The 71394-nt window shown below is 42.5% G+C and overlaps 3 protein-coding genes across 3 annotated transcripts; all 3 read left to right on the top strand.

The window, feature by feature from the left end:
• The first annotated feature begins 4498 nt into the window (after nt 1-4498).
• Nucleotides 4499-14969, top strand: LOC141981660 (stromelysin-1-like). Its single transcript, XM_074943288.1, has 10 exons — nt 4499-4667; nt 4827-5071; nt 5390-5538; nt 5633-5758; nt 9297-9458; nt 10296-10440; nt 11728-11861; nt 12446-12605; nt 14437-14540; nt 14729-14969. Exons 1-10 carry the CDS (start codon nt 4560-4562, stop codon nt 14830-14832), a joined length of 1437 nt encoding a protein of 478 aa, XP_074799389.1. The 5' UTR covers nt 4499-4559; the 3' UTR covers nt 14833-14969.
• A 9205-nt stretch (nt 14970-24174) lies between these two features.
• On the top strand, nt 24175-33414 carry LOC141981650 (interstitial collagenase-like). Its single transcript, XM_074943279.1, has 10 exons — nt 24175-24463; nt 25313-25557; nt 25900-26048; nt 26141-26266; nt 27717-27878; nt 28302-28419; nt 29207-29340; nt 30704-30863; nt 32723-32826; nt 33063-33414. Exons 1-10 carry the CDS (start codon nt 24359-24361, stop codon nt 33161-33163), a joined length of 1404 nt encoding a protein of 467 aa, XP_074799380.1. The 5' UTR covers nt 24175-24358; the 3' UTR covers nt 33164-33414.
• An 8822-nt stretch (nt 33415-42236) lies between these two features.
• On the top strand, nt 42237-50566 carry LOC141981641 (matrix metalloproteinase-27-like). The gene is made up of 10 exons (XM_074943267.1): nt 42237-42353; nt 42719-42957; nt 43598-43746; nt 43846-43974; nt 45901-46062; nt 46223-46343; nt 47206-47336; nt 47848-48007; nt 49933-50036; nt 50296-50566. The coding sequence occupies exons 1-10, from the start codon at nt 42237-42239 to the stop codon at nt 50394-50396; spliced, it is 1413 nt and encodes a 470-aa protein (XP_074799368.1). The 3' UTR covers nt 50397-50566.
• Nucleotides 50567-71394: the final 20828 nt, after the last annotated feature.

Genomic DNA, 71394 nt, shown 5'->3' with positions numbered 1-71394 from the left:
AAGCCCATTGCTTCTTGTCCTATCCTCAGAGGTTAAGAAGAACAATTCTTCTCCCTCCTCCTTGTAACAAGAAGTCCCTTCTCAATCGTCTCTTCTCGAGACTAAACAAACCCCTTTTTTTCAATCTTCCTTCATAGGTCATGTTTTCTAGACCTTTAATCATTTTTATTGCTCTTCTTTTCTATTGCTTTTTCTTTTTCCTGAAATGTGGCGCCCAGAACTGGACACAGTACTCCAGCTGAGGCCTAATCAGCATGGAATAGAGCAGAATTACTTCACATATCTTGCTTACAACACGCATAATACATCCCAGAATTATGTTTGCTTTTTTTGCAACAGTGTTACACTGTTGATTCATATTTAGCTTGTAACCCACTATGATCCCCAGATCCCTTTCCACAGTGCTCCTTCCTCGGCAGCCATCTCCTATTTTGTATGCGTGCAACTGATTGCTCTTTTCTAAGTGGAGTACTTGGCATTTGTCCTTATTGAATTTCATCCTATTTACTTCAGTTTGTCCACATCATTTGGCATTTTAATCCTATCCTCCAAAGCACTTGCAACCCTTCCCTGCTTTGTATCATCCACAAACTTTATAAGTGTACTCTCTATGTCATTATCTAAATAATTGATGAAGATATTGAACAGAACTGGACCCAGAACTGTTCCCTGCAGGACCCCACTTGATATGCCCTTCCAGCTTAATTGTGAATCACTAATTACTCTCTGGGAACAGTTTTCCAACAAGTTATGCACCCACCTTATAGTAGCTGGGTTGTATTTTCCTAGTTTGTTTATGAGAAGGTCATGCGAGACAGTATCAAAAGCCTTACTAAAGTCAAGATATGAGTGTGATTGTGAGTGTGATTGTTTCCGACTGTTAATTTATCTTTCCTTTCCTTCTCTCCATAAACCAAAATTGCCAAAGTGCCAAATTCTACTTCTGGGTAGAATTTCAAATATCTGTAATTAAGAAACCACAAAATTTCCAGCTAGCACTGGGATGTTGATGATCTGCAGAAAAATTTAGTACTGTTGAAATTTAATTAAAAGTGACATTTTGAGACCTCAGACAACCATGTGAATTGGACTGGAGAAATATGTTGCACTAGTGGTGATCCGTAATACTGGAAGGATGGTGCAGGAGAGCTGAATGATGGTCCAGCAGTTAGGACATTAGCCTGAGGACTCAGGAGACCTCGGTTTAATTCCTAGCTCTGCTACAGACCGTGAGCAAGTCACTTAGCCTCTCTGTGCTTCAGTTCCCCATCTATCAAATTAGGATAATAGCATTTCTCTACCTCAGACGGGTGCTGGGAGGATGAATATATTAAGGATTGTGAGATGCTCAGTCACTCTAGTGATTAATATAAGTAACTGAGCGAGATCACTGAAAGTCCCTTCTGTAGCAGTGGGCACTGATTCCTGAGAGCCTGTCACTGATGCTGTAGGGATTTCTACTTTTTCACTTCTGTATTATACAAATATATGTTTTAAACGATGTATATCTCCCATCCGGAGCAGGTGGGTGGCTCCTGGGCTTCCCCCCCCCACCCCCGACACACACACCAGGCAGTGCAGTCAATTGTAATGGTGTTATTGGTATAGGCCAGTAGCAGATTTCTTATCTCTCCCTGTCTACTCCCAGAGCAAGGGGAAAGCAAAGAAGGAACTGTGCTTCAGAGCAGGGGTTTTCAAACTGCGGGTTGTGACCCAGTACTGGGTTGTGGAATGGAAGGCACTGGGTCACGGCTGCCCAATCCCCTGCCCCAGCCCTGAGTACTCCCAAATCTGGAGCCCCTTCCTGTACCCCAAACCCCTCATCCCCGGCCCCACCCCAGTGCCTGCACCCCCAGTTCAGAGTCCTGACCCCCTCCCACACCCCAACACTCTGCCCAGAGCCTCCTCCCACAGCCTGAACCCCTCATTCCCAGCCCTGAGCCCCTCCCACACCCCAAACCCTTCATCCCCAGCTCCACTGGGTTGCGAGCATCAACAATTTTCTTCAACTGGGTTGCCAGAAAAAAAGTTTGAAAACCACTGCCTCAGAGGGATGATTTGAGTCACAATGCCTCCTGGATACCCCTGTCATGGTTCCTGTACGATTACTTAGAAATGTGTGAACTGCTCTCTGACAACCTGCAGAACTCACCTCTGTGGCTGTAAATTTGACCTGGCTTGCATATCTGGGCCTTCACAGTCATGCCGATTCTCAGTTCATCACAAATGATATGCAGAACCATAAAATCGTTATCTGTAAGCTTGTAAATCTGCAGGGCTTGGAAACTGAACTTGTTCATTCGCCTACCTCACCCTTCTGAGAGCCCTGGGCGAGAGCCAGGCACAATCTGGTCTGTAATTTTTTAGTTACTAACATGTTCAGTTGCCAATCCTGTGGACTGAAGTTTACAGATAAGAACATTATGGTCCCATCTGTCAAATGCCATTGAATGAGATACAGCATTTCAAGCATTGTGGAGAGGCAGGAAGAAAGTGAGGTCAAAGTCCTACTCTCCCTCATAAAGTCCTATGGTAGGGCCCATGTATTAGCAATCAAACTGGGATAAGATTATGATATGGATACTGATACCAGAGCCTACTGTGGCAACACCCACTATTAGACATGCTTGCTCCTTCCAGAGGGGATATAATTATTTATAGTGGGGTGCCAATCATGTTAAGGTTGCACAACTATTTCCATTTTAGTCCTGTCGTTAGTTGCTTGCATCTTTCTGAAACATTCCCTTTTGGAAGCTGACATTTCCCATAGTTAGTTTGTGCACAAACATGGTTTGGGAAGGAGAGGGTGGGAGTGGAAATTTGATCTGAAAAACAAGTTAGCTATTTTTGAATGGGGGGGGGGAGAAAGGGGAGAGAGAGAAAGAAAGAAAGGAAACACTTTTTCAGCAACAGCAAATTTCTTACAGCCTTTTAAAAACAATCTTAATACCACAGTGGCTGAGATCTGCAAGCTGACATCTGGCTTGTTCCAAAGGAAACTGGTCTTGATTTGACCTAGTTAGGCACATTTGAAAACCACATACTGAGCACACATAGATTTTTCACTCAGCTCATCAGTCCCTTCCTCCATAGACGTGGAGACTCCCTGGGCAGGGGGCCAGTGTGGTTCTGGGGTGCTCTACTGAGGCCTCTTGAATGTCACTGTGTGCGAAGGGTGTGTGTGGGGGGGTATGTGTGGGCCAGGAGACGGAGCCAAAAATTCACTGTTGCCACAAAAGGGGGCAGCAGAGTCTACTCCAGCCTTTGGGTTAGCTGAAGCCCCCGTAGGGTATGTTTACATAGCATTATGGAGCAAGCCACCCAACCTGGTCAAGAGTCTTGGGCTAGTGGGGCTCATGCTCACGCTCTAAAAAGTGCTGTACAGACAGTGCTTTGAAGTGGCAGCTTCGACTGGAACTCGGGATCTTCGGCCTAGGTAGAGGGGCGGGCTTCGGATCCCTGAGCTGCAATTTCAAAGTGCTCCCTATACAGCTGTTTTAGAGTGCTAGTGCAAGCTCGAGTCAGCTGATGCAGGCAGGGAGGCTTGCTCCAAAATGCTGTGTAGGGATACCCCAAGAGAGGATTCCTCTCCCTCAAACTCCAGGTACATCTGCCCCAGACTGTATGCTAAGGACCATGTACGCACATGCAGCTTAACTGGCGCGGCAGCCTATATTGCTGAAATCAATAGCAACGACTAAGGCTGGCTGTATACATAATCATCTTTCATCTTCTCCTATGGCATTTTGTTCTTGTTTTTGGGTGGATACCTTTGTACTTTAGGGTTGTTAATCTGCACTTTTTGGCCATCAGGACAAGATAATACTGGCATCTTCGTTTCTTCACTCCCTCTTTGGTGATTATGCCCATCTGCTGCTGGCATCTCTTCTTATTTACTCACACACTTGCATCCTCACTCACACAAAGAAAGGCTAAACAATGTTCTAACGAGCAATTAAAGGGAACAGCAAAGGGAACAGTTAAACAATCTTTTAACAAGCAGACTAGACTTGTAACAATACAAAATGATTTTAAAGCAAAACAATTTCGTATTACAATTTTAGCTTATAAAACAAGACAACTACTGACAACAAACTGGAACAATTTAATAGATTAAGACAAGTCTAACATTTGCTAACGTAATGTTTTTTCTCACACTTCAGCACCTCTGAAAAATCAGACTACTTTTATGCAAATGCCTAGGTATGACTTTTGGTGCTGAACTCAAGTTTGAAAATGTTGGCCTAATTTAGGAAGGAAAGGGGGAAAAATGATAAGGAAAGGAATAGGAAAGTATCCCGGACAGCCTCTGACAACATTGCAAAATCAGGGGGTTTCAGACGAGGTCACCTGTAGTGTGTCATACGTCTGCTAAAAGTCGCATTGTGTATGTTTTGTGGAAAATCAGAGGATGTTATAAACTGTGAGTCATGTCACTGTTGACTTTACAGAGCACCCAAGTGATATATATACTGGGACACAGAGGAGACATGCATAGAAAAGCTAGAGACTGAGAGGTTTTGTTAAACTAGTGGTAGGATAAAGAAGTGACGTTGAAAATGAAGAATCTTGCATTCCAGATCTTACTCTGTGTAGCATTTTCTTATGCTTTTCCAGTAGTTCCAGAAATGGAGAAGAAAAATGAAGAAGACATGCAATTTGCTGAGGTAATGGTTGTAGACAGTATATATGATTAAAGCTGATAGGAAGAATTAGTCTTTTATTATATTAAGATCACAGGAATAACTGTATAACTATGAAGATTATTCTATACATTCTAAAAGAAACATGAATGTCATAAAATGTGGGTGTTTTTTTCCCATCAGAAATATCTGGAAAAGTACTATAAACTTAAAACAGAGGCGGAACCTATCTTTAAAATGAAGAACAGCAAAACTATAAGTGACAAAATCCAAGAAATGCAGGCATTCTTTGGGCTGAAAGTGACTGGGGAACTGGATTCCAATACTCTGGAGGTGATGAAGCAGCCCAGGTGTGGAATACCTGATGTCGGTCAGTTCAGCACCTTTCCACGGTCTCCTAGATGGACAAAAACAGATCTGAAATATAGGTAATATTTCAGTGTGTTTCCTTGAGTGCCACTGGGAATTACAGAAGGAATTAGTTTTCTATGTTTATTATTATTTATTCTTATCATTATGGTAGCACCTAGGAGCCTGAATCAGGATCACAGCCCTATTGTAGTAGGTACTAAACAAACACAGAGATAGACATATGTTGTGTATCAAGGAGCATATTGCCTAAAAAGACAAGAGATACAAATAGTAATATACAGACAACAAGGAAGCAAAATGTTTAACTTGAAGTACATGTCCTGTCAGTTGCATTTTTAATTGCCTACCTTTATTTCCTTATTATGTATTTAAAGGATTTTGAACTATACACCAGACATGGCACCCGCTGATGTAGATGAAGCGATTGAGAAGGCTTGGAACGTCTGGAGCAGCGTGACCCCACTGAAATTCACCAGAGTTTACGAAGGCGACGCAGATATAATGATCTCCTTTGTGGCTGGATGTAAGAGAATCCCCATGTGTCCATGACAAGTATTGACACATTTACTTACAGTCCCAATTGAGAAGAATCATACTTTTTGTGTATCCCTTTCTAGTTCATGGTGACTTCTATTCCTTTGATGGAGTGGGTGGAACTCTCGCTCATGCCTATGCACCGGGCGAAGGTATTGGTGGAGATGCCCACTTTGATGAGGATGAATACTGGACAAAAGATTTGAAAGGTAGGAATCCCTTACTATTTCACTAGCATTCTCCACTGTGCAGTATTTGATTTTAAGAGCTATTAGCTCATTTTTACACTGGAAAGAGATGGGGGCGCAAAAGTAATGCAGCTTAGTAATAACTACATATACAGGGTCGGAACCTGCTGTACTTCTCAGCGGAGTTCTCCTTGAAATCAGTGGTCCAGATTCTGATCTCAATGACACCCATGACAATCCATAGTAATGCCACTGAAGTCAATGCACTGACTACAACTGTGGCTTCTATGGAGTGACTGGAATTACCCTGGAGGTGGACTGGTTTGACTGAGTTAGACAATAGGCATTACTGAGTTAGACAATATGGCATGAAACTGTGCCCTCAGGGTGAGGCTCTTAGCAGTTGTAAAATACTGAACTCACCACTTTTTAAATAAAAAAAAAGTATTAAAGTGATGATAACTTTTAACGACCTTGTGCAGGGAAAACGATGTGTGTTCAGTGGATGAGTGTATTTGTGGTGCATGTTGAGTGCTTCTGTCTAGTGTGCTTTATCGTGGGATATATTGTGAGATCACAAGATATGGGATTCAATGCAGGAATTACGGAGTGAAATTCCATGGCCTGTGTTATTCAGAAAGTCAGTCGAGACAATCATAATAGCCTCTTCTGGCCTCTGAACTCATCAATATTAACAAAACCTTGGTTATATGTAAGGAGGGATATTTCTGCAGTATCAACAGATGCTTTCATGGTGGCTGGCCTCAGATTTGTTTCCTTGAAGGAAAAAAAAAGTAATAACCAGGCCTCTACATAGTCCAAAACGAATTCTTTTCACAATCTTTTCTCAAGACTAAACATGCCCAGCTTTTTTTAACCTTTCCTCACAGGTCATGTTTTGTAAACCTGTTATCATTTTGGTTTCTCTGCTCTGGATGCTTTCTGATTTGTCCACATCTTTCTTAAAGTGTGGCACCCAAAACTGGACACAGTACTCCAGCTGATGCCTCACAAGAAGCACAATTCCCTCTTGTGTCTTACATATGACCAGTGGTGAGCTGGAGCCGGTTCCCACCGGTTCGCTAGAACTGGTTGTTAAATTTAGAAGCCCTTTTAGAACCGGTTGTTCCGCGAGGGACAATTTAACAGGCCAATTAAAAAAACTAAACAGGCCAAACTAAATTTAACAGACCAAAAGTGGCGCCTTAGGTGCTGACTCCATGGGTGCTCCAGCCCTGGAGCACCCAAGGGGAAAATTTGGTGGGTGCAGAGCACCCACCAGCAGCTCCCCTCCCCGGCCCCAGCCCCAGCTCCACTCCGCTCCGCCTCTGCCACTGAATACGCCGCCCCGCTCTGCTTCTCTGCCCGCCCCCCCCCACCCCGCTTTCCGCGAAAAAGCTGTTTGCGCGGGAAGCCGGGGCAGGCTGAGAAGTAGGCCGCGGCTTCCCACTCAGGCCTAGGGACGCGGAGGTGAGCTGGGACGGGGGCAGGGGTGCGAGAAGGGCTGCCCACGCCACAGCAGGTTACCAGGGGGGCCACAGGGGAACCGCTCCCCTCCCCAGCTCAGCTTCGCCACTCTCGGTCTGAGCGGGAAGCCGCCGCCTGCTTCTCAGCCCTCCCCGGCTTCCCCCCCGAACAGCTGATTCGCGTGAAACCGGGGGTGGGGGCGCGGAGAAGCAGAGCCGGGCAGCGCGTTCAGGGGAGGAGGCGGAGCAGAGGTGAGGTGATCTGGGGCCGGGCGCGGGGCAGGGAGCTGCCGGTGGGTGCTCTGCACCCACCAAATTTTCCCCGTGCATGCTCCAGCCCCAGAGCACCCAGAGAGTCGGCGCCTAAGGTGCCACTTTTGATGTGATCAGTGGGGGGGAGTGGCTGCTCCCCCTGCTCCCCCCATAGCTACTCTACCCCGGCCCTAGGAGCCAGAGGGACCTGCCCCAGGTAAGCACCATGAGGACTCCCCACCTCGCCCCCCAGCAGGTGCCTCTGGCTCTTAGAGGTGGGCTGGGCACCCACTACGGTGGCCCACGAGATCCTCCTGCCCAGTTCTGGGGGCAGTCAGGGGACAGGGAAGGGGGGTGGATGGGGTTGGGGATGGGTGTCAAGGAATGCGGGGGGGTTGGATGGGGCAGGAGTCTTGGGGGGCGGGGGTGGGCAACGACCCCCTCGTGGGGTGAGGAGGGAACCCGTTGTTAAGATTTTGGCAGCTCATCACTGCATATGACACTCCTGTTAATACACCTTAGAATCATTTTAGCCTTTTTCGCAACTACATCCCATTGCTGGCTGATGTTCTGTCTGCGATCCAATATAACCCCAGAACCTTTTCTGCGATACTACTGCCTAGCCAGTTATCCACCATTTTGCAGTTGTTCGTTTGATTTTTCCTTCCTAAGTGTAGTAATTTGCACTTGTCTTTATTGAATTTCATCTTGGTGATTTTAAACCAGTTCTCCAATATGTCAAGGTCATTTTGAATTCTAATCTTTCCTTCAAAGTGCTTGTCTCTCATCCCAGCTTGATGTTATCTGGAAATTTTAAAAGCACACTCTCCACTCCACTGTCCAAATCATTAATGAAAATATTGAATTGTACCAGACTCAGGACAAACCCCACTAGATGTATCCTCCCGGTTTGACAGTGAACTATTTGTAACTACTTTTGAGTATGGTTTTTCAACCAATTGTGCACCCACCTTATTGTAATTTCATCAAGACCAGATTTCCCTAGTTTGTTGATGAGAATGTCATGTGGGACTATGTCAAAAGTCTTACTAAAATCAAGATATATCACGTCTACTGCATACATTAGGCCAGTAATTCTGTCAAAGAAGGAAATGAGGTTGGTTTGGCATGATTTGTTCTTCACAAATCCATGTTGGTTATACCTTATAACCTTCTTATTCTCTAGGTGCTTACAAAGTGATTGTTTAAGAATTTTTTGAGACCTAACTCAAAGTTTGACTGACTGATGTGTAATTCCCCGGGTCCTCTTTGCGTATGTCAATGCTGCACACTAAGCCCAGGCTCTTATTCAGATTTGCGCCCAAGCCCCCCTTCTGTCCACACACAAATCAGTCTGATCTAGATCAGCAAGCACTAGGGACCTGGGTCCTAGGACTCTGCTGTGTGTGGCGGGGGGGAGGAGGTGGGAGGAGACGGGGTGGTGGTGGTTCAGAGCCTGAGTTCCACTGTGACCTGGATCCAAGCCCTGTCATTTTGCAGTGTGGACACAGCTCAAGCTGCAGACCAAAGTCAGAAGGTGTGTGTAGTGCCATATGGATGCGCTAATATGGCTGTGAGACCTGGGTCCAGCAATTGTGAACCTAGGTTTACAATGCAGTATGGATGCTTAAGCATGGGCTTGGAGACATTGCGTTCTAAGTCACAGGTCCCACAGAGCCAGGCTTACAGTGCAGTGTAGACATGCCCTTTGTTTCCCTTTTTTAAAGATAGCTACTATGTTTGCCCTTCTCCACTCCTCTGGGACCTCACCTGCCCTTTCCTGTTGTTTTACGGGGACATGTATTTAATTTACATGCATGCTATGCTTTTTATATTTTTAGGATTCAACTTGTTCCTTGTTGCTGCTCATGAGTTTGGCCACTCATTGGGTCTTGGTCATTCAAATGTCCTCGGCTCCTTGATGTATCCAGCCTATCTGCAGACGGAGACCAGAAATTACAGGCTCCCTCAGGATGATGTTGATGGCATTCAGACCCTATATGGTAAGGAGGAAACATCACTTTTTTTTAAAGTTTCTCTCCTACAGGTTACAAACAATTTGATGAGAATTTGTAATCAAGATCAACTGTGGCCTACTCGTATGGGGTGTGAAGGGGGTAAGGAGCCTCACCCTTAGATCAGTGTACAGGGGCTGGCTGTAATTGCAGTCCTTGCTCTTACCTTTACACAGTGACTGTGTTCCCTCTTCTGTCCTCTTGGGTGCTAATCATAGCCAAAGGAATGAGAAGCAGGTAAGGCCATGGCTCACTCTAACTCCATCTGCACGAGCCAGCTGGCTACCTGTGACGAGGAGTACATAGTGTGTCCCCTTCTTCATGCATATTAGGCACCCCCCTCCCTGCAGAGGTGAGCACTTCCTGGGCATCACTAATCTGAAAGGTTTAAATATGTTTCTGTGTGAAACTTTGTGACGGTCTTGTGCCAGCTCCTGAGCAGATGTGAATTGGCACAGCTCCATTAATGTCAAGGAGGAGTTCAGAGAGGCATTGGTGAGGGCACTAAGCTAGGACTCCAGAAACTCGGTTTCAATTTCTTGCTTTGCCATAGAGCGTCTGTGTCACTTATCCTCTCAGTTCCTTCATCTGTAAAAAGGGGATAATAGCATTGTCCTACCCCACAGGGGTGTTGTGAGGATAAATACATTAAAGACTGTGAAGAGCTCAGATAATATGGCAGTGGTGGCCATATAATTACCTTGATAGAATGGGAAAACACTGTTTCAAGCCCACTGAGAATTTGGCCCAGTAATGCTGTTCTCCAAACTCTGTAATAGCAATACTAACTGACCTTCCAATTCTGCTTTTAACCTCTTCCCTAAGGACCCCCAACCTCTACTGAGCCACCAGCTTCCACACCACCCACAGAAATACCAACAGAAACATCAACAACAGACAGCTGTGACCCTCACATGACTTTTGATGCCATCACCACTCTCCGTGGGGAAATAATATTCTTTAAAGACAGGTAAATTATTTCTGTTTTGTCAACATCAAGTTTTACTTAGATTACACTTGTAATGGCAATGCTTTGACAATTAGTTCAAGAAGGGGGGTTTCCATCCAAATGTATAGTCAACACAACCTTACAAATTTCTACTTGCCCATGCAACCTGGGCGAAGTAACTGGGCTTTCTGACGGGTGAGTAAATAATAATATTTTAAATCATCCTTAGTCATCCTGTGCATGGTCTGTTACATTTCCATGGCAATTGTGCAATCAGAGCAATCAGAGCACTTTGGCCTGCAACCATATCACATGAAGCATTGTTCTTGACAGACTGGTGTCAGGCTATGGATGGCAGATCGAAAGGGAAAACTATGGAGCTATAGAAAGTGTTGTTGGTGATTCAGTAGGTGGCATTCTTAGCCTCCAGAGAGCATTGAACCCAGGCTCCAGCTGCAGTGCTTGGCGACATTCTATTGTTAGAGGTGCCATCTTTTCGATAAAAAGAACAGGAGGACTTGTGGCACCTTAGAGCAAATTTATTAGAGCAGCAGCTTTCGTGAGCTACAGCTCACTTCATCAGATGAGCTGTAGCTCACGAAAGCTTATGCTCTAATAAACTTGTTAGTTGCTAAGGTGCCACAAGTCCTCCTGTTCTTTTTGTGGATGCACACTAACACGGCTGCTACTCTGAAACCCATCTTTTCAATGACATCTGATACTTAACTCTTTAATGGGTCATTTAAAGATCCCAATGCACTTCTTGGAAGATGGAATAAAAGTGGCATCCCCAGGGTTTTGACCAAATACCAACGCAGGGAATGACATTCTGCCTACATAAATGCCCCCTGAAGGTTCAATTGAAGAAATTACTCTTAAATTTCCCTCCTAAAAAGTGCAGTTTAGTGTTGCTATGCACTATCAAAGAGCTGACGCATTGCACCGAAAAGATGGCTGCATTTACATGGTGGGCAAAAGGATTCCTCCTGACCCAGCTCTTCCCTGTGCCTTACTGGGGACCAAAGGAATGGGAGGGAAAGGGTGAGGTAAAAGGGCAGGGTGGAAGAACCCCAGTGCAAATAAATGGGACAGGATTTCTCTGTAGCATTGAAGAGGGCACTACCAAATGGGCATTGCATCTCCAAGTGGACATGATCTGTGGGTTGGGGGCATGTCCCACCGCCAGCAGCTAGTGAACAAATGTACAGCTCATGTAGTAGGAATTTTTATTAAATTTCCCTGTTGATGATCTCATGAATTAATGGTAACATATAATTATATAAACAAGCAACTTGTCTTTTCAATTAGGTACATCTGGCGCAAGAGTCCTTATTTCCCAGGTATTGAGCAGGATTTAATTTCTTCCTTCTGGCCAACTCTACCATCTGGCTTTCAAGCCGCTTACGAAATCTACAAGAAGGATCAAGTGTTTCTTTTTAAAGGTATTTCTATTGAATTTCTAGACATTCTTCTTACATGTGGAAATGAAGAAGCAATTATTATTAATAACAACACCACCACCTAGCACTGACATAACTTTTCACCTTCAAAGTTCAGTTTCACAGTCATTAACTAATTAAACCTCACAACAGTCCTGTGAAATATGCCTGTTTCATAATCAGGAAAACTGAGAGTGAAGTTAAATGATGTGCTTAAGGCAGATGAGAGGATCAGTTATATATTTGAGCTAAAGTGTTTAAAATGGAGTGCTTACATTTAGTCAGCTAAACTCATATTTAGGCACCTAAGTGGCCTGATTTTCAGAGGTGCTGAACAATCCCAGCTCCCATGGGACGAAAATGTTTTTTTTAACTACTGTAATGAATTTATAAAGCAAAAGTTCCAAATGTCCTGAAACATTGAACATTCCAGCTGCCTTGCAGGAAAGGAATGTCTTCAAATTCAATGCTATCTAATGGAGTTCACCCCGCAGGGAACATAAATTTTCCTTTAAAGTTTCAATTAAATACTGCTTAATCTCATCAGAAGTCCCTATCAAGCTTTTCTATCTTGTTTTTCTTGACAGGCAACCAATACTGGGTTGTCAAAGGAGAGTTTGTACAGCCAGGTTTTCCTAGGAACATCCATACCCTGGGCTTTCCAAGATACGTTAAGAAAATTGATGCCGCTGTTTATGATGGGAATACCAAAAAAACATACTTCTTTGTAGGTGACAAGTATTGGAGGTAAGATTAAATTCTCCCAGCAAATAATCCATGCAGCTTCTTTAAAGCCTTATTAATCCTTTACATTTGGAATTAGCACAAATGTGTGGCTCCCTTAAGTAGGACTTCATGACTCATCTATTGTACACCCCATTGTAAGCTGAATGTCAATGACAACAGAGGTAGAATTCAGCTCTTCCTTTTCCTTTCCTTTTCCTTAAAACACTCAAGTTACAGAACATTTTCCATTCGCTGCTAGTACAGTAAAAGCTTTTTTATCCGGCATGTCGCGGGAATGGGGGGTGTGGTAAGTGAAAAATTCCAGTTAACTAAGAGGAAAGGAGTTTGCGTGTGGGAGAGGGTGAGGGGCTGGGACACGGGAGGGGGTGCGTGGTGCCAGATCCGGGGGGCAGTCACCTCGGATGGCTCCTCACAAGCAGCAACCTGTCCCTGCTGTTCCTATGTGGAGGCGTAGCTAGGCAGCTCCGTGCTCTGACCCTGCCCTACCCTGAGTGCCTTCTCCGCAGCTGCCATTGGCCAGACACCTTGGCCAATGGGAGCTGCGGGGGTGGCACCTGAGGGAGGAGGCAGAACACTTGTTTCTTGTCATTTTTGTTTTCTCTTTCTTGTGACCAATGCTCTACGCAAAGTTCCATCCCAGCACCTTTATTAGCAGATGCTGAGACCTGGTGTCATTGCAAAGAACAGTTAATAGGAGAGCATCATAAACCCAGCAGTAAAAATCTTGACTGCCCTTCCAGTCTCTGTTCTAAGTCCAAGTTTAAGGTACCCCCCTCTTTTTGAGCATTGGCTGATTCTTGTGTGTGATGCAGGCCTGTAGGGACCTCATGTTTTGGCTGCTCCTTGTGCCCATCACCCAGCCCTGGCTGAGTTCTCTATTTGTGCCTCTGGTGTCCCTGCAGCTCATGACTACCGTGAGCTGTCTCCCCCAAGTGGTATGCCCCACCTCCAGTGGTAGGAGAGCTGGTAGTGTAACCCACACACCTCCTGGTGTGGTGTTCTGTCCCACTGAGTGGCACCAAACCTCGTAGAGAGAGATTAATGAGTTTGCTCTACAGCCTTAGCTAACGGCCATATGGCTTTTAGCTCCAGAGGTCCCAGGTTCAATCCCACCCACTGACAACCAGGGTCTGTTGGTATTACAGGGTGGGGCTCATCTGGGATTTCAGCTGGGAAGTCTCTGAAGCTTGGGATGCGCTTCCTCATCTAGGGGAAGTATGTAATCCACACACCTCCTGGGCGTGGTGCTGTGTCCCCTCTAGTGGCACCGAGACCACCTAGAGAGAGATTAATGAGTTTGCTCTACAGCCTTAGCTAATGGCCACGTGGCTTTTAGCTCATGCAGTACATATAGACGGGTTTTGTAACCACTTCCCTCCCCCCCCCCCCAAACCACCCCTGTTTCTTCTTGGGTGAGACTATCACATAACTAAGGGCTCACTTGCAAAGTCTTATGTGTATGCTTAGCTTCACTCAGGTGACTAGTCCCATTGACAACTCATAAGCACAAAGCAAGGCATGTACAGAAATGTCTTTGCAGGATGAGGGCCCAGATGTCAAGGTTGCACACTTGGGCCCCACACCACTCCTCCTACAGCAATCAAGTAGAAAAAACAAACTATTTAGTCAGACTAGCTGAGGACGACTGTGCATCCATTAGTCAAGGTGAAAGTATTCATATAGTATGGATTTATACAATTCAGTGAGTTACAGTAGCTCATGGTTAGTGAGTTTTAGCTAAGGGCAGGACTTACTTGTTGTAAAGGTCAGTTGGACTCAATATTAAATATCACATGTTCACGTATTATTTTCATTTCCTTTCTTCACTCAGTTATGATGAAGTCACCGAATCCATGGAAAAGGGTTATCCAAGACGCATATCAGTTGACTTTCCAAGAATTGGCAATAAGGTCGATGCTGCTTTTCAGGAAAAAGGTATAAAAAAAATACTTTGATAGTTGAATATACTGGAAAATTTGCATTTCCATGGACTCAAGAATCATTATAGAAATTAGTAAGGGTGTTTCTTTAGGTGTACACATTTTAATTTGCAGCAGTGTTTGTGGAAAGAGAATGAATATACATTTGTACAAAGTAATTATTGATTTTGTTTCTATTTCTAGGACATTTCTATTTTTTCCATGGATCAAAGCAGTATGAAATAGACACCAAGTCCAAGAAAGTTATTCGTGAAATGAAGAGCAATAGTTGGTTTGGTTGCAAATAAGAGCAGACACACAAAGTGATGGTGCAAAAGAAACAGAACGCAATTTTGTATGCGTTACAGATGGCGTTTCATAGATTTTTTGTTTTTAATCAGTGTTATTCATCTTTTACTTTATGTCTGAGTCACATAAGAGCTGCGATCCCAGATAAATATTAGTTTAAATAACAGAAAAATGTTAAATTTAATATATATAGTTTTAACTTATCTTCATATTGTATTTAGGCTATTTATTAATCTATTTGTCACTGAGCAATAAAGCTATTTTATGTTTGTGTATATAACAGTCTTTGTTTCTTTTGGTCCAGACTCATGGTCTTTCTGGTCAGCAGTACGAGAGAAGGGGCCACTTAATTTAATTGCACTGCAGTCTGAACTCCCAGCTGAGCCTTTCAGGCAAAATGATGACTTTAAGAGACTCCATTCGCTGTAGAGGAGAGGCAGAGCAGGAGGCAGAAGTAAATGGGCAGCTCCAGGGTAGAAGCAAGGGGAAATGATCTTAAGGGAAGGGGATAGATATTAGAAGAAGAAGAAGAAGAAGAAGAAGAAGAAGAAGATAGAAGCACAGCACTAGACATTCACTCCCTGCTTCATAACAGTTGATAGTTCTAAGATACCTATAAGCCATCTAAGACATTGTCATGCATTATGCTGGACACTGTGACCATGTGGAAGTTCACTGCGCTCTGGTGATAGCGCACAAGTATGTTTACTCCTAAAGCACATCTCGACTACATGAGCTATTTTGTACAGGGCCTATGACATGAAGTTGAGTAGTCCTGATTCCATCCAGTAGAGGGCAGTCACACCCATGTTCCCTTCCAGTCCTATGATTCTATGGTTCTATTGTTGGTGACTGGAACTGGATATAGCTATGTCAGCACCAGGTGGAAATTGTTCATAGATAGAGCACTGAGCACTTACCCAAATCAGGTCCCTTTATGGTGTCTTAAATTGAGCACCCAAAATCCGAGGCACCCACGATCACCAATCACACTTGAAAATCTCAGCTATGGCGTGTGAGCCCAACCCTGCTCTCACTGATGTCAAAAGTCATGTGCAAACCTAATGACTGCATTCAGAGTAGTATCAGGCCCTGAATAAACACACACTGTGAGAATGTATCTCATTGCTTATTACTGTCACAAATGCATACACACAGTCGAGATTTTCCATCAACAATCAGATCATTGTTCAGTATAGTCCAGTATGCAGCAGTGGCCAGTGTGTTGCTTCATAGGAAAGAGAAACAAAAGTTATAATGCTCCTCGCAGGCAATTTCCAGAGGAGGTGCAGTGTGGACCTCCCTGCTGGAGAAAAGAATGCTCTCGCATGGCCTGAATAGGAGATGGATGTTCAGAGGATTTGGAAATTCAGCTCCATCATTGCCCCGCCTGGCAGTGTTTAGTCCCCTCTCTAGATAGACACACATGCATGGAAATTTTCAAATGAATTGAGTCTGACCTGGAAGTGATTCCTGCACAAAGGGATATTAGTGGATCCAGCATCCTTATTGTCGAAAAGGAAATTATGGTAGATTAGGCTTCTGGGAGGAACACACACCCTAGGCTGGAAAGGGAGGGAGACCCACCAGGAGCCACACAGAAGGCACAAGTAAGACAGCAAGCCCTGCCATTAAACAAAGACTATCTGATTCATATGAGTTGTCATTATGCAGCTGTCAGAAAAGGGGTACAAGCCTCTCCCTCTGCGGCTGGCATCCTCAGCAACATCATACATACCTATGTCTCCATATTTATACACACTAGCCTCAGGGGTCAAATTTTGAGACTTCTACTCAGCATTGTGCCCACAGGAGGATGAAGTCTTCTTCTGGTGTTCCTACTAGGGGCTCTGGCCAAGGGAATGCTGCTGGTGGGGTTATCAACCCTGGCATAGCAGGGGCCAGACAATGGTATGAGACTTTCCTGAGAGAGAGGCTTTGAGAAAGGAGAGTGTAGCAATCAGCAAGTCAAATCTCTGTGGAAGAACAAGAGATTCTCATTATGGAGATCATTTCTAGGTTCTATCTCTTCATGGGCAAGGCCTCAAAAAACACCTCTGTGGCTATGAAAGTTTCTACATGGGATGATATACTAAGAAAAGTGAATGATTTTAGTGGGTGATTGACAGCACCAAGAAACGGGGGGGGGGAGAAGGAACAGAATAAGATGGCAAAAGTTAGCAACAGGGCACACTTGACAATGTTGCTGAGTCCTGCCAATCGAAGAACCACAACAACCTCACTAAAACCTTCCCAGTGCCCTTGTGGATGAGCACTCAAATACAAACAATGATGAGTGTGGAAAATTTAGGCCCCATGACCAAGTGTCTGCTTCCTCCTGAATCTCCGTCCTGTGTCCTGTTTCAACAAGACCAACCAACCATCCAGGGGGGAGAAAGCAGATACTCGAGACTTCATCATGACATCTATCTCCTGGGGCTCCTTTCTGCTGGTTTCCATTGATGTGTCCCAAAGGGAAATAATTCAGCAAATGTCTCTGTAATGTATGTACCTCTCCTTTCAGAAATCTCTGCTATTGCCATCTCTCACTATATTTTGAATGGAGGTCCCTCTGCCTGCTTCCTGTGGCAGCCTGTGCCCCTTGTGATGGAGAATGAAAGAAAAGATAATTCTCCACTCTGAGGTGGAGACGATGGTGTTAAACCATTAGTGAAGAATTTGAGCTTATGAATTTTGGGGGGACTTTCTAAGGCCTCGTGACCAATATCCAGGATGCTGATGCTGATTGGTACATGCGCCTTATGAAGCAGAGAGAAAGTTTCCTGACCAATAGTGGGGAACATATTATCCAAAGCATAAGAGCTAGGCCCAGATTCTGGGCTCTGTGGTGGCTCAGTACTTGGGCTTTGCTGGTACACTAGGGCCACAAAGGAGGCAGAACTGGCTACTTGGGCATCACCCCTGGCATAAAGGAGATTCTGGTAAAATAGAGCCAGCAGGACATTCCCATATCACTCCCCTAACAGCCCCCAGTGTAAGGGAACACCAGCGGTGTGGTGGTGGATTATGGGGGGACATGTTGAAGGAGGAGATATAGTCAGAGCACAGTACATTCCTGCTATTCATGTTCAGCACAGTGTAAGATAGACCAGCTACTAAGGACTGCTCTAGCTTTTATTGTTCTGTTCCTTCGCTGTCTCCAGAATTAAGATTGTGGTGCAACCGTCCTTTACCCCATCCCCAATTCCTGCATTCAGTTTAGCTTAACCAGGCCTGAGAATCAAGTTTTAATTGCTGCGTAGGATTGTTGCTTGGTAGTACAGGCAGGAGCAATGGGCAGAGAGAGGCATGGGTGGTTCCAATAGAGCTAAGAACCTTATTAAAGATAACCTGGAAGTGATGCAAATAGTCAGCACTGATTTTTCAGTGTCTCACCGCACAAGGACTATTCCAATGAGTAAGGTGAGCAGATTATGGCACTATATTAACAATGAGATTTCTCCCAAAATCCATGTGACTGTGGAAGACACTTGTTTCAGTTGTCTACAAAAATAACCTGGAACGGATTTTTTTTTCTCCCTTTTCCCCCTATGACTAGAGAGGTGTTAACAGGCCACTTTACCTTGAATGGTCCCTTCAAATATGTGTTAACTACTTACATTAAATAATTTGTTCCACCTTGTATTTAGCTGTTACACTCTGAGGCCTTGGCTTCACTTGCAAGTTAGAGCGCATTAAATCAGCCCTGGACGCCCTAACTCCTGAGGTGTCCACACTGGCAAGGCACTTAGAGCGCCTGGACTCTGCAGCTGGAGCGATCCTGGTAATCCACCTCCATGAGAAGCATAACGCTTGCTGAGCCCCGGCTGAAACACCTGGGTGTCAGTGTGGACGACATGTTGCATTACTGCAAGTGGCCACTCTTGTCATTGTTTTGAACTCGGCTGCAGGTATGCGGATATCCCCTTCCAAAGCTCCTTTTCTGACAGCCAGCTGCTTATTTGCTCCGGGACAAAGCAAACCATTACTGTGGAATGCTGCTGCTGCCGAGGCAGGCTTGTGTGCGGGGTGCGGGGGGGCTCATGTCAGAGTTTTCCCCTGCTGCTGTCTGAACTTACAAGATAGCATGCTGACACACTCTCTGCCCCCCAAAACACACTGTCTTTCCCCCCACATACACACAACACACTCCCTGTCACACTCCACCCCCCCTTTTGAAAAACACGCTGCAGCCACTTGCACACTGGGATAGCTACCACAATGCACTGCTCTCTGTGGTGTGCAAGAGCTGCTAATGTGGCCATGCCAGTGCGCTTCAAGCTGACAGTGTAAACACACGGCAGCACTTCCCCTGCTGCTGTCTCTGAGGGCTCTTTTAATTCCCAGCGCTCTACATCTGCAAGTGTAGCCATACCCTGAGTACATTTCCCAGACCTGAAGAAGAGCTCTGTGTAAACTTAAAAGCTTGCGTCTCTTACCAACAGAAGTTGACCCAAAAAACGATATTACCTCATAGAATCATAGAATCATAGAATCATAGAATATCAGGGTTGGAAGGGACCTCAGGAGGTCATCTAGTCCAACCCCCTGCTCAAACCAGGACAAACCCCCAATCAAATCATCCCAGCCAAGGCTTTGTCAAGCCTGACCTTAAAAACTTCTAAGGAAGGAGATTCTACCACCTCCCTAGGTAACGCATTCCAGTGTTTCACCACCCTCCTAGTGAAAACGTTTTCCTAATATCCAACCTAAACCTCCCCCACTGCAACTTGAGACCATTACTCCTTGTCCTGTCCTCTTCTACCACTGAGAATAGTCTAGAACCATCCTCTCTGGAACCACCTCTCAGGTAGTTGAAAGCAGCTATCAAATCCCCCCTCATTCTTCTCTTCTGCAGACTAAACAATCCCAGTTCCCTCAGCCTCTCCTCATAAGTCATGTGTTCCAGACCCCTAATCATTTTTGTTGCCCTTCGCTGGACTCTCTCCAATTTATCCACATCCTTCTTGTAGTGTGGGGCCCAAAACTGGACACAGTACTCCAGATGAGGCCTCACCATTGTCAAATAGAGGGGAACGATCACGTCCCTCGATCTGCTCGCTATGCCCCTACTTATACATCCCAAAATGCCATTGGCCTTCTTGGCAACAAGGGCACACTGTTGACTCAGATCCAGCTTCTCGTCCACTGTAACCCCTAGGTCCTTTTCCGCAGAACTGCTGCCTAGCCATTCGGTCCCTAGTCTGTAGCGGTGCATTGGATTCTTCCATCCTAAGTGCAGGACCCTGCACTTATCCTTATTGAACCTCATCAGGTTTCTTTTGGCCCAATCCTCCAATTTGTCTAGGTCCCTCTGTATCCTATCTCTGCCCTCCAGCGTATCTACCACTCCTCCCAGTTTAGTATCATCCGCAAATTTGCTGAGAGTGCAATCCACACCATCCTCCAGATCATTTATGAAGATATTGAACAAAACCGGCCCCAGGACCGACCCCTGGGGCACTCCACTTGACACCGGCTGCCAACTAGACATGGAGCCATTGATCACTACCCGTTGAGCCCGACAATCTAGCCAACTTTCTACCCACCTTATAGTACATTCATCCAGTCCATACTTCTTTAACTTGCTGACAAGAATACTGTGGGAGACCGTGTCAAAAGCTTTGCTAAAGTCAAGAAACAATACATCCACTGCTTTCCCTTCATCCACAGAATCAGTAATCTCATCATAGAAGGCGATTAGATTAGTCAGGCATGACCTTCCCTTGGTGAATCCATGCTGACTGTTCCTGATCACTTTCCTCTCATGTAAGTGCTTCAGGATTGATTCCTTGAGGACCTGCTCCATCCTCATCCATCTTGTCTCTCTAGACAACTCTAAGGCATTTGACCTGGTATCACATGACATTTTGATTAACAAAGTAGAATGATAAAATTAACATGGCATGGATTAAAAGCTTGATAAATCTCAAAATGTAATTGTAAATGGGGAATTATCACTGAGCAGGTGTGTTGCTAGTGAGGTCTCTCAGTGATCAGTTCTTGCTCCTGTGCTATTTAACTGTTTTTATCAATCATAGAATCATAGAATATCACCGTTGGAAGGGACCTCAGGAGGTTATCTAGTCCAACCCCCTGCTCAAAGCAGGACCAATCCCCAATTTTTGCCCCATATCCCTAAATGGCCCCCTCAAGGATTGAACTCACAACCCTGGGTTTAGCAGGCCAAAGCTCAAACCACTGAGCTATAAGAAAACATAGAACCATCCCTCATTAAGTTTGCAGATGACACCAATATTGGGAGAGTGGTAAATTATCAAGGGAACGAGTCACTGATTCAGAGTGATCTGGCTCGCTTGGTAAGCAGGGAGCAAGCAAACAATATGTGTTTTAATATGGCTAAATGTAAAGCTATACATGTTGGAACAAAGAATGTAGTCTATATTCCAAGGACTTTATCCGAGAAAACAGTGACTTTAAAAAAGATTTGGGGAAATGAACACGAGCTCCCAGTGGGACGTTTTGGCCAAAAGGGTTAATGCGATCCTTGGATGCAAAACCACTGTGATCATCTAGTTTGACCTCGTGCATAACACAGGCCATAACATTTTACCCAGTTTATGCTGCAGTGGAGGGAATTATATTTCCTACAATGTAACTGAGCACTATTAGGCACAATAATTTGTGGCTGAAGTAGGCCATACCTTTGATAAAGACATCCAGTCATTGAATTAAAGACTCCAGCTGAGGGTGCATTGACCACTTTCCTTGGTAAACTGTTCCAGGGATAAAACACCCGCACTATTAAAAAGGTTGGTCTTATTTTGCACCTTTGTCCATTCAAACACTAACTTGCAATGATGATTTACTGCAACAACCAAAATAATTTTAAAAGCCCAACATAAAATAGTATTTTTCCTTTGTCGATTGTGCTGACGATCAAATGCATCTGTTCATGGCAATGTTAAATTATGTCTACATTCATCACAGAAGCAAGAAAAATGAAAACTAGAACATAAATTGAGTAACCATTTTGATTTTAAAAAGTACTCACCATTAAGAATGAAATCCTGGCCCCGCTGAAGTTAATGGAAGTTTTGCCATTGACCTGAGTGGGTCAGGGATTCACACTGTATATTCTCCCCTATAGAAGGAATGTGTCTAGATGAGCCAGTATTGGCCAATATGCCATTCATGAATGGTTTGGTGGCCCCTTCACTGTCTATAGGATTTAAGTTTTAATTAAAATTCCTTTTCTGGCCATGCTGCTGGTGAAGAAGACCTTCCAGATGGAACCCAGTGCAGACCTGTCTGAATATAATTATGGGCAGAAGCAATAGCTCTAAAAGATAATATATTGCTGTCATTTGGCTCAATAGAGATTAACTCTGAAGCCTAATGACAATGAGTTAAATGTCAACATTTTACAATGCTTTACATTTTCCTAAACAACACATAAAATTTCAGCTTTGCAGACCAGCTCAGGAAGGGCTTTGAGGATGTGGTAGGGAAAGGTGCAGAGATGTTTACTGGAGAAGCTGTCAGGAAGTTAGAGTCAAATGGAGTGGTGGAGGGATGGGAGGAGTCAAGTGGCCCCTATTATAGTTCTTTGGGGATGATTTCGGGTTAGGGATGTAAGGAAAGGAGGTATCACATCAGTAAGTGTAGATGGAGGCTCACAGAAGGTTATCCAGATCTCAGAGAGATGGCAGTGATCTTCTTTTCGATGCAGTGGGTATTCCAGAGGGAGTAATAGATAAAGAGTGTGTCTCATATTTCCTGTAGATTCCCTGGAATCTATACAAATCGGGGGATATCTGTGAAGCGGAGTGGCAAACAAAGTGTATGACTCGGATGGAAACTGCACCAGGGGATCCCAACCAGTCTTCCCTTCCCAGGTAAATTCCAGCCTGGGATTCAGCAGTCCAGGCTGGCACAGAGCGGTGTGCCTGCAAGAATGATTAATCTGTCCCATATTGTTTTTGTACTCAGGAAACAGCTTATTGGCTTCTAAAGGTGGCACTCCTTTACCTATCCTTAAAATAGAGTCCAACTGATTTCAGTTGATGACGTTACGTCTGAGACTGGGCAAGTCACTGAGGTGTAACTCAGGAGCTGGCCCCATCTATCACCTGTCAGAGTGTTACTGTTTAAATACAACTGACTAATTATACTAACTCAGCATTTATCCCTCCTCCCCTGCCCTCTCCTCACCTCCCTGAATTGAGGGAATATGAGCCTCCTGGCTTTGCTGCTGGCCTGAGCCGACGTCACAGAAGTCATGACTTTTGTGGTGAAACTGGGCATTTTGTTTGTTTTATCTGATTGATTGATTGATAATTCTCCTAAAGCAGAATCTACACTGTTTGGTTAAAGAAAATGTCCAACATTAGCTATCACCTCATTTACGATAACACACATCAAGAGCTTGTATGAAGTCTTAAACAGACAAATTTCATGGGGAGGCCTCCTTTTTCTCAAGTTAATATCAAAATGTGCAGGGCCCCAATGTGAATTTTCTAGCGGTTAAAGAAAGCATGATATACAACACTGATATACAATAGCACAGTGTATGGCTTTTGTGTTCAACTTTGTGCATAAAAAAGTGACTCATTAGCAAAAGAGCTTGTTTCAGCATAACATTATTTTGCATGAAGATGTTACTTTTTATTGCTTCAGAAGAGATGAAAAGCAGACCCCGTTAGGGTACAAATGGCAGTGCAAGATGTTTGCACATAAAGGTACAAATTGTCCTCTTAGAACAAATACAGAACTTGCTAGTGCCACCTACTGGTGGAAAGGTATAACTGACTATAGCTCTTGCCACAGTAAATGCTGAAATTGTTAAAACCAGCTCTTTGAATTGCAAATTATTGTTCTCAATTTTCATCGTACTAAAAAATGATATAAATGGAAAAACTACTGGCCAAATTGCCCCCTCCTGAAGGAAAACCCGCAGAAGGAGGAAACCCCAATGTGGCTGCCCTTGAGGAATTTCTCCTGACTTGTTTTGTCGGGAGGTTGCGGGAGAGAGGGCAGGATCCCCTGAGAGGAAGAGGCCCTGGGTCCAGCCCCAATTTCATGAGCATTCATGGCCCTCCATACAATTTCCACACCCAGAAGTGGCCCTCGGACCAAAATGTTTGCCCACCGCTGTTCTAGATGGAGGTTGCTGTGTTTATTTTCATAACTAGGGCTACCATAATGTTTTTCTGAATTTTCTGAAAAAGTGGGAGCACTTGGATGGGACACAATCTAAATGAGGAAGGAAAGGAATTTGGAATCATCATACTCTTTCATTTGAAAACCTCTTCCTTTCTTATTAATCATATTGTCTGATTGTGAAAATAGGGGGAGGGAGTTCTGTTAGTTGTGTCACCCCTTGATGATGAAACTATTGTTAGGTATCGGTTTTCTTGCTAATCAGGGGAAGTTCTATACAATGAGTCAGATCATAACTGATTTCCACAGCTGCTATATAAACAGGGCTATCTGAGAGACGTGTATGTAGCAGCTATAGAGTAAGCAGTGTTAGTGTAACAAGGCACAGAAGTGACAATAGGAATGAAGACCCTTCTGCTTCTGCTGTTATTATATATAGCATCCTCCTCTGCTTTTCCTGTGGCTCCAGAGACAAAAGATGAAGACAAAAACGTCCAGCTTGTGGAGGTAAATATTTACGATGAATTTCAGACACTCTAAATTAAATGGCAAGAAGGAGCCTTCTTATCAGTTTTACAAAATTTTACCTTATAATTGTCAAACTGCAGTTGTATTTCTTATGTTTTAGAAACAGTCCTGATGTTAAGAGGTATCAAGTTGCAGAAGTTTTAAGGGAAATATTTCCCTTTGGCAGCAGTTTAGTTTTGTCTGAATTATGATTATGACTGTCAGAAGCGATATAATAAAGTAATAAAATACTACAGAAATATGGCATTAATTATGTTATCTAGCAACCAGATTGTGTTGATCTATAAAAATGTACGCCCCAATTCAGCAAGGTACTTAACTCTGTACCTAACTTTAAGCTCATAAATAGTCTCATTGTCAGGCTCCTAAATTCATATTTGGTTGATAAATAGATGGCTTCAAAAGTGCTGAGCATCCAGAATCCTCCATTGGTTTCATTGAGAATCATAACTGAGTAGTGGCGGAGGGACAGATCTTATTAGCCTTTACTGATTTGAGCAGCCCCAGAGAAGTCAATTGGATTACTCATGTAATAAAGGGCTGTGGGAAGACGTTGCAATATACCAATTTAGAGTAAATAACTGAAGAGATTTTTAAAGATACATTTTGCAAAAGCTTTCATTGTAAAACAGGAAATCTAGAGGTCAGTAGGAAAACTATACTATATTATCTCTTACTGTTTAAATAAATCCCTGCAGAAAGTGATCTGTCTTGACTCCTGGAAAACACAGACCCCAGGCACATGGGTGTAATATTGTAAATGTTTAAACTGTTTTGCGTGACTTAATGAATACAAATGACCCAAAGCTCTGTTCTTGTTTTTGTCAGACTTATCTACGAAATTTCTACAAGCTTGAAACAGACAAGGAGTCTCTCTTTAAGAATAAAAACATTGACCCTGTAACTGAAAAACTCAAGGAAATGCAGGCATTCTTTGGGCTGAAGGTGACTGGGAAACCAGATGTTGACACTTTGGAGGTGATGAAGAAGCCCAGGTGTGGTGTCCCTGATATTGGTCAGTATGTCCTCACTCATGGGAATCCAAAATGGGAAAGAAAGAATCTAACGTACAGGTAACATTTTTCTAAAGAATTTATTGAGCAAAAGAGTTAAGGCCAAAATTTTCATATGATTTGCCAAAAGTTCCAAAGTTAGGCACTTAATTCCATATTTAGGCACCAAGATTAAAAAGTGTTCTGTTTTTAAAGGGAGTATGCAACCAACGTTAAAGTCTGTGGGAGTTGTAAATACTCAGAATTTGACAATCAAGTCACTTAATATGCTGCCAAAATGTGGCTTTAAGGTGTCTAACTTTAGGCACCGAATTTGAAATATTTTTGCCTAAACCAATATATTCTACATAAACTACAAGTGTAGATACCAAAATGTGTATATTACTTTATGGGTTATTTTAGGATTGTGAACTACACACCAGATATGAATCCAGCAGATGTGGACAAAGCAATCCAAAAGGCGTTTAAACTTTGGAGCAATGTGTCACCACTAACATTCAAAAGGATCTATGATGGCAATGCAGATATAATGATGTCTTTTGAAACTGGAGGTAAGAACGTTAAACGAATACAAACATTAGCCATCATCAGTTATAGAAGAGCTTTGCAATAAGAATTAAGTTAATTATCCTTTTTTTTTTAGATCATCGTGACAATTCTCCCTTTGATGGACCTAATGGACTCCTGGCTCATGCCTTTCAGCCTGGCAATGGTATAGGTGGAGATGTCCACTTTGATGAGGAGGAAAATTGGACAAAAGGCTCAAATGGTAGGAGATTCATTACTACCCCTGTTTATACAGGATCACATTGTGCAATCTTTGCTCACGCTAAGTTGTAACTTAGGCTCAGACCCACAAAAGACTGGGTTATAGGATATTCTGACTCTCTTTCAATCTCCCCTGTTGAAGCTGATTCACTGTGTATAAATAATTAAATATTAATTGGGTGAGAGGGTGAAGGAGTGTGACTACAGTCCAGTGGTTCAGGCACTCACCACAGAGGTGGGAAGCCCATGTTCAAATCCCTTCTCATCAGGCAGAGGAGGGAATTGAATCAGCATCTTGCACCTCCTGAGTGAATGCCCTAATCACAGGGATAAAACTTCTCTGGGAAGATTCTGCCTCCTCCTTTCTCGCTGGCCATTTTGTGTGGCATTAGGCATGTTCTGAGCACATCTACTGGATTGGCCCCCACAGACTGGATTGGTGGAGGAACACCTAGTTTCACCTGTTTAAGGATCATGCTTGGGGCTTAGATGTGAAACAAGTGTCTGGGCACCTGCCTGAGGCAGTACTGTGCCTGCCCAGAGGTAGAAACATTGGCTGTCCAGGGGACTTTTACAGTGAAAATCTAGGTGCTGGGGGAACTTAGGTGCCTACAGAGTTAAGTGGCAGCTGAACAGGGATTTTGAGGATCCTAGTGACATTTAGATTTCTAAAGTGGGAATTAGGCACCTAAGTCCTTACATAGACCTGAGCCTTACTCCACGAGTTGTTCCTTTGATGTCAGGTATTACCCTGTGTGAATGAGGGTAGCCGAATCTGGCGCTCTGACTTGTTTTTCCTCCCTCACTTCTTCAACAAACGTATCTGAGGGAAACGGCTCTGTAGGATGACATGTTTTGGTGAGGTTCAGATTGGGTTGTTTCAGTCTGGCATGTTTTATGATGGGTTTTGCGAAAGAAATTGTGGTGCTTAGAAAAGTTAGTTTTCTTTGGCAGCGAGGAAACATCAGTCCATGCTGAAATTATCACAAACTCTTCAAGACAGGGACAGTGCTTTCTATGCCCAGGACGAGCACAATGGGTTTGATATTGACTGGGGTCTTTGGGCACCACTGCAATTCTCCTCTCATACGTTTTCATGTAAATAAGGAATAATTTTATTAAAGTCAGTGACTCTCCATTTATTTCAATGGAATTATTCCTGATTTACAGCAGTCTAAGAAGGAAATTTGGGGCATTTTTTGAAGGGTTGGGGGGTTACAATAAGGACAAAGGAAGCAGTGACTGGGGCCTGATTGGTCTATATGTCCATATAAAAAATCTTCTCTTTCTACATTTCTTCATATTATTTTTACAGAATTACTGAAAGAATCTCGAGTGTCTCTAATGTGCTTTGGGCTGGCATGTATAGGTATTTCCTACTTAGACAGATGTATTATAGATTCAAACACAGTTCACCTATATTAAATGTACATTTTTTTTTAATTCCTCAGGATACAACTTGTTCTTTGTCGCTGCCCATGAACTTGGCCATTCACTGGGTCTGTCTCATTCTACTGATCCTGGTGCCCTGATGTACCCCACCTATTCCTACATTGAGCCGAAGGAATTTCATCTTCCTCAGGATGACATTAACGGCATTCAAAAGGTCTATGGTAAGAAAAATAAATGTTTAGTCATACGCTGGGTTATGCAGAATGCTGCTTAACCAATAATACATGTGTATTTTAAGAAACATTCTACTAATTCCAGAAACATTCTAGTGTTGCTGCACAGAGTAATTCCAGTTTTGCTGAGCTCCTGTTAACTAGAGGTGTGCAATGGCCCTGAAGGTGGTTTCACTGAAGTTCAGCTCCTCTGCATGCCCATTCTTCCAGACTTTAGTAGTTAGAGACTCACCTGTGCTGAGTTTAGGAGCGTTACAGACCTGAAGTTACCTGGTAGAACCCTGATTAATGACCACCACCACAGTTTTTCAGGAGAAGGTTTTGTGTGTCCACCAAGTCCTTCATAACATTGATTTTCAGCTGTATTTCTCCATATTATATAATGCCAATTTTTCTTTAATCTTCATGCAGGAAAGTCAGATAACCCCGTTCAACCAACCGGACCCACAACGCCAGTAACTTGTGACCCCAAATTGACTTTTGATGCCGTCACTACCATGCGTGGAGAACTGCTGTTCTTTAAGGGCAGGTAACAGCAAGGAACTTCTGAGTTACTTCTTTGAACTGCAGTACTTAAAAGGAAACAATATTTCAGATCATTTAATTTCCATGAGACATGAGGGGAAACACTAATTTAGAAATGTAGCGCTAACAATAAAAATCACATACAAAAGGAGGCCCAAATTCTCTGATGATGGGTGCCTAGCTTTACCTAACATTTCTCTCAGGCATGACAAAATGCTTTAGCTGTTTCCAAAGTGGCTGCATCAAATGGTGAGATGGCTATAGGGCACCAACCATTGTACTATAGTTTCTAAGGAATTCTAATTCTTTTCAATGGGAACTCTGACCCAGATTCTGCTATACACAGCTCTGATCAGAGGAGAGGAACTTAAATGTTTGTGGTCTACTGGCTAAGGCTGGTGAAGGTAAGTCAGGACTGCCCCCTAGATTCTATTCCAACTACTCTGCCGCTGTAATCAGTGGAATGATAGGTTTGTTACCACTCTAGATTCAGTTAAAAAGAGGGCAGCTGCAAACTCATGCTTTGCAATTGGTATGTTTATGTGACACACTGGGACACTACTTTGTCATGACCCCACCACATTGTAGCTCATTGGCAGGGATAGAACCTGTGCCCTCCAGCACCAAAACTACTAAAAGATTAGCTCTAGTAGGTATCAGTCATAGCAGACTCTTTTCCTCACTGTGGATCAAACACTAAAGGGAGACAGAATTAGACACACTTCACCTTTGTATTACATTTATGGCATGTGCAGGAACAGTTTATAATATGCCAATTTTATTTAAACCAGGTATTTCTGGCGCAAGCATCCTCAAATGACAGAGGTCGACCTCAATTTCATTTCTTTATTCTGGCCAAATCTGCCATCTGGAATTCAAGCTGCTTATGAAAATGTTGAAAGGGATCAAGTTTTTCTTTTTAAAGGTAATGGAATCCGAAATGTGTTAGTTCTTCTGACATATGAATTTACTGGGAATACTTTGCTCCACAGAACGTGCAATTCTCCTTAGATGACACTGCACGAAACAACTCAAATGTTCAAATTACAAAAGCCCCCAAAATGTGTGAATAGCGAAATTAAAGGTCGCTTATCTATTTAATGTAAATGTTCTGAAAAGCAAGATATGAAAATGGCTTCACTTTTCTTTCAAATCCAGTTTCATCATAGGAAATAACATACGGCTATTAAGAAGAACTTTGACTAGATTCAAAATCTGCTGTGGACTAGATCACTAGCAGCCTTGAATTAACACTAATGATCAGTATTAAGTCAAAGAACTAGCAGCTGTTTTGAAAAGCATTCAGCAGAGTATTGGTTAATTATTGATGCCACATCCGAAGGTCTGCTAGGCACCTTTGGAACACAGGGAACAAAAGACCTCCAGAGATCTTAGAATCTAGGTGAAGATAGGACATACAGATGGGGGTAATTACTGGAGGTGGTCAAAAAATGAAAACCTATGTATGTGAAAAATTTAAAAACTGTTTCTCTTTGAAAGTGTTTAAGAGAGATCACTTTTGGTAAGCAAACATTTTAAGAAGCATTTCAATACTATTTTTGTTACAAATTTTGATAAGAATACCAAAAGGGATACAAAATTTGCCACCCAAAATGTTGCTAATGCTGACACTTGTTTGTGAAAAGTTTTGTTTTCATAAATAGGCCGTTTGTTGATGAAAATAACTGTCTGTTTGAAATAGTTCAACCAGCTCTAGTAACTATATACTGAAGTGGAGAGAGGGAGAGAGAGAAAAGAACAGGGTTATCTATATAAGATCACCTAATCATTTAGATAAGACATATGCTCTTATTAATAGTTAAATTTCTGTATATACATCTAACTATTTAGACATGTATACGCCTCCATCACCAAAGTATCTGAACACAACCCAAGTATTGTTAATCTTCTGCATCCCAGTAAACAGTTCTTGATGGATTACTTAACAATTTGTAGAATTCAAGGAGTCTTCTCCCAAAATGTATAAAGTGTATAAGTGTACGGGAAGGGTTCTTCTTGGACTCATTACTTCAAGGTCTAATTCATGAACATGAAGGATATCTCCTCTGGGCTTTACGCTATGTTTAAAATACAATGATCTGTGCCATTCCTTAATTTACTGGAAGTAAAGGGGAGAATGAAATCTCAACTGTACATGTCTGTTGAAAATTAAGTTGCTTTGTTATCATCATTGTAATGAAAGTACTAAGCCAGAAGTAATGATCAGATGTTGTTTAGTATGAGCAGAAGCTGCTGGTGAAAGCTTTAATTCTATTTTTTCTTTGCAGAGAACAAGTATTGGGTCCTCAGTGGGTATGACTTAGTGTATAACCGCCCAAAAAGCATCTATGACTTTGGCTTCCCAAAAAATGTTAAGAGAATTAATGCAGCTTTCAGTGATGAGAATACAGGGAAAACATACTTCTTTGTAAGTGACAAGTACTGGAGGTAAGATTTAATGTTCAACAGACTTAAGATATATTTCTCTCTTTAGGCTTGGAGGGTTAATATGGAAACATAAAATAACATGTAATAGGGATTAAACAAATTGGATTCCACAAACCTGAATAGGGTTCGATGGAAGTTAGTTTTAAAACCTAGGGAGTCTGATAGAAAACGCTAACCTTTCTTCTATAGGTTTTTCCCAATCATCCTGTAGAAATCTGTGGCAGGGATGTAATTACATTCTAGAGGATGAGACACAAAACCTGTAGAAACCCTATTATCTAGTAACAGGTTTCAGAGTAACAGCCGTGTTAGTCTGTATTCGTAAAAAGAAAAAAGAAAAGGAGTACTTGTGGCAACTGGTTAGTCTCTAAGGTGCCACAAGTACTCCTTTTCTTTTTTCTTTTTATTATCTAGTAAGTTCTTTAAGAATTACGCAAAGGATGTAAGGTTCTGAAATTGTACTCCTGGATCTCTCAAACTTCAAGCTAACAGAACTATTAATATACTGGATTTTTGTTCCTTCGGTGTGAACAGTCAAATGGGTTTGATTATGCAGTAGTTTGTGGTTACGGTTTGTTTATATTTCATAGCAGCTCAGTAAACTTTTACAATAAACTACCTCACTGAACTAATACCTGCATCACATTGCAATGGCTCTTTGGCTTCTCCTCTGAAAACAGTTTAGAATTCAGCTGAATGGAGCTCTTGGAATCCCAATATCAGGAGCCGCACTGGAAGGGCGGGAGTGGGGGCTTGCCACTCCAAAATTTGCCTTTATTCCCCGGCAGCCACCCCGTAGCTGCTGCTGCTCTCCAGCCATCCAGCGCTGAAGGCACAGTGGAGAGAGTGGTAGCTGCTGGCCAGGTGCCCAGCTCCAGCAGCAGCGGAGAAGTAAGCCCTGGAGGGGTACTGGGGTGCCTGAGAGCAGTCCCCAGCCCGTGTCCCTGCCTGCTGGGGCACGCTGCACAGGGCAGGTGGAGGATCCAGGGCTACCCCACAGAAGCCCAGACTGAACCGCTCTGGCCTGGGCTTCTGTTTCCAGCCCCCCACTGTTGCTGCTCCCCAAGGGCTCTGCCAGCCCCCGAGCTGGGTTCCCCTGCCTGGGCAGCTCTTACCAGTTGCGAGCAGCCAGCACCCTGCACTGCCCAGCTCTGGCTTCCAGCCTCTGACCAGGCCCCAGGGCAGTGCCACGGAGGGGGCAGGGCCTTGAGGCAATTTTCTGTTTGGCCCACCTCAGCCCTTCCACTGGGAGCTGGTGCCAACCCTGCATAATATAACAGTAAACCCCTCAAAGATACAGATGACTTTTAATTAATAAATTATATATCTGTTGAGCAGTTGACACTAAGACAAATATGATTTCAGAGTTACACATACAGGGCTTCTGCTTTCCCATGCTGGTGCTCCACTTTCCCAAGAAGCACTGATTGGCTAGGATGTGGTGGCCAAAGCTGTATATAGGCAAGAAGAGTTTTATTCCTTTGGGGCAGCCTTGCAAAACTGTCCAGTAAACTCACCAGCTCAGTCTCTAGCTTACCTTTACCACACATGCAGTTCCTGCCTGTCCCTGCCCATTCAGCCAAAACTCCTATACACGTGCACACATACACTCCTGAGGTGAAAGCTCAATGGAAGTTTTGCCACTGAGTTCAATGGGGCCAGAATTTCCACCTCTAGACTCTCTCATATGCATGCAAACCTGGAAACATAATAGCAAGGATTTTAAGAGTTCAGTTAGTTTAGCTCATTCTTAATGGATTTTCTACCAAGAATAGACTCATTTATGTGTCAGGGTTTGTTTTTGACTTTTTAAATGTCATTTATTTACCATACATTATAAATATATTTCTTCTGTTCAGATACGATGAAAACAGTCGGTCCATGGATCAGGGTTATCCAAAGAAGATAATCAATGACTTCCGAGGAATTAGCAAAAAAATTGATGCTGCTTTCCAGCATGGTAGTAAGTAAAACAAACCTTTAAAAACAGTTTACTATGCTAGAATATTTGTGCTTCTCTAGGTTGAAGAAATCTTTTAAAAGACAATCATTATTCATATTTTCACTACTGTACTAAGATCAGAAATTAACACAAATGAATATGTAGGTACTGTCAATGTTATATTTTGCTTTATAGAAATATTTGTTGGAAAACATTTCACCTATAAAATATAACATTCAACTTATTTTTATTTCTAGGATATATCTATTTCTTCCAAGGAACAAGACAGTTCCAGTTTGATCCTAACATCAAGAGAGTTGTCAGTGTCATGAAAAGCAATAGCTGGTTTAATTGCTGATTAATTCCATTGATTTACTTCTTGCGTGTTGCAATTGTTTTATATGCAGTGTTATTAATCTATTAATAGATCTTAAAAAATAAAAAAAAATTGTACTGTTCTCTGGCCTGATCTTCTGGGAGTTCTGTCTGAATAACTACAGAATGTTATAGTACTGTGATGATGTAAATTATTGTATTATTATAGGCTGGACTTTCGATTACCCATAAACTATATTATATTTGTCCTACCACTTCCTGTGTCTTGTGATCATTGCCACTTCTCAAGAGCTACACTCTGCTCCCAAGCACAAGCTGAGTAAATGGACTGTGCACAAGGAAATTACACGGAGTCTTAAGGTATAAAAATCTTCCCCCAACTCAAAAGCAGAGAATGGAGCAACCACATTGCTCTAGGCTGCATTACCATCCATGGCCCACTGGAAAATTTCTGTGGAGCCAATATATCCCCTCTCTCATCAATCCATTAGTCATACTCAAACCTCTCCCCTTCCCAGCCCACCCAAGACCCAGATTTCTGTCTATGGCCAACTGCTGAGCTCTGCTTCTCTGAACTTCATGGCATCCTTTTTGTCCTACAGTGGAGCTGCATTACTCCTTCTACATTCAGGAAGATTTACAGCCCAGAATTAATTCCTAAGAGAATCCACATTTTAAAACTAGAAAACAAAATGGCAACATAACTGGAGAGCTTGATGCTGTATAGCCACCTACATATTACACATTCATCCATTCATTTTCCAGTTAAGGTGAAACAGAGATGTGCAAAGGCATGAAAGGGAGAACCAGTAGCTTAAACTTGATACAGCTGGAGAGCAGAACAGTGATGGGATTTAAGCACTGGACAGACATAAAGCAATAGGAGAAGAAGATTCCACAGAAAAGTCACAAAAGTAGCTAATTCAGGCAAACCAAGTGGCCCAGAGCCTAATTCTACAATACTGGGCTGCAGAAGATGTTTCTGTGATATAGTTGCCCTCAAAACTGCATATGTAATTTTTAAAATGGGAGAGTAATGAATAACAGATGATGAATAAATAGTTAATATTCTTGCTTACATGCATACTTTTCTTTGCATGCGCTATGAGCATTCATAAAAAGAGTAGCCGTTCCTCCTGGATAGGAGTGAAACCTTTCACAAGAACGCTAGCAAATAAATAACAAATGGTTGAAATTAGAGCTGACTGGAAAATAGGAGCTTTTTCCAAGTGCAAATTTCTTCTCTTTGTTTTGGTCAAAAAACTGTGAATTTGTAGCCAAAAGCCACTTTCTGTGAAAAATCGCTTTCCATTAAAAATGTTATGTAATTGAAAGGCCAGTTTTCCATTGAAAAATAGTTTAGATGGAAGTTTTCGACCCGCCTTAGTGAAAATGAACAGTCACTCAGCATTTGAGGGAACACTCACTGTATTTGCAGTATTTTACCAGTTCTACTTATAAACATAAGACATGTAGGAATTACTACACCAAATCAAAGTAGTGATTCATGTCTCATTTATGGAATAAGTTGCACATAAGATGAATTTCTTCCTAATTTCAGGCAGCTAGGGACTGCCATATGTCCTGAAGCATGAGAGGTATATTTTTTCAAAATACATTGTAAAAATGGATGTTCTTCTTCCTTTGAGAACAGTACTGTTAAGTGAGTAAAACATAGATTGGTTAAGCAATTTTATTTACTCAGCTATCTATAGTATGTTTCTCAAGGATTTTTTGAGTTTCACATTAAAAGAATTCTCATAGATTTACATGTTTTCATTAATCAAAATAGAATTTAGAGATAAAAAAGAAATTACAGAAATCAAAACAAAGATGGTGATCTGCAAGTGTGTAAAAATATTAATGAATTAATTTAACATAGTATGTAAAAACTTATCAAACTGCAATAAATTAAAGCCCTTTATCACAAAGATGTAAATTTATTTTAATCCTATTTCTCTCCTGTCTTGAGGAGTTGATTTAGGTCTAACTATGGATCCTTAATAGAGATCTTTATCAATTTGCAAATCAACAAATATTATAAAAAATCTCATTAACGATTAAACCAAAAGTTATTTTAAAAACTCAGAAATGTAAACTGTTACTTGCTTACTAAAGTATCAACTCAGTTCAAAATTGCCTTACTTTCTGGATTTCAAACACAAATACCACACATTAACCCAAGTACATATTTAATGACTGATTTATCTTATACTATATGTTTCCATATTAGTTTCCATCGTGTTTTTATGCACCCTAATATTTTATTTAATTTTTTTGGCCACTGCTTCACACTAAGAAGAGGATATTGAACTGCCAGTACTGCTGGCCAGGGATCAAATCCTGGCCTCACTGAAGTCAATAACAAAACTTCCACTGATTTTAGTAGAACAAGGATTTCAGAATCTATCTGTGCATGGAATTATTTATTCCAATGCAGGATACTTTGTCAACAGTCAATTCTTTATGCTACTTTGTACTGATCCACAATTACTTTCATCTGCCACTTTGCTGCCTGTTTTTCTAGCATTGAAAAGTCCTTCTCACATGCCTGACAGTCTTTTCTAAATAATTTTGTGCAAGTTCTACCAAATCACTAGCACGCCCACCCTTTCCAGATCATTAATAAACAAAAATCACGGGTCCTACTATGGAACTTCAGGCACCCCTCTGCTAACCTTTCTATGTTGAAAATTAACCATTTATTCTTACTCTTTGTTGTCTGTTTTAGTCAAATCTAACCCATGACAGTACTTTAACTCTCAGCCACTGACTACTTCAATAACTCAAAAAAAGAGGAGTTCTTGTGGCACCTTAGAGTCTCTGAGGTGCCCTCAGGACTCTTCTCTTTTTTTTGCTGATACAGACTAACACAGATACCACTGAAACCTTTCAATAACTCAAGAGTCTCTTAGGAAGGATTTTGCCAAAAGTTTTGTGAAAGTTCAAATAAATTGTTTCAACCATTTCTCCAGTATCCAGTGTTTGTTGACTATACCCCAAAAATTCTAGTAGATTGGAGTGGCATGATTTTCTTTTGCAGAATTCATATTCATTTGTCCCTATCACATCAAGTTCATCTAGGTGTTTTTATATTTAATTGTTTTTTTAACTAATTTTCCTGATACTGAAGTAAGGTTCACTCACAGCATAGTCTGATTCTGGTCCTCTCTGGGCAGCCCCAGATGCAGGCAACATACTGGGGAGAAGTGTGTGCAGTGGCATCTAGTTTTGATAGGGTGTTTTTGATTTTAGTTTCAGAGTAGCAGCCGTGTTCATCTGTATTCGCAAAAAGAAAAGGAGTACTTTTGGCACCTTAGAGACTAACAAATTTATTTGAGCATAAGCTTTGGTGAAGTGAGCTGTAGCTCACGAAAGCTTATGCTCAAATAAATTTGTTAGTCTCTAAGGTGCCACAAGTACTCCTTTTCTTTTTTCTATTTTAGTATACATGTTGTTACGTACCCAGATACTGGGACCACAGCGGGCTGGCACAAATTAGAGCACTGTTGGGGCAACTCTCACCTGCGCTGGGCCTGACACAAAGAATCAAGGAGCTATAACTCGTTGCTGCTTCACATTTCTACTTTTTGTCCTCTCCTAGCCCGTCATGGGGCATGGGGTAGAGGAGTCATCCCTTACTAGGTGCTCTCATAAGCTCCTGCCCTGCTTTTCTTGGGGCTCCCATAGAATGGGAGGAAATCAGGCTATGGAATTGCCGGAGATACTCTCTCTTCCCTCCCTTACCAATTTAACAGGCCACCAGTGGAGGAGTTGATGAGAAACCATAGTAGAGAGGAAACAGCAGCTTCTCAGATCACTCCCATCTCACACCAGGACTGCTGTTAATGCTACAGGGGAGGAAGTGGGGGAAGTGATGCCCCTACCTCCTCCCTATAGCTACAGGGCTAATTCAAACCTTGACAGTAATTCAGTTTTGAATACCTGTATAAAAGAGAGTTTTGAATACCTGTATAAACTTCAACCAGAAGTTATGTGCTTGGTGCAGGAATCATTAATTCTATGGACTATGTTTTCCAGGAGGTCAGAGTAGATGATCACAATGGTCCCCTCTGGCCTTAAAATCTATTAATCTAATAAACACTTTCACTTATAAATAGAAAGCACAGCTGAAGAAACACAGCCTCCGTGAATAGTTAAAGATTCATTTTCTGATGAACATAGCTATCTTCAAGGGCAATAGTTCAAAGTTTTGAGGGCCTCAGGTTGAAAGTTACTGACCTAGCATAATGGACCCCCAATCTGTCCGTAAGTGCCATCATAACATCAATTAATAATAATAGAGTAGGTTTTCACATTGAGGCTAAGTAACAGTAGAAACCCCTCAGCAAACAATGTTATACAATGAAACTGGGATTGTGTCCATCATCCACTGACTTCCTCAGATGCTGGTTGAAAAAGGACAGTGAAGCAACAAACATGAAAACAAGTCTTTCCTCAGAATGACACAGCCAGACATGGAGGACATTTGTCACAAGTTATTTTGCAAATGACGAGCGCTATCTTGTCAGAGGCTCTGCAGATCCTGAGAAGTGCTGAACCCTCTCAGCTCCCATGGACACCAAGGGGACTGGAAGCAGTTCAGTCTCTTACAGGTTCAGGCTCTAATTTGTTACAGCTTGTGTGATCCCTGAACCGTCCCTTCTTCTAAATTACTCAGAGATTAGTGTCCTGTGGTGAATGTGGTTAAAATGATGAACTAAGTTGTGAAACCATTTTGATTAAATGTAATAGATAGACGGACAGACAAACTACTTACGTGAGACCCAGCCTATGGTGCTACGCAATGTGGTCTCATTATTTCCTTGCACTCCCCCATCTATCTGACTCTCTTATCCATCTGTCGTCTCTTGTTTCATACTTAAATTATAAGCTCCTTGGGGCAGGGACTGTCTTTTTGTTCCGTGTTCGCAAAGCACCTAGCACAATAGGGTCCATGACTAAGGCTCCTAGACACTATGATAAGTGGGCATTGCAAGTGGGCAATGGGAGGCTGATATAATGGGCCTACTGACAGCTCACATAACAAAAGAGAGATGATAGGAAGAGAGACAAGGTAGGTGAGGTAATATCTTTTATTGGACCAGCTTCAAAGGAAAGGGAGTGGGCACCTGACCAAAAGAGCCAATGGGAAGGCTAAAACTTTTTAAAATGGGGGGAAAAGCTTTCTCTTTATGTTCTGTGGTTGTTCTCCAGAGAGAGGGAACAGAGCAAAGCCAGGGCTCTGTTTTTGCCAAGTATGGAAATTATTAGATTATACCTAGAACTATCCAAATATGTAAGTAGAGTAGAAAATGTCTAGAAAGACGCAATTAGGTTTATTTCTTTTATTTTCTGAAAGGCTTGTGGACTCCTCTGTGCTAACCCCAGATGCTTTTGTTTTGCTTGTAACCTTTAAGCTGAACCTCAAGAGAGCTATCTTGATGCTTAATTTTTGTAATTGTTTCTTTTAAGATCTAGCAAAAAACCTAAGTTTCAGATGTATTTTCTTTGTTTTTGTTTTCAATAAAATTTACCTTTTTTAAGAACAGGATTGGATTTTTTGTGTCCTAAGAGGTTTGTGCATATGTTTTTAATTAGCCGGTGGCAACAGCTGATTTCCTTTGTTTTCTTTCTCAGCTCTTCCCTGAAGAGGGGGTGAAAGGGCTTGAGAGTACCCCACAGGGAGGAATTCCCAAGTGCGCCTTCCTGGGTCCCAAGGGGTTTTTGCATTTGGGTGGTGGCAGCATTTACTAAGCCAAGGTCAGAGAAAGCTGTAACCTTGGGAGTTTAATACAAGCCTGGAGTGGCCAGTATTAATTTTTAAAAAAAGAAAAGGAGTACTTGTGGCACCTTAGAGACTAACAAATTTATTTGAGCATAAGCTTTCGTGAGCTACAGCTCACTTCATCGGATGCATTCAGTGGAAAATGCAGTGGGGAGATTTATATACATAGAGAACATGAAACAATGGGTGTTACCATACACACTGTAACCAGAGTGATCACTTAAGGTGAGCTATTACCAGCAGGAAAGCGGGGGGCAAAAAACCTTTTGTAGTGATAATCAAGGTGGGCCATTTCCAGCAGTTGACAAGAACGTCCGAGGAACAGTGTGGGGTGGGGGGTGGGAGAATAAACATGGGGAAATAGTTTTACTCTGTGTAATGACCCATCCAATCCCAGTCTCTGTTCAAGCCTAAATTAATTGTATCCAGTTTGCAAATTAATTCCAATTCAGCAGTCTCTCGTTGGAGTCTGTTTTTGAAGTTTTTTTGTTGAAGAATTGCAAATTTTAGATCTGTAATCGAGTGACCAGAGAGATTGAAGTGTTGCTGGAACCCAGTGCCGAGAGGCAAAACAACAGCAGGGGTTCGTTACCCGGTATGCTTCACTCAATAATCACAACGCGGTGGAGAAGCAGAAAAGTTTATTTGCAGCTGCAAACAAGGTGCAGGGAGAATAGAATCTCAAATCCTGCACCCCAGAGCAGGTCATTACACACACTTTTATATTCCTTAATGCTACTGCACTACACATCAGCCAATTAAAACTTTGCACAAATACTCTGCCTTCCTTATATGGGTTACAACAATGTTTATTTCCTGCAACCTCTAACAAGCATTCCTAGCAACTTAAACAACCAGCACATTCTGTCTGGCCTTGTAGCTCTCTCTCCTATTACCTTTAACTTGGCGTCAGCAAACCTTACACTATAAGGCATTATCTGTGGCACTGCTATGGGTACCCGCATGGCCCCACAGTATGCCAACATTTTTATGGCTGACTTAGAACAACGCTTCCTCAGCTCTCGTCCCCTAATGCCCCTACTCTACTTGCGCTATATTGATGACATCTTCATCATCTGGACCCATGGAAAAGAAGCCCTTGAGGAATTCCACCATGATTTCAACAATTTTCATCCCACCATCAACCTCAGCCTGGACCAGTCCACACAAGAGATCCACTTCCTGGACACTATGGTGCTAATAAGCAATGGTCACATAAACACCACCCTATACCGGAAACCTACTGACCGCTATTCTGACCTACATGCCTCCAGTTTTCATCCAGACCACACCACACGATCCATTGTCTACAGCCAACCTCTACGATACAACCGCATTTGCTCCAACCCCTCAGACAGAGACAAATACCTACAAGATTTCTATCAAGCATTCTTACAACTACAATACCCACCTGCTGAAGTGAGGAAACAGATTGACAGAGCCAGAAGAGTACCCAGAAGTCACCTACTACAGGACAGACCCAACAAAGAAAATAACAGAACGCCACTAGCCGTCACCTTCAGGCCCCCCAACTAAAACCTCTCCAACGCATCATCAAGGATCTACAGCCTATCCTGAAGGATGACCCATCACTCTCACAGATCTTGGGAGACAGGCCAGTCCTTGCTTACAGACAGCCCCCCAACCTGAAGCAAATACTCACCAGCAACCACACACCACACAACAAAAACACTAACCCAGGAACCTATCGTTGCAACAAAGCCCGTTGTCAACTGTGCCCACATATCTATTCAGGGGACACCATCACAGGGCCTAATCACATCAGCCACACTATCAGAGGCTCGTTCACCTGCACATCTACCAATGTGATATATGCCATCAAGTGCCAGCAATGCCCCTCTGCCATGTACATTGGTGAAACTGGACAGTCTCTACGTAAAAGAATAAATGGACACAAATCAGACGTCAAGAATTATAACATTCAAAAACCAGTTGGAGAACACTTCAATCTCTCTGGTCACGTGATTACAGACATGAAAGTTGCAATATTACAACAAAAAATCTTCAAATCCAGACTCCAGCGAGAGACTGCTGAATTGGAATTAATTTGCAAACTGGATACAATTAATTTAGGCTTGAACAGAGACTGGGATTGGATGGGTCATTACACAGAGTAAAACTATTTCCCCTTGTTTATTTCCCCCACCCCCCACCCCACACTGTTCCTCGGACATTCTTGTCAACTGCTGGAAATGGCCCACCTTGATTATCACTACAAAAGGTTTTTTGCCCCCCGCTCTCCTGCTGGTAATAGCTCACCTTAAGTGATCACTCTGGTTACAGTGTGTATGGTAACACCCATTGTTTCATGTTCTCTATGTATATAAATCTCCCCACTGTATTTTCCACTGAATGCATCCGATGAAGTGAGCTGTAGCTCACGAAAGCTTATGCTCAAATAAATTTGTTAGTCTCTAAGGTGCCACAAGTCCTCCTTTTCTTTTTGCGAATACAGACTAACACGGCTGCTACTCTGAAAGCTATTAATTTTTAGAATCCTTGTGGGCCCCCACCTTCTGCACTCGAAGTGTCAGAGTGGGGAATCAGCCTTGAAACATGGTCAAACCAATGGGCTAGGAAAATTCTCTTTGTAGCAGCATTCTAAATGGATGTGAGTGGGGCAAGATCACATTTGTTAAGACCCAAGAAGAGCAGGATGTTGCAGTAATCAAGGCATAGATGACCAGAGCTTGGATGGGAATGTTAGCTGTGTGGATGTTCAAATCCCTGTTCCAATAAATATTTATACAAAGTGGAACAGCTTCAATAGGACAACTTGAGTCTCACCTGCCAATAGCCCAGTTGTTAAAGCACTCAGCTGGGAATTGAGATACCCAGGTTCAAGCTCTTGGTTTGAATCAGGCAAATTGGAAACTTGGACCTGGACTTCCTATAAGCAAAGTAAATGGCTTAACCACCCAGCTATTCAAGGGAAGGGGGAGGGGGGGGGTTCTCTTTGCAAGTAGGATTAAAACTGGTCTGTTACAGCAAAACGATTCCATTTTGATGAATCTTCATTTTAGATTAAAACCTTTAATAAAAAATTTCACAATCACCTCCAGTATTTACTGTCTTCAAATGGTTGCACAATCAGATGGTATTAGTTAACTTGTACTGTGTCACTCCATCTTGTGTTATATGATATCTGTTGCTAATTAAAGCCTGTTAAACCATGAGTCATTCTACAGCAGACTTTATGAAACACCCTATTAACCATATAAACTGAGAAGCCTGAAAGACACATATACCGAAAGTAGTGCCAGACTCTTGTTACGCTAAGGCAGAAATGAGGATAAGAATGAAGAGCCTTCCATTTTCGCTGTTACTATATGTGGCATTTTCTTATGCTTTTCCTGTGCTTCCAGAAAAAAACACTGAGGGAGAAAATATGCAGCTTGTACAGGTAACTTCATTTTCTGAATCTAAGATGTGCTGAGCCCTTTCCTTTTAGATTTTAAAGCAGCTGCATGTTTGAATTGGTCAAGAATTTGTTATCCCATGACAATTCCCTACCCAACCATACACAGCTCTCGTAAGCACACTTTGCTAAAACAGATAAAAATGAGTAGGAATTGTCAAGTGATTAAAAAAATGGAAAGTGTGGTCTGTTTCTATTTAGCCTGATTCCTAAGACAAATAGCTGCTGGAGCACATGGAAATCGAGGATGAAAGCATAGTGTACGAATAATAGTGGTCCTAAGGTAATTTTTTTAAGATCTAAAAAAAAGGTTGTGGAATTCATTCATTTATTTATGTATTTCTTGTCAGGAGTACCTAGAGAAATTTTATGAGCTTCAACCAGATCCAGAGCATCTAGCATGGAGAAGAAGCACTAGCCCCATGGTTGAAAAGATCCAAAAAATGCAAGAATTTTTTGGATTGGAAGTGACCGGGAAGCCAGATCCTGAGACTTTGGAAGTGATGCAGAAGCCCAGGTGTGGAGTTCCTGATGTCGGACAGTATGGTTTCATTCTCCCAGGATGGAAAAAAACCAAACTGACATACAGGTAATATCTATGTAATTTTTTCTTGTGTTTAAAATGTGGTTCTCATCTGAAAAGGAGCTCAAAAGTTATCTTGTGGACATCCTAATTTATTTTCTTTTAAAAAACTCTCCTAGCAAGTGTGCTCGGTTAACACAAACAAAAATTTGTCAGTTTTTCCCTGCCACTCATGCAAATACACCCTGGGCTCTGGGAGTCTAGCTGGGTACTTTACCTCTCTGACATAATTTCTAGTAAAGATTCTGTAGGCCAACCATGAGTCTAACTTATGTTCGTTACACCCCTGTTGTCTTCAAATGATGTCATCAATGGCAACTTAATATGTCTCCAGAGTCAGTCGATATGACTTTCAGTGTGCTCAAGGAGAAGATCTGTTGAACAGCAGCCATTTTGTCAGGGTATTATTTAAGAGGTCAGATATATATGATAGAACATTGGTATTATAAATATTAGAGATGGAAAAGACGAGTTATCGCATTCCTGGCGCACAGAAACCAAAGTGAGTTTTGAATGCTCAAGGATCGTCGGTCAGGCCTCCTTTTGTATCTTCTAGTACAATATGCTATCATTGCTGGATAAACTCTCTAGATAAACCATAAGTATTATTATTGCAGCATATGCATTTGTTTCTTTATTCCTACAGAATTGTGAACTACACTCCAGATATGACACAAACTGATGTGGATAAAGCAATCCAGAAGGCATTTAAAGTGTGGAGCACTGTGTCCCCACTGACTTTCACTCGGATTTATAAAGGGATAGCAGATATAATGATTGCTTTTGGGACTGGAGGTACTGTAATAACTGTATGGAACTTGTAAGATGAATTTATATTGTTGTCTACAGCAATGATATGGAGCTCTAATTTTTTTTCAACAAATTCCTGTTTAGCTCATGGTCACTGTCCCCGTTATTTTGATGGACCCCTTGGTGTTCTTGGCCATGCTTTTCCACCTGGCAATGGTATTGGAGGGGATGTCCACTTTGATGAAGATGAACACTGGACAGAAGGCTCTGCTGGTAGGTCAAGAAGATCTCCTGTACTATGTGTTAATGATATCTTGATGTTGTTTAGGGGAAGGAATGCCCTGAGATAAAGGACCCTATTGTAGTACAATGTTAATGTTAAAAATAATTAGGATATTAAAGATCGTCTTCAAATGTCTTTCACAGTCCTGCTTGAAAAAAGATTGTAGAGGAAGAGTACATACTTCTCCTGAGCAACCTGGTTTGTTTAGATTCGGGTATCCACAGTGACTGAGATACAAGTTTGGCCTTGTCTGTACTATAGGATGGAACCAGTGGTAAATGTACCAAATGGCACAGCACTGTCTGAAACACCAGCAGTATAGTGTGTCCTTGTTAATGCTGTAGCAATAGGGCCATTGCAGTTTTGCCCCATGTCCCCACTAGAGCTGTCGTACACTTCTGCGGTACCTCTCACACAGTTTACAGCACAGCTCCCTCAAGTGGTGGTTTGTGGGATATTTCAAAAAGCCTTTTGGAATTCCCTGGGGAACCATAGGAAATTGTGAAAGAGGTCAAACTCCCAGAATCCTCTGGGGAAACTCACATTAACCCTCCGGTTCCAATACAATTTCCTAGTCCTTTTCTTATGTTCCACACCAGGCAGAGGAAGGACTTGAATCCAGGTCTCTCAAATCTAAGGTAACTGTCCAAACCACTGGGCTATTGAATATTCAAGGATGGCCCACTCCACTCTCTTTTCCCTCTCTCTCTTCTTCCATTCCTCCCCCCCAATGAAAAGTTTCAGAAAGTCTTGGTTTCATTCCTCAATGGAACAAAAAGAAATGTCCAAACCTCATATTTTGTTTGCAAAATGGAATTATTGTTTTCTAGCCAGCCATGGTCAGGAGATCTAGGTTCAATTCACTGCTCTGCCACAGACTTGTGATATTGGCAAGTCACTTGACAACTCTGGACCTCAGTTTTTCGTCTTTGAAGGAGAGATAATAATTCTTCCTTGCCTTACAAGGGGTTTGTGAAGCTAAATCTATTAATGTCTGTGAGGTGCTTAGATACTACACTGATAACTATAAAGTATCAAGATAACTATCTGAGCTAATCTAATTTCTCCTGTTTGTTGAGCTGACATTAAATCAGGGCTACCTTTGTCTGATGTGTTTTATTAGGGGATATTTTAAATAAACCATGGACCTAGAAAAAATCTATTTATAAAAGGGAAAACGTCCAGTCAGCACTATTTTTTTTATATATTTCCTGCCCAAACTGTGTGTACCATGTGTGCAGGGAAGAAAGTCCCATAGAACAACAATTCAGTGCCTCAGGCATAAATATGAGTATTCTTCTTGTTCTAGCCCTCCTGCTCTTGATAGGTCTGAATCACCAGACAGTCAGGGGTAGGTAAATTGGAAAGCCTTTCCTGGCAATTCATCAAAACTGCTCTCATGCTCGCCTCTAGCTAACTACTCACTCAACTCACCTAGTTTCAACAACAACAGGAAAGAGCCAAACAGGCACTCCTTTCTTGACTCTGGAAGAACATCACCTTCAGGGCTCAAATTCTCATATAGGATTTCCTGGAGCCCCCTACACTCCTCCCATTCAGGGCTCCAGGTTTCAGCTGCGGGGTGGGGGAGTCTCGGGGCTATAGCCCTATGGGGCACGCTGGGGCTTGGGGCTTCAGCCCCTTGCGTTGCACCAGGGCTCGCTCCACAGGTTTGAAAATATTTACTGGAGCTCCGCTCTGGACAGCTCTAGCTGAATTTAAGCCTTGACCACCTTGTTTATATAACGTTTCATGCTATATCCCACCACCAGTGGTTTGAGGTATATTCTGTGATGGCTGTAGAACCACTAAGATCCTCTGTAGCACTTGTGTGTTGAGCAGTCAGCTGGACTTCCCAGTTGCAGGCCTGTAGACACAAATACATCTAAACTGTCTTGCACCTATGCTTTTTTTAGGGTTCAACTTGTTTCTTGTCGCTGCTCATGAGTTTGGCCACGCATTGGGTCTCTCGCATTCCACTGACCGTGGAGCCTTGATGTTCCCAAATTATGCCTACATCAACCCCACTGAATTCCCGCTGTCCCCGGATGACATTAATGGCATACAGGCCATTTACGGTGAGTAGAATCCATCTCCTCAAAAAATCAGAAACAAACAATATCTCAGACAAAGTGAAATCATTTTTAACTAATTATATTTCAATATTGTCCTCTTGTGTGTGAAATACATGACTATCCCACATATTTTGGTACATTCTTTTTAAACTGCTTTCCCTAGGACCCTCACCTAACACCCCGGATAAGCCAGCCAGACCCACATCACCTAAAATCTGTGACCCTATGATGTCTTTCGATGCTATCACTACACTGCGCAGAGAAGTCATGTTTTTTAAAGACAGGTAAACCCAGTCCCTCTTCAATTGACATTAACCTTTGTTTGGACGTTTCTTTTACATTATTTCTTAATGACTGAATGCAACAACATACTCCAGTGATAAGCACCATAGAAAGAAAGAAAGAAAGATTTCAGAATTAATTACCCACAGAAATAAGAGATGTTTTATTGTTAACAGTGAAGCTATTTACAAACTCGCCTACATTTATACTAGATGTCAAGTGAGTCCTCTGGCAAGAGTTGCCTTGTCTTTCCCAGAAAATATCTCAGGTCCAGCAAAGATCTATGATTCATTCCAAAATAAGCAGATGGTCAGATTGAGTTGTGAGATAAGTAAATGCTACCATCATTTGCAAAGGAATGGTTATGTTCTGTAATACCTCTTGGGGCCAAATTCAGTTCTCAGTTATATCTGTACAAGCCCACAATCAGTGGGAACTCATAAGTTAGCAGATCAGAATCAGACTCATTATTTTGTGTGTCCTGGATCCTCTAGCTGATTCTTTCATGTGTTAGACTGTGGCACAGAAACTACCCAATCCCTCATCTAGCTCTAATTTATATTCTTAGTCAGTCAACACCAAGGGTGTACTGGTCAGTCACCAAAAGGGGTTTCTAGAAGTAGCTGATATATTTGGATATTTGACTGCAGCAAGTGACAGAATTTTCTTTCCCAGTATGGCCAATGTTTTACTTTCTAGCATGATGAAATCATTGACTGATTAATAGAATGCACATGGTATCCTGCTAGATTCCCTTGACAAGAAAGAGGTTATACGTCCCATCACTGTTTACAGTCTTATGAATATACAGAAATGTACATGGGTTTATTATTTACTGTGAAAATTGTATCATATTTAAATCAGGCACATATGGAGAGTTTATCCTGATAATTCAGAAGTTGAACTTGAATTAATTTCTACATTCTGGCCTTTTCTCCCATCTGGTATTCAAGCTGCTTATGAAAATATTAAAGATCAGATTCTATTTTTCAAAGGTAAAATATGTATGATTTTCTCTAAATTCTTCTTACGTGTAATTTTTGGGAGGAAATTGGAGGAAAGCACAGGGGTGTGTAGTGCTTCAATGTGAGTAATACCTATGCCAACGGGAGGATTTTCCCACTGGTGTAGGTAATCCACCTTCCCAAGAGGCCATAGGTAGGCTGATGGAAGAATTCTTCTGTTGACCTAGTGCTGTCTTCACGGGGGGAGGGAGGGAGTAGCAGGGAGAGGTAAGATTGGTATAGCTACATCTCTCAGTGGTGTGGATTTCTCACACCCCTGAGAGACATATTTACATCAGTGTAATTCCCTGTATAGACTTGGCCTGGATAGACTGAACAATTACGGAAATTTCACCTAGTTTTCCTTACATGTGATTTCCTGAATTCTGCTACTGTGCAGGCCCATGTGTTACTTCCACTAAGCAAATGCACTTGTGTTTGTTTGGCTTGTCATAAACCACAGGTGAAACATTACAAATCTTGTTGTTGTTGTTTTTAACAGGAAATAATTTCTGGGTTATCAGTGGGTACCAGGTGCTCCCTGGTTATCCTAAGAACATCAACACATTGGGTTTCCCAAGGAGTGTCAAGAAAACTGATGCAGCCGTTTCTAATAAAAACACAGGAACAACAGACTTTTTTGTAGGTGACAAGTATTGGAGGTAAGATCAATGGCTAAATTTTTTTCTTTCTGGTTGACTTCCATGCAACCTTCATGTGTGCATTTAAAGATAAGATTTTCCCTTTAAATATTTAGACAGCTAGGACACTTTATTAAGGAATATATTTTAATTTTCAAGGAAAGTATTTGTTTAAATGACCCCTGAACTGAGAAAAGAATATACCTTTGCTTCTCTTTCAAAGACCTGTTTAACAGGACTGTTAATACAGTACTCTGCATGTAGATTTCTTTTGGTGCACTGTACAAGACAATAAGAGTATTCAAGGAAAATGGTAGATGCCGCAACACTTGGGACTTTTACAAATAAAGTGGACAAAAAACTAGAAAATGTGCTGTACAAAGCAATTCTCTGTTGGCAGGGAGATGGACTGGATGATCCAACAGGACTTTACCTACTCTAACTTCTGTACAAATAACAGTACATTGACTCACAGTGTCGGCTTCTGTCTATACCAAGAGCTGAAGGTGCAATTCCCCTGCTCACGTACACAGATTCGTGGTTAGCACTTGTTGAACGAGCATGAGTATAAATAGCTGTGTAGTCACAGTAGTATGGTAGGTGCAGCAGAAGCATGGCTTAGCCATGGCCAAACCCTGCTCACCTAATTCACAGGAGTGCCTTTTAGCACACAAATACCAGAGAAATAAGAAACAGGCAGATAGGACAGATAATAAACTAGACATGTGAGTGGCCCATTATGCAGAGTTGGTCACTATTCAGAGGTCCCTGCAATAAGTAAGGAGCATGGATGAGTCAAAGAGGCTTTATCATCATTGTGTATTTCCTTAGTCTGATGAGTCAAGTCAGCCACACAATGTTTGCTGAATTTACAGTTGTCTGTGGTTTCCTATCATTTGTATTTACTGGTTTTGGAAAGAACCCTTGCAATAACATATGCTGCTGTTCTACTGACCTGGCGACAGGGCAAAGGAACATTAGCTGCCCACATAAAAGCTACCATACAGAGTTTTAAAATGTACTATTAATACAGTAATTATTTCAGAACCACAGCCTTCCTCCAAAAAATGTCTCATATCCAAAGACAATTAAAACAAATTATTTTCTTTTTGTTTCAGCAGGGAGTTCTCCTAGTTCTTTCTGAACAAAGAACCATTTAGTTCCTCCTTTCACCCGCTAAAGTAAACCCAGTATTATATTAACTGTCCTTCACACCAAGGAGAACTGGGTCGATCAGAACTGACCTTAATTTGACTAGATGGATCATCAAAGAGTGATAATCCAGTTCCCCCTCTCTCCTCTAAATTTCAAAGCTGAGTATGCTTCCAAGTTACAAGCTATGGACAAAGCTTAAATGCCAAACTTTGTGCCTCCATATGGTAATACATAGATTCACAGCTTTTAGGGCCAGAACAGATCATTAGATCATCTTGTCTCACCTCCTGTATAACACAAGTCATTAAATTTCATGCATTTACCCCTGCATTTAGATCAGTAACTTGTGTTTAACTAAAATGCATCTTCTAGAAAGTCATCCAGTCTTGACTTGAAGAGATGGAATATCCACCACTTCTGTTGGCAGTTTGCTCCAATGGCTAATCACCCTCACTGTTAAAAACTTGTGCCTTGTTTTTAATTTGAATTTGCTTTTCTTCAGCTTCCAGCCAGACACTTCCAGCTCTGCCCCTCAAAGAGTTTGCTCCCATATTAAACACAAGGCCACACTCCTGCGAAGAGTAGATAGGCTCATAGGTTTTAAGGTTAGAAGAGTCCACTGTGATCATGTAGTCTTGAGTTGCTGCATGTGCTTAACTTTGTGCAATGTGGGTAGCCTAATGAAGTCAATTGGTCTACTCACAGTGAATAAAGTTAACCACGTGCTTAAATCTTTGCAGGATTAGGGCTTAAATTCTTGCAAATCCATTCTACCCTGTTATATCATTCAGGTATGAGGAAAGCAGTCAATCCATGGAAAAGGGCTATCCAAGACAGATAACAGATGATTTTCCAGGAATTGGCAAGAAAGTTGATGCTGTTTTCCAGCATAAAGGTAAGTGGAATGAACTTTAAAGTAAGCAGAAGATTTGCACTGTTGTAAATTTCAGGAGGATTAAAAATATTGTTACTCATTATTATATTAGTCACATTATATGCCATTATTATTATTACCTTGCTAAGAGCAGAAAGTAACAAGAGGTTTTCTGTGCATATGGAAGATGTTATTTTGCTATTGTCTCCAGCATTATTTGTTAAAATAGAGCTACAAATGACTTGTACAATATAATCATTCCACTTACTTTTATTTCTAGGATTCTTCTACTTTTTCCGTGGATCAAAGCAATGGGAGTTTGACCCTAATGCTAAGAGAGTTATTCGTGTGATGAAGAGCAATATCTGGTTTAACTGTTAATATGAAACATTATTATATGCAACTTAAGAAAAGAAAGACTAGCTAGCTAGCTTTCTATAAAATCGCACATCACTGTGATATCAAAGAACCTAGTATATTGGAAAGGCAACAGGGCTGTTTTTTCATGAATGTCTACATTTTTTAATTCTCAGTATTGTTCATATTCATTGTATGTCCAATGGTCAAAGTAGAGCTACAGTCTTCGATTTCTTTTCATAACAAAGTATAACATATTCATGTGTGTTTTATACTCTGAATGGACTTCCCACTATTTTGGCAATAAAGTGTTTTATGCTTGGTATTAACTGCTGTTTGCTTCATCTGTTCATGACACTTCACATTTCTAAAACAGAAAAGGTCTGAAGGACTTGACACAAATATGCTGAATATATTTTTAAATTATATATCCCCATCTTTTCATTTTTTCCTTCACAACACCTCCAATCTCCAAGTCATTTGTAGCTCTGTTTTAACAAATAATAATTCTGTCCACATTGCCAAATCTGTCATTCAGGCCCTTATTGTCTTGTGTCTTAACTTTCTCATCATCTCCTCTTTGGCCTTGATTCCTTCAACCTTCACCCTCATATCAATTCAGAATCACCCTCCTTGCTTGTTGCTTCAACCATGTCACCCCTCTCTCTTGCATCAAGTATACTCTTCTTGGAACATTATGTCCATTCATAATTTAACCCTGTTCTGTTCAGTCAATCCATTATCTTACCATGTGTAAATCTTTGTGCCACCAACAATGACAGCCTTTCCCACCCATTAGTCTACTTCTAACTTGAGTACTTGTATGCTTTATCTCATGCTGCTCCTTGTGCATGGAACAAACTCCCCACAAAAATCCATAAAATCGCTACCTTATCCTCCCTTCATATGTTTCCTTCCAGACACAATAATGCCTATAGAACACCTCGTCAGCAAGTTATATTGTGCACTAATCTATGTGAAAACATGCTTTCACTGTATTGGCTTGTCCTCCTTCCCCCTCTTTGTCATCTTTGTTTCAGTCACATATTGCATCTTTGGAATAAGGAATTTCTTTTTACTACATGTGTGCACAGTGCTGAGTGCAGTGGGACCCTGATCCCCACCTGGGACCTCATAGCCCTACTGTAAATATAATAAAATAATCATAATAAAAAGTATAATAATAATATAATATTGAGATGAAAGTGTGACTACTCCATTCCCATTGACCTGTTTGCCATCAGGGAATCTGAACCAATATGGGGCCAATCAGGGCTTCAACATTTCTTTCCATTGTTCTGTGTAGCTCCGTAGAATTTAATACTTCTCTTCTTGTTCTAGTCTCACTGAAGCCAATGGAGTGACACTGAATTACACGAGTTGGCCAATTGCATCTAAAAATGAGATAAAAATTCAACAAACCCTAGAGTCTGGTGCACCCGAGAGTACCCTGGGGCAATATGTCAGGTCAGATATTTCAGTTTTGTGACTGTGAACATGTAAATTCAAGAACAAAAGAAACACAGCTAGAACCATGCTGGTTAGATGCCGGCCCCTAATGCAGTTTAAACTAGAAGTTGCTTGAAGTAGAAAATATTTGCTAGCCACCCTCAATTTTGTGGGAGAGAAAACTTGTTGGGGCTGCCAGCTTCCCAGACTATGAAATGGGCACTGCTTGGCAGGAGGTCATTGTAGCCTTTCATTCCCATTGCCCAATGATGTAACTGTCTGAAGGTACCCTTTTTTATTATTGTACACCCAGGTTGATGCTGACAGACTGTAGTGGAGCTTGGTGGGATATATAAAATGACTCAGCCGACTCCCTGTTTTGACTCATCTCTATCACAATTTCAGTAAAGGGTGTCTATAGACACAGCTTCATGGCATGTTTACAGAAGCTGCCAAGTCAGTCAACACCCCAACTTACAAATAGAGGCAAGGCTATTGTCTGACACTGTATTCTGCCTTGGCTGTTTAATAAAACAATGTTTTTTTACCTGCAATAAAAGTTTAAACATTAAGCTAGAAAAGAAATTATTCCACATCCCACAGAATGTAGGTGAGGTTCCCATCTCTTCAGGTAAAAGCACAAATAATTGTAATAAATCTGTACCCCAGTCCATTCCCAGTTGAAACATTTTTTGGTTACCTGAATAAATCCTTTGTCTAAATGAGAATTTACCTTCAATAGTAACATACTTATTCCCTACGTTTCCTGACATGCAGGTATTTTCATTCTGTTCAACACACACATATGGAATATGTTCACAGCTTATTAGGAAAGGAAAAGATAATTGGGTGTCCTTTTTTTCTTCTTCTTTATCATATATAAAGAAGTCCTGCAAGTTCCTCCCAATACTCAAAAAGGGCTTGATTTTTACCTTAGAGATATCAGTATTATCAAATCGTGTCTTTCCTGTTTGATGCTGGACGTTTCCTTGGAGGACTAGAAAACTGGAATGGGAGCTTCATCAGCCCTTTACTTAAAAGGAAGGGGAGTGAGTCTTTACCAAGGACCTTTCCTCCCAACTCTTTGTTGAGCACTACAGCTAAATAATTGTTTAAAAAAATCTAAATCATCTGACTCAAAGGCCCAGATATTCTCAATTGCTTAGGTTTTGGCAGCTCATCACAGCTCATATCCAGCTTCTCATCCACTGTAATCCCTAGGTCCTTTTCTGTAGAACTGCTGCCTAGCCAATCAGTCCCCAGCCTGTAGTGGTGCATGGGATTCCTCCGTCCTAAGTGCAGGACTCTGCACTTGTCCTTGTTGAACCTCATCAGATTTCTTTTGGCCCAATCATCCAATTTGTCTAAGTCACTCTGGACCCTATTCCTACCCTCCAGCATATCTACCTCTTCCCCCCAGTTTAGTGTCATCTGTGAACTTGCTGAGAGTGCAATCCATCCCACCATCCAGATCATTAATACGGATATTGAACAAAACCGGCCCCAGTACTGACCCCTGGAGCACTCTGCTTCATACCAAAATATCACCTTTTGTTACTTTTGTTTGCTTACATCCTGAAGTCCTTAATAGACACAATTTCCTTTGATTTCACTGTGTATGAACTACAGGATTGGGCCCTAAATTATAGCAGAAATATCTGTGACAATGCTAAGCACCATTTTGAAAGTGTAATTCCATATACTTAAGGCAAAATACTGCAGTTGCATGCTTGCTTACACATGCTGGGGCTGGCTTCAATTTTGGATTCTAAGAGCAAAACTGAACATTTGAACAATTGGGAATTTCTTTACGTTTTCCTGATTTTGCAGTCAATTTGTTCAAACTCACTGATTTCAATGGGAGCTTTGACTGAGTAAGAACTATGGGGTGATGCCCTCATTTAAAAGAAACTTGTGACAAGAAATGTCTCATTTCCTATGGTGTGTTCAAAGGGACCACAGTGCATTAATAGCTGATTGGCTACTGCTTCTGTGCAAGTAATTGCCTCTTTGACACCAGCTTTCCCACAGTAACATGAACCCCATAAAGCTGTGTTTGTGTGCACAGTGGACATTTACCATCACATTACTCCACACTTCATTTTAATTTGTACTGAAGCTTAGTTGTTTTTTTATCCCTTCCCCACATATCTACTTTATACAAACAGGAAAATGTCACCACCACAATTTGTTGTTCCAGTACATATGCAATAACTTCTCGCCCAGGCCATAACTTCATGCGCACTGTGGTTAATTTTCCCAATAGAAAAGGAAACTGCAAGCTCTGCATTTAAGCAATCAGAACAAAGAGGCCCTTAACCAGTTCAGTGTGTTAACTCCTTGATTCCCAAATCCTCAGTATAGCCAGAACCACATCTAAGAAGACAGCTAAAATTCAGTACAGCTAATTTCATCATACCTTTTGCATAAAGTTAAAGCAATAAATAACAGAGGGAGGGAGACATGAAAAGGAGTAAGCAAGGGGGAAAAGGTAAGATCTGAAAAGACACGGTGAGTGAATGAGGTAGAGGTTGTCTCTCTTTGTTTACTGGGCACCTTCAAAAATGTGACATTTATATCAGCACTCAAGGAACATTTCCTCAGAGGAAACATCTCCAACTGCCAGTCTTCTTCTTCAGATGCTCCAGCAGTGCCTGTTCTCCATCAGCATTTTAGATTATTTCCAGTCAGGATTCAGACCTGGCACACATCTGTCAGATTACATAGCTGAACACTCTTCTCACGGCTAGGGAACATGTCCAACAGGGCTGTTAGACCAGGGAGAGAGGTTACGGACTATAATACCATCAATAGCTGATGATTCTTTGCTTTACATCTTCTCAGTGAGCATGTACAATGCTGTGTCTCTCCCCAGAAACCCCAGTGTCTGAATGAAACTGGAATGCAGGTAACATAAAAGTTGGCTCAGGTTCAGCTCAAACAACACAAGCATAATGTTGGTAAGAAGGAAAAAACATTTTGAGAAAGCTGTGACTGAGAAAACCTCTGCCTGTGAGTGTACTTCCCCACTGGTTGCCATGGTACCGGCCAGATTACTATTCAGTCCTTATGGGCTCTTCACTGCTCTTGGGTATCCACAAAAACCAAAAACATCTTATCCCTCTTTTACAGCTGTTGTAGAGCCTGCACCCTCTCCTCTTAGATACAGACCTAGCCACAGTGATCACTTCCAGGCTGGTCTGCTCCTACATGCTGGCAGTGAAGGCCACACAGAGGTTACTAAGGGCACCGCTACACTAGAGAGTTTACAGCAGCACCGCTGCACTGATGCAGCTGCGCCGCTGGAAACTCTCTAATGTAGCCACTCTAAGCCGACGGGAAAGAGCTCTCCCATTGGCTTAACTACTGCAGCCCCCACGAGCGGCAGAAGTGATGCCGGAGCGGCTCTCCCGCCAACATAGCGCTGCCCACACTGACACTTATGCAGTACCACTTATGTCACTCAGGGGGGTTATGCCGACATAAACTATAACGTAGATACAACCTCAGCAGTGCCCAGTTCCTCAGTAAGAACGATGTACAGGAACGTATAACACCAATTCTCCACACTCTCTGCTTGCTCTTTGTTCAATTCATGGTTCATTTTGAAATCCTGGTTTATGATCCCTATTTTTCAGTCTCTCACTGAGCCTATTACCTTAGGGAATGCCTCTACTTTTACACCTCACCAGGAGAGCTGTGACTGATGGGAAAGCTGTGCCTAGCAGTCCCCAGATACAAACCTCTTGGGCCGGGAGATAATGTGTTCTCAGGGGAAAGGGCGGGACTCAGCTGCCATCAGAAACCAGGACAAACCTGAATTTTGCCTCTCCTAGGGTATGATGCAAGACCCATCTCTTTCTGTAGGTCTTTCCTGAGCAGCAGATGGGTCTGGCAGTATTTCTGCAGGAAAATGACAATAAAGGTCAATCCTCCCTGGGGAAATAGCATTTAAGGAGAGAGGCATGGAGAATTCTCCCAAAAGCAACATATTGTGATACATTAATTGTACATACTGTGATATATTACTCATAAGTATAGATATGAAGCAAAGGAAGAATTGAAGGCTAATCTGTGTCTTAAATATGCGTAATTAATTCAATGCTGTTGTATGCAGCTGGAATGACAAATTCTTTGTGCAAAAAAGCGGGAATTTTCTGTAATATTTGTATGATTCTGATGTGTGCCTCAGTTTCCCTCTGTACTTTGCATTGCTAACCAGCAGTTGCAGAAAGGTTAAATCTGCTCTTGGGGCAGAACAGGAGACATGAATGGTAGGGTCATGTAACTGTCTGCGGTGGGATGAATGGTTCGTTAAAGAGCTGGGTGAAACAGACCCATCTCAGTGGAGGATGTGAAAAGACAATGGGATCTCCAAGTACTGAGACCTATCTACAAGAAACTCCAGCAGGAGGAACTTGTGAACTCAGCAGGGGTCTGCAGAAGGAGAACAATGGAGCGAGAGGTGTCGGGGAGCTGGGATAAGAGCTGTCTTTCAGAGAGTCACAGAGCTCTCACCTGGTACAGACAAAGAGTCAGACAGAGAGACAGAGAGACACAGAGAGAGAGAGAAAGAGAAATGGATTTCACGGCAGCTTGACTGGGTGGAGCACTGTCTTGGCCAGGATAGATTATGTCTTAGCCTTTGCTTCTCTGTACTGACCTATAGACTTCCTGATGCTGTGATCCATTTAAATAAAACCTATTCTGTTTTGAAAAGGCTGCCTGATGTCACTGCAAATACTTCCTGGGGTGCATTGGTCTCTGAAGAGTGTAAAAGTTTCTGCCCAGGGGTCAGTTGGACTTGCTGGACAGAGCTCATGGTGTGAAACAGGACTGCTGAAGTCCAGAGGCTCAGTCTCGGATGAGTTTAGGCCACAAGGACTACCTTTAAGGAAAATTGGGACCCCCTTGGAGGTTTGGCACACTGAAGTGGTTCCTCCCAGGGACTGTTTAAAAGTGGAGGTGCAGCACAGATCCTGTGGGTCCATGACACTCTGTTTATGCACAGAACAGGTATAGAGTATGGAGAGCAGCAATTCAAGACAAGAAGAAAGTATTGGGAACTATTGTGTCAGAATCAGCAATGGGGGCTGGAAAGGACATCAGGAGGTCATGTAGTCCATGGTGGTGAGGCCGGGCTCAATATACCTAGACTTTCTGTGACAGGTGTTTGTCTAACCTGTTCTTAAAAACCTCCAGCAACTGCGATTCCATCATCTCCCTAGGTAACCTCTTCCAGTGCTTAACTTGCCTAATATCCAATCTAAATCTCCCATGCTGCAAACTCAGCTGATTATTTCTTGCCCTACCCTTGCTGGACATGGAAAACAAGTGATCACCATCCTCTTTATGCTTTTACACGCTTTTACATATTTGCAGACTGTTATTTCTCTCTTCCTCCCACCTCTCTCCAGCTCAGACTTTCTTCTCCAGACTGAAGATACCCAATTCTTTCAACCTTTGCTCAAAGGCCATGTTTTCTAAACCTCATCTCAGTTTTGTTTTTCTACTCTGGACTCTCTCCAATTTCTTCACATCTTTTCTCAGGTATGCTGCCCAGAACTGGACACAGTACTCCAGGTGAGTCCGGAGTTGAGTGGAACAATTACCTCTGTATCACACACCCAGAATGACATATGTCTTTTTTCGCAACACTTGCCGCACTAGCGTTTAGGATTTAAGATACAAATACTAGTCTAAAAACACTTCAGCTTTCATCATCCCAAGCCATAATTATTTCTGGTTCTTTCAGGGTTATAATATGCAGAGCTATAAATGCCACCTACTGGTCTTAACTCTTTTGACACGCTTTTATCAATTTGATATTCAAAAGCTTAGAGTTTGCTACAAGTGTCTGTGGCCCTACATAAATCCTTTTGAAGTCAATGACATTACTCACATGATTACATTGAGTATGTGCTTAAGTAATTTGCTGATTTAGAGCCTTAGCAACTTATTCTGCAGGAAGCAGGCTATCTAAAGGGGTAGACGCAGACAAGAGTATTATTTTGTGTGGTACAAATGAAAACAAGATTAATGGGATGGAAATACGAAAAGGAAGATTTGGAAATAAACATTTTATTTAATTTAGTATACTCTTAAATTTCAAATATATATGGCAAGTGTGTGTGTGAGAGAGAAAGAGTGTTTAAAACAGCCGTGTGGGAAAAAAAGAAAATTTTAGCTGAATATTAGGAAAAATATCTTAAAGGGTGAGATCTATTAAACTGTGGAAAAGTCTCAAGGGAAGTGGCAGAAGCTAAAGGAGTTGGCGGATGTGATTGCAGAGCCATTGGCCATTATCTTTGAAAACTCATGGCGATCAAGGGAGGTCCCGGACAACTGGAAAAAGGCTAATGTAATGCCCATCTTTAAAAAAGGGAAGAAGGAGGATCCTGGGAACTACAGGCCGGTCAGCCTCACCTCAGTCCCTGGAAAAATCATGGAGCAGGTCCTCAAGAAATCAATTCTGAAGCACTTAGAGGAGAGGAAAGTGATCAGGAACAGTCAGCATGGATTCACCAAGCGCAAGTCATGCCTGACTAATCTAATTGCCTTCTATGATGAGATAACTGGCTCTGTGGATGAGGGGAAAGCAGTGGATGTGTTGTTCCTTGACTTTAGCAAAGCTTTTGACACGGTCTCCCACAGTATTCTTGCCAGCAAGTTAAAGAAGTATGGGCTGGATGAATGGACTATAAGGTGGATAGAAAGCTGGCTAGATTGTCAGGCTCAACAGGTAGTGATCAATGGCTCCACGTCTAGTTGGCAGCCGGTATCAAGTGGAGTGCCCCAAGGGTTGGTCCTGGGGCCGGTTTTGTTCAATATCTTCATTAATGACCTGGAGGATGGTGTGGATTGCACCCTCAGCAAGTTTGCAGATGACACTAAACTGGGAGGAGTGGTAGATACGCTGGAGGGTAGGGATAGGATACAGAGAACCCTAGACAAATTAGAGGATTGGGCCAAAAGAAATCTGATGAGGTTCAACAAGGACAAGTGCAGAGTCCTGCACTTAGGACGGAAGAATCCCATGCACCGCTACAGACTAGGGACCGAATGGCTAGGCAGCAGTTCTACAGAAAAGGACCTAGGGGTTACAGTGGACGAGAAGCTGGATATGAGTCAACAGTGTGCCGTTGTTGCCAAGAAGGCCAATGGCATTTTGGGATATATAAATAGGGGCATTGCCAGCAGATCAAGGGACGTGATCGTTCCCCTCTATTCGACATTGGTGAGGCCTCATCTGAAGTACTGTGTCCAGTTTTGAGCCCCACACTACAAGAAGGATGTGGAAAAATTGGAAAACGTCCAGCGGAGGGCAACAAAAATGATTAGGGGACTGGAACACATGACTTATGAGGAGAGGCTGAGGGAACTGGGATTGTTTAGTTTGCTGAAGAGAAGAATGAGGGGGGATTTGATAGCTGCTTTGAACTACCTGAAAGGTGGTTCCAAAGAGGATGGATCTAGACTGTTCTCAGTGGTAGCAGATGACAGAGCGAGGAGTAATGGTCTCAAGTTGCACTGGGGGAGGTTTAGGTTGGATATTAGGAATAACTTTTTCACTAGGAGGGTGGTGAAACACTCGAATGCGTTACCTAGGGAGGTGGTGGAATCTCCTTCCTTAGAAGTTTTTAAGGTCAGGCTTGACAAAGCCTGGTATGATTTAGTTGGGGATTGGTCCTGCTTTGAGCAGGGGGTTGGACTCGATGACCTTTTGAGGTCCCTTCCAACCCTGATATTCTATGATTCTATGATGGGGGGTTCAGGGGTCAGGGCAGAGGGCTGGGGGTGTGGGCTAGGGTTGTGGGGATGCTCCCAGTCTTGTTGCAGGAAATCTGGTATTGATTTTGTAATTTCTAAGCACATAGTATATGAAGAAGTGAATTGGGGTTTATACACGTAATTCCTATTTAGGTTATTGTGGTTAGCAATCAGCATACATGATGTCCTGGAGCCCCAATTTTCTCTAGGCAGGCCTGCACACAGAGCACAGATGTGTTGATTATAGTCAGTGGTTGATAGATACCAGGTTTTATACCTTGGCACTAGAGTGAATTCATGTATGTTCCAGCCCACTACACACCCTTTGCTTCCTCTCCACTACAGAGGTGCATGGGGGATAGAAAGAGACTGCAACAAAGGGAGATGCAGCCCCAGCAGAAACCTGTAGGGGGCATCTTGGAGGTGTACCCTGTGCCAGGGAGAGGGGAGCAGACAGCAGCAACTGGGAGGCTTTGGAAATGCAGCCTAAGGTAGGACTGGAAGGGTATGTACGGTAAGAGAAAAGAAAGAGCTTTCCTGCCCCTCACACACAGCACTGGGGCACACTGTGGGGCACCAGGAGTATGTCCAAGAGGCAGTCTGCAGCACAGTTTGCTCACTCACTCCTGGCACAGCCTGGAGAAGGAGTGAAGAACAAATGTGCACATAGCTGTCACGCTGTGAGGGTGCCTCCCATCCTTGGAGCCCTGCAGGTTTTCCAGAAGGTCAGACAGTATTACGACTGACATACTGTGTTCTGTCATCTCCTAAGAGTGCATGACAGCACTTTACCAGGTCAAAGTGTCAACATGGTATTTGGCCTTCAGACACATGTTCTACTCTGAAAAGCTGTTTCCAGAAATGTGTAACAACATACCATGCACTATAAAAACAATGTGCAGTAGCACTGAAATGTCATTATAATCACTATAAATTCTGAGATTCATAGACTCCAAGGCCAGAAGGGCCAGTCTGACCTACTGCATAACTCAGGCCATAGAATTTCCCCAAAATAATTCCTTTTGAACTAGAGCAAATCTTTAAAAAAATTAATCCAATCTTGATTTAAAAATTGTCAATGATGGGGAATCCACCTCAACCCTGGGTAAATTGTTCCAATGGGTAATTACCCTCGCTGTTACAAATGTACAACTTATTTTCAGTCTGGATTTGTCTAGCTTCAACTTCCAGCCGTGGATCATGTAATACTTTTCTCTGCTAGACTGAAGAGCTCATTGTCAAATTTTTGTTCCCCATGCTGGTACTTACAGACTGTCAGCAAGTCACCCCTATGTGGTGGTGGTCACACCAGTGGTCATACCAATGCCAAATACAGAGATAAAATAACCTGTCTACTCCTTTTGGAGATTCCTTTGTTTATGACCCAAGGATCTCATTAGCCCTTTTGGTCACAGTGTCAGCTGGTAGCTCATGTTCCGCTGATTATCCACCAACACTCCAAAACCTTTTTCAGAGTCCCTGTTTCTGAGGATAGACTCCCCATCATGTAAGCATTACCTACATTCTTTGTTTCTAAATGTATACACTTACATGTAACCATATTAAAACACATATAGTTTGCTTGAGCCCAGCATACCAAATGATCCAGATCACTCTGAATCAGTGACATGTCCTCTTCATTATTTACCATTCCCCCAATTTTTATATCATTGGAAAACTTTATCAATGATGATTTTCTGTTCTGCCAGGTCATTGATAAAAATGTCAAAATGTTAAATAGGGCCAAGAACCAGTCCCTGCAGGACCCCACTAGAAACATGCCCAGTTGATTATTCCCCATTTACAATTATATTTGGAGACCTATCAGTTAGCCAGTTTTTAATCCATGTAATATGTTCCATGTTAATTTTGGGTCGTTGTAGTTTTTTAATCAAAATGTCATGCAGTATCAAGTCAGAATGCCAATGTAAAAATTACTATTTGAATTTAATTACAGGACTATAGACTAAAAGATTGAGATTGAGCCTATAATAGAAATACCAGACATTAGTATTTATTATTTGCATTGCAGGTGCTGTACAAACAGTTCAAGAATAGGAGAATTTCTTGTGTTGCCTACAAAAAAATTGACAATGGTTAGGCCACTGGTATGTTGAGATTGCTGCCTGTCATGTTGACCAATATTGTCTCATTGTTTCCTTGTACTCTGTCTGTCTGTATCTATCAGTTGTGAGGTGTATTGAGGACTGTGTTGGAATTGAAAGTTATCACTTTAAAAGAGTGTGGCAGCAGGAAAATTTTCCGAGCCAACACTGCTTTGCTCACAGGGCTAGGAAATTGTCCAACATGGGTGCCAGAAATCTGTGGCACCAAAAAGAAGGTCTGAACATCTACTGTGTTTGCTGAACATCAGCTGTATGATTGAAATATGACCGTGTATATCATTAATATTGCCACTGTTAAAACAATTGCAACAAATCTTGTACAAAGCATGTCATGTGAGGTGTCAATGGAAAAGTTATGATTTGCTAAGTATGGTTATCCTATTCATATGCATGTATCATTTTTGCATCTGAAGTTAAGAATATTGGCTATATACCTGTATCACCATTGTGTTTGTTCCTGGGTAACACCCACAAAGTAGTTTACACATTGTGAATGGACTTTTCAAGCTTGATGGCTTATTAAGGATACTTCATTCTCACAATGAGCCATAGAAGAAACTCATTCTGCACAAAGAAGTCTTCCTGTGGACACCTTAGCACAGATATGGCCAATGGCTGCCTCTTGTGAGTCAGCAAGCCATGTAAGGGCATGTGACATGCTTATGTGACCCTGGACTCCATCTTGTATCATTAATTTTCCACGGACTATGCTATGAGCTTTGTTTGAGACAGTAAAATTCCAAGCACATGGCGGAGAGTATAAAAGACTCCTGAAACATCTCCATGTTGTCTCTTTCCTGCTCTGATTCTCTGGACTGTAGATTTACAAGTAAAATGAGGATATTGGACTATTGACTGAGGAGCTTCCAATCTTTTGGAAGTTACCAGAGACTTTACAAGCCAGCATCACTGCTACAAACCTGAGATAAGAACTTTGCAATGATTATATCTATATGAACTATTAGCCATTCTTAATTCTCTTCTTCTTTTCTTTATTAATAAACCTTTAGATTTTTGTTACTAAAGGATTGGCAGCAGCGTGATTAGTGGGTAAGATTTGAGTTATATATTGACCTAGCTGTGTGGCTGATCTCTTGAGATCAGAAGAACCCTTTTTTTAATTAAATTGGTTTTCAATAACCACTCCTCATAAAGTCTAGTGTCTGGGTGGTGAAATACATCCTGGAATGCCTAAGGAGACTGCATTTTTTGGCTTCTTGTTAACCAGTGTAGTGAGGCAGAAGTTTACTTTTGTTACTGGCTTGGGGCAATCTAATGATAGAATTCAGAGTAACAGCCGTGTTAGTCTGTATTCGCAAAAAGAAAAGGAGTACTTGTGGCACCTTAGATACTAACCAATTTATTTGAGCATGAGCTTTCGTGAGCTACAGCTTACTTCATCGGATGCATACTGTGGAAACTGCAGAAGACATTATATACACAGAGACCATGAAACAATACCTCCTCCCACCCCACTCTCCTGCTGGTAATAGCTTATCTAAAGTGATCATCAAGTTGGGCCACTTCCAGCACAAATCCAGGTTTTCTCACCCTCCGCCCCCCCCCCCCCCCAAACTCACTCTCCTGCTGGTAATAGCCCATCCAAAGTGACCACTCTCTTCACAATGTGTATGATAATCAAGGTGGGCCATTTCCAGCACAAATCCAGGTTCTCTCACCCCTTCACCCCCCTCCAAAAACCACACACACAAACTCACTCTCCTGCTGGTAATAGCCTATCCAAAGTGACCACTCTCCTTACAACGTGCATGAAAATCAAGGTGGGCCATTTCCAGCACAAATACAGGTTTTCTCACACACCCCCCCTTTCCCAAAAAACACACACACACAAACTCACTCTCCTGCTGGTAATAGCTCATCCAAAGTGACCACTCTCCCTACAATGTGCATGATAATCAAGGTGGGCCATTTCCAGCACAAATCCATGGCCCACCTTGATTATCATGCACTTTGTAGGGAGAGTGGTCACTTTGGATGAGCTATTACCAGCAGGAGAGTGAGTTTGTGTGGGTATGGGGGTGGGGGGGTGAGAAAACCTGGATTTGTGCTGGAAATGGCCCACCTTGATTTTCATGCACGTTGCAAGGAGAGTGGTCACTTTGGATAGGCTATTACCAGCAGGAGAGTGAGTTTGTGTGTGTGGTTTTTGGAGGGGTGTGAGGGGGTGAGAGAACTTGGATTTGTGCTGGAAATGGCCCACCTTGATTATCATACACATTGTGAAGAGAGTGGTCACTTTGGATGGGCTATTACCAGCAGGAGAGTGAGTTGGGGGGGGGGGCGGAGGGTGAGAAAACCTGGATTTGTGCTGGAAATGGCCCAACTTGATGATCACTTTAGATAAGCTATTACCAGCAGGAGAGTGGGGTGGGAGGAGGTATTGTTTCATGGTCTCTGTGTATATAATGTCTTCTGCAGTTTCCACAGTATGCATCCGATGAAGTGAGCTGTAGCTCACGAAAGCTCATGCTCAAATAAATGGGTTAGTCTCTAAGGTGCCACAAGTACTCCTTTTCTTTTTAATGATAGAATAACCACCAGATTGGGGTGAGTCTGCGCTATTTCTCAGCCGTTTGTCCTGAATCTGCCATCCTCAGCTGTGACCCACTGAGGCACGGTGACACCTACCCTTCTGGAAGACACCTCCAGCCCACCTTTCAGGTTGTGATGTATTACTATGTGTATTACAGTGGTGCCAGGGTGAGGCACCACTGGGCTGGGCGCTGATCAAGCATAAAATAAAAAGGCAGGTGCTGCACATAACAGCTTTCATGCTAACGCACATACTAGAGAGGGGCTTATGCTGCTCCTTTTCAGAGCAGCACTAAGGCACTCCCCTTTCAAGCATGTCCTTCCTCCTCTCTACAAGCCTAGCCCACCTATTTTGCACTGAGCAAGATGGCTCAGGGACTGGCGACACGGCCAGCACCCTTCCCTTCCAATGCAGCTCTTAGGAGTAAGAAGTTGATTTTAGTCCGAGTTTGTAATGCTGCACCCTATCTCTCTCGACTGAGAAGTTCCTTTGAATGGTAGAGAACCCTCCAAGCTTGTTTGTTAGCTACACATTTACCATGCAGTTTTTATGAATGAGTTGTCTGCAGTTTAAAACTGTGGCAGTGTTGGGATGCATGTGGGGGATGGTAGGCAAAGTGGGAAGTATTACACTCAAGATAATCTCATCTATTCCCATCTCATAGAAACTAGGCACCATATACATTTAGAAACCTAAACGGGTTTTGGTCATGGAAACACTACTGTTCATTTTATTTTGTCAGAATAGAGTTGGCCCAAACTCCCCCTTTTTGTTGGGTCTCTCTATCCATTTCCTTTTGTGACTATGTAGTTGTACTTAATTCTGCAGGAGCTTTGGCACAATTTAAGAGGGTTTGTGCTGAGAAGCAAAGGCAAACCCTTAGGAACTAGAAGCATTTGTTTTTAAGAAGCTTAAAACAAGAACTTGCCGTAGAAAAGGTCACAACTGTAAGGCTGAAACATCCTGAAATTTAAAGGCTTCTATAAGAGAGAGCAGACACTCATGTTACGGCTTTTATGGTAGAAAACTGCCAGCATGACGGGAAATGAAAGGAGGGTGGGGTGAAGCAGTCAATTGTTTTTTTAAAAAAAACATTGCTCTCAATTTCTTCTGTTGAAACTATTCTACTTTGTATAAGCACTTTTTGGAGCAGGTACTTGAAGTCAGGTCTAGCCCCTGCTAGCTGAGTGCCTAAACCAACAGGCTATATAGGCTAGTCTGCACTCAAGCTCTTCTGTGGAAACGGCCCCGCTTTGTATAAATACATAGCTATTCATTGGGCCAAAGAGAGAGAAATGACTCTATAGCCTGGTGATTAAGTCACTTAGGGTGTAAGAGATGTGGATTCAAATCCTCTCTTGCCTGTTTCAGAGAAGGGATTTAAATCCATATCTCATAGATCAATGCTTAAATCACCAGGCTGTAGGGTCATTCCTCTCTCTTTAGCCCAATTAATTTTTCAGTATTGTTCAAAGTGGAAGCACTTCAGCAGAAGAGCTTCAGAGTAACCCAGCCCCAAATAGCCTCATGGTTAGGATGTTCCCCTGAGAAGGGGAGACCTAAATTCAAATCCTGGCTCGCCCACATCCCAGTTAATTGCCCTACCCACTGGGTTAAAAGACATGTCACGCTGATGCTGGCCGTTTAAAAGTGGCCCAAATGAAACATTTTGTAGGACCTGAAACAGACTTTTCCCATTTGGTAACACATTCTGAACATTTTCAGGGCTGAACTAACTGATTGATTTTTTTTTTTTTTAAATTTGCTGGCTGAAGGGAAAAATCAAGTATTTGCCAAGCTATATTTGGGATCATTTAAAAGTTGAGTGGGTTGTCCTGACCCTACTACACATGCATAGCTTGGCAGGAAATTAAAAGCAGGGTGTGGTTATTTAGAGCTGTCCAAGTGTCATCTATGAAAGAAGGTAGGGGCCTTTACTTTGGGAACACTATCAAACTAAGGAAAACAAGGTCTCAGTGAACTCAGGACTTTAAGGCCAGAAGGGACTATCATGATCCTCTAGTCTGACCTCCTGCACATTGCAGGCAACAGAACCTCAACTACCTACTCCTGTAATAAGCCTATAACCTCCAGCTGAGTTACTGACTTCTCAAATCTTGATTTAAAGGCTTCAAGTTACAGAGACTCTGCCATTTACATTAGCACAAACCAGCAAGTGTTCCTGGTGCCCCATGCTACAGAGGAAGGCAATCCATCCCTCTCTTCCTCCCGTCCAATCTCTGCTAATCAGACCTGGGCGAAAATTCCTTCCTGACCTCAAATATGGTGATCACTTAGACCAGGGATCGGGAACCTTTGGCGCATCAGGGAAATCCGCTAGCAGGCCGGGACGGTTTGTTTACCTGCGGCGTCCACAGATTCGGCCGATCGCAGCTCCCACTGGCCTCGGTTCACCATTTCAGGCCAATGGGAGCTGCGGTAACCAGCGTGGGCCAAGGGATGTGATCAAATCACTTGGTTTCATTGTCTCCTAAGCCTGATGGATAAAAATGTAGTCTCTCTCTGTTCTTTATATCCCCAAAGGGATGTCTTTGCCTTAAAACTCCAGGAGGCCTCTGGGGATTCAGTCTCTCTTATATCCCAAAGAGACGGTAGTCATGTTAAGTTTCTGTCTTTTGGGGACAAAATCAGGATAACCCCTGCTGGTTTAGCTGGATAGCTTTGGTTACTGCTAATACGTAAACTGAGATAAACCCACATTCCTTTGTCTAGGACAGACTTGTTTATCATCTTTATCTAAACTAGGCTGTCTAGATTTTAACATGTTCTGGTAACATCCTTCAGAGAGAATTTATAACTTCACAATGATATTAATAATCAGCATATTATCAGCTTTCATACGATACCTCATAGGCATATTTTATGGAAATATTATTCAATAGTGTGTAAGGTGTGAATACAAGGGTGTTTAGGGTCACAGAGATCATGTGAGCACAACTGCCTTGTAGTCACACGGCCCTCCTGCCAGTGACGCCCTCAACACACCTCCTTTCCCAGGGGCCAGGAGGAGGATGACAAAGGAACCCAGCCAACCAGAGGGTCCCCCAGGCCAACAGAATCCCCAGGTAGCTGATTATGCAGCTTTCCGGCTGGTTTACTCTGCCACACTGGGTGGTGGAATTCTGGACCGAATTGGCAGCTACCAGGCAGCATTCTTAGAAATTAATATGTGCAATGCACTGGATGGAACAAATGTAATGCTAGTGTATTTGTGTATGTTTAAGTCTGCCCAAACTAGTTGGTTTTGAGTCTGCTAAACAAAACCTGAATATTGGGAATTTGGTTTGGAAGATCACATTTTAAATATCTGTGGTATAATGTGACAACAAGAAAAAAGGCTGGCTAGGGTGTTAGCTGGGACTTGAGGGACTGCTGTTCAAGTCCCTGTCCTGCCACAGACTTACTGTGTGACCATGGGCAGTCACTTAAGCCTTCCTGTGCCTCAGTTTTCCATCTGTAAAATGGATCTAATGGTACTTCCTTACATCAGAGATGTGTTGTAAGGATGAATATATTAAAGATTACAAGGCACCCAGATACAACAATAATGGGAGCCATATAAATACTTAAGATAGTTAGAATGCCAACATATCCTGCTGCTCAAAAGAAGCCTGTGATTCTGGAGCATATCATGAGGAGGAAGAGTTAGCCAGCCACGTCTACAGCTGTCCCAAAATAAATCATTTCCAGATTATGAGAGGACCACTGATACAGAAAAAGGAAAGTTACATTATGTAGCCAAGAAAAGTGTTTATATTAAGGAATTCAATCCAAGAAGTTTTGGGAGGAATTGAGTTGACAGGAGAATGTACAGCTACTATCTATGGCCTTATGCTGAGATACTCATAGCCACATTGTGTTGATATTCCTGAAGTGCCATTGCTAGGACTTTCATGACTGCTCAGAGCTCCGGTACGAAACTGTGGAAAAACCTGAGTGTCTCTGGATTAAGTTTAGAAGTGTGTGCAACAAGAGTGATGTAGTGGTGGGAGTCTGCTATAGACCACCGGACCAGGGGGATGAGGTGGATGAGGCTTTCTTCCGGCAACTCATGGAAGCTACTAGATCGCATGCCCTGATTCTCATGGGTGACTTTAATTTTCCTGATATCTGCTGGGAGAGCAATACAGCGGTGCATAGACAATGCAGGAAGTTTTTGGAAAGCGTAGGGGACAATTTCCTGGCGCAAGTGCTAGGGGAGCCAACTAGGGGGGGCGCTTTTCTTGACCTGCTGCTCACAAACCGGGTAGAATTAGTGGGGGAAGCAAAAGTGGATGGGAATCTGGGAGGCAGTGACCATGAGTTGGTTGAGTTCAGGATCCTGACGCAGGGAAGAAAGGTAAGCAGCAGGATACGGACCCTGGACTTCAGGAAAGCAGACTTCGACTCCCTCAGGGAACAGATGGCCAGGATCCCCAGGGGGACTAACATGAAGGAGAAGGGAGTCCAGGAGAGCTGGCTGTATTTCAAGGAATCCCTGTTGAGGTTACAGGGACAAACCATCCCGATGAGTCGAAAGAATAGTAAATATGGCAGGCGACCAGCTTGGCTTAATGGTGAAATCCTAGCGGATCTTAAACATAAAAAAGAAGCTTACAAGAAGTGGAAGGTTGGACATATGACCAGGGAAGAGTATAAAAATATTGCTCAGGCATGTAGGAAAGATATCAGGAGGGCCAAATCGCACCTGGAGCTGCAGCTAGCAAGAGATGTCAAGAGTAACAAGAAGGGTTTCTTCAGGTATGTTGGCAACAAGAAGAAAGCCAAGGAAGTGTGGGCCCCTTACTGAATGAGGGAGGCAACCTAGTGACAGAGGATGTGGAAAAAGCTAATGTACTCAATGCTTTTTTTGCCTCTGTTTTCACTAACAAGGTCAGCTCCCAGACTGCTGCGCTGGGCATCACAGAATGGGGAAGAGATGGCCAGCCCTCTGTGGAGATAGAGGTGGTTAGGGACTATTTAGAAAAGCTGGACGTGCACAAGTCCATGGGGCCGGACGAGTTGCATCCGAGAGTGCTGAAGGAATTGGCGGCTGTGATTGCAGAGCCCTTGGCCATTATCTTTGAAAACTCGTGGCGAACGGGGGAAGTCCCGGATGACTGGAAAAAGGCTAATGTCGTGCCAATCTTTAAAAAAGGGAAGAAGGAGGATCCTGGGAACTACAGGCCAGTCAGCCTCACCTCAGTCCCTGGAAAAATCATGGAGCAGGTCCTCAAAGAATCAATCCTGAAGCACTTACATGAGAGGAAAGTGATCAGGAACAGTCAGCATGGATTCACCAAGGGAAGGTCATGCCTGACTAATCTAATCGCCTTTTATGATGAGATTACTGGTTCTGTGGATGAAGGGAAAGCAGTGGATGTATTGTTTCTTGACTTTAGCAAAGCTTTTGACACGGTCTCCCACAGTATTCTTGTCAGCAAGTTAAGGAAGTATGGGCTGGATGAATGCACTATAAGGTGGGTAGAAAGCTGGCTAGATTGTCGGGCTCAACGGGTAGTGATCAATGGCTCCATGTCTACTTGGCAGCCGGTGTCAAGTGGAGTGCCCCAGGGGTCGGTCCTGGAGCCGGTTTTGTTCAATATCTTCATAAATGATCTGGAGGATGGTGTGGATTGCACTCTCAGCAAATTTGCGGATGATACTAAACTGGGAGGAGTGGTAGATACGCTGGAGGGGAGGGATAGGATACAGAAGGACCTAGACAAATTGGAGGATTGGGCCAAAAGAAATCTGATGAGGTTCAATAAGGATAAGTGCAGGGTCCTGCACTTAGGATGGAAGAAAACAATGCACCGCTACAGACTAGGGACCGAATGGCTAGGCAGCAGTTCTGCAGAAAAGGACCTAGGGGTGACAGTGGACGAGAAGCTGGATATGAGTCAACAGTGTGCCGTTGTTGCCAAGAAGGCCAATGGCATTTTGGGATGTATAAGTAGGGGCATAGCGAGCAGATCGAGGGACGTGATCGTTCCCCTCTATTCGACACTGGTGAGGCCTCATCTGGAGTACTGTGTCCAGTTTTGGGCCCCACACTACAAGAAGGATGTGGATAAATTGGAGAGAGTCCAGCGAAGGGCAACAAAAATGATTAGGGGTCTAGAGCACATGACTTATGAGGAGAGGCTGAGGGAGCTGGGATTGTTTAGTCTGCAGAAGAGAAGAATGAGGGGGGATTTGATAGCTGCTTTCAACTACCTGAAAGGGGGTTCCAAAGAGGATGGCTCTAGACTGTTCTCAATGGTAGCAGATGACAGAACGAGGAGTAATGGTCTCAAGTTGCAATGGGGGAGGTTTAGATTGGATATTAGGAAAAACTTTTTCACTAAGAGGGTGGTGAAACACTGGAATGCGTTACCTAGGGAGGTGGTAGAATCTCCTTCCTTAGAGGTTTTTAAGGTCAGGCTTGACAAAGCCCTGGCTGGGATGATTTAACTGGGAATTGGTCCTGCTTCGAGCAGGGGGTTGGACTAGATGACCTTCTGGGGTCCCTTCCAACCCTGATATTCTATGATTCTATGATTCTATGATACCATCCACATGTTTAGCCCTGTACAGAATATATGTTTTGTTTTATAAGCTTGCACAGCAATTTTCAAAAATTAAATGTCCGATATAAAGCATACATGTATGACAATGTCATCAATGAAAGTAGAGCACATGTCAGACAGAGAGCAACATTTGACTGTCTCTTTCCATTCTTAGGAATACCTCGACAAGTATTACACACAGAAAGGAGGACACCAGGTTGGGGCAATGGTAACAGATGACAGTTCCCATGGCAAGGAGGATTAAAGGAATGCAAGTATTCTTTGATCTCCAGGTCACTGGGAAACTGGACTACAGCTGGGCCCTACCAAATTCATGGCCGTGAAACACGTCACGGACCATGAAATCTCGTCTCCCCCGTGAAATCTGGTCTTTTGTATACTTTTATCCTATCTGACACAGATTTCACAGGGTAGAGCACCATTTCTCAAACTGGGGGTCCTGACCCAAAAGGGGGTTGTGTGGGGGGGTAGTGTTGTGGTATTGCTACCCTTACTTCTGCTCTGCCTTCAGAGCTGGGTGGCCAGAGAGCGGCAGCTGCTGGCTGGGCACC

This window comes from Natator depressus, chromosome 1 (genome assembly GCF_965152275.1).
Source record: "Natator depressus isolate rNatDep1 chromosome 1, rNatDep2.hap1, whole genome shotgun sequence".
NCBI classification, from domain to species: domain Eukaryota; kingdom Metazoa; phylum Chordata; order Testudines; family Cheloniidae; genus Natator; species Natator depressus.
Note: the sequence above shows the minus strand (reverse complement) of the source record. Positions and strands in the feature narration are given on the sequence as shown.

What these genes read in the sequence shown, in the direction of transcription:
- LOC141981641 (XM_074943267.1), top strand. Translation starts at nt 42,237, where the DNA reads ATGAGGATAAGAATGAAGAGCCTTCCATTTTCGCTGTTACTATATGTG. An exon ending in GATTGCTTTTGGGACTGGAG is followed by an intron (nt 43,747 to 43,845) that starts GTACTGTAATAA and finishes ATTCCTGTTTAG; the next exon opens with CTCATGGTCACTGTCCCCGT. An exon ending in CTGGACAGAAGGCTCTGCTG is followed by an intron (nt 43,975 to 45,900) that starts GTAGGTCAAGAA and finishes TGCTTTTTTTAG; the next exon opens with GGTTCAACTTGTTTCTTGTC.
- LOC141981660 (XM_074943288.1), top strand. Translation starts at nt 4,560, where the DNA reads ATGAAGAATCTTGCATTCCAGATCTTACTCTGTGTAGCATTTTCTTAT. An exon ending in AAGACATGCAATTTGCTGAG is followed by an intron (nt 4,668 to 4,826) that starts GTAATGGTTGTA and finishes TTTTCCCATCAG; the next exon opens with AAATATCTGGAAAAGTACTA. An exon ending in GTAGGTGACAAGTATTGGAG is followed by an intron (nt 12,606 to 14,436) that starts GTAAGATTAAAT and finishes TTCTTCACTCAG; the next exon opens with TTATGATGAAGTCACCGAAT.
- LOC141981650 (XM_074943279.1), top strand. Translation starts at nt 24,359, where the DNA reads ATGAAGACCCTTCTGCTTCTGCTGTTATTATATATAGCATCCTCCTCT. An exon ending in GATGTCTTTTGAAACTGGAG is followed by an intron (nt 26,049 to 26,140) that starts GTAAGAACGTTA and finishes TTTTTTTTTTAG; the next exon opens with ATCATCGTGACAATTCTCCC. An exon ending in TGCTGCTTTCCAGCATGGTA is followed by an intron (nt 32,827 to 33,062) that starts GTAAGTAAAACA and finishes TTTTATTTCTAG; the next exon opens with GATATATCTATTTCTTCCAA.